Raw genomic sequence first — 72,089 nt, 5'->3', positions numbered from 1 at the left:
GTCACTTAGGACTGGCAAGAGATGCTTTATTTTATCTCATTCCAAAGTAATGCATAAAAACAAGTTGTTGTTACTTCCTCAATACTCAACATCTTTCAGTTCTTCAAGAAAGTCTACAATTAATGTTCTGCCAGTGATCAGATGGACTAGGATGAAAAGGAGGAAATGTACTGTGTAGAGGTACTTGTCACAGACTTATTTAAATTCTAATATCTGTGAATATAATTAACTTACCTTCTTGGAGGAAGGGGGTTGTCTTCATTAGCAAAGAAAATAAAAGCTCTCAGCATTAGATGTCATTCTTGGGGTGTTATGGCTCTTATCACAAGTTTATTAATTCAATTTCATAGGTCCTATTTCCAAACCATTTTTATTCTTCCTAGACTGGGTAGATATAACGAAATGCTTTTTGCAGTGAGTCATCAAAACCCATTACTCCTTCTCTAGCAGGAGCTGTATATGCTAAAAGGCAACATTTCCAGGAAAATGCTACAGCCTGTTATGGTTTGGAAGAACTAGTGTGTACTGTCTCTTTTTGTGATGTCTGCAAGTTAGAGGACAATGGCTTGGAGAATGGGGATTGGAAAATCATATTATGGAAAGAGTTGGCGCTAAAAGAGGCACAATCTGTGAAGTGGGGAACTGATGGCATACTGTAAGGTCTGTAACTGATCATGATTTGAGAGCTGATGATAGACCTCAGTTCAGCACATACCACTGAAGTTCCATGATTACAGTGAAACAGTTAAGCAGTACCAGCATCTAGCTAGATCAGAAAATACTATTTCTTGTTTTCCTTGCAAGTATGCTAAATTAAATTCAAAACATTTAAGCAGTTTTTTCAAAAAAATTAGCAGAGACTTTAGAGAACCCTCATAATGGTTAACTATGAGGGCACATTAATCGAAGTGCTACCCCAGGTAGAAAAGAAATGCAGCCAGCAGGAGAACACAATGTGTTCAGTTTTCATGGAAATTTACTCAAAGGAAAAGGGAAGGTAAGCACTTATTCTATATGTAAGGCAGGAAAATATTCTTTAAAACATCATAAAGTTACCTAATCTACTGTAAAAAAATCAATTAGGTGCAACAGCAATTTTCAAGTTCTATACCTACAAAGATAAGCAGTGGAAATTTCTAGAGGCAAAGCAAGCAAGGGAAAAGTTCAAAACTATACCTCTTATTAAGTTCGCTTAGTAACAGGCACTGTCTGCTGAGTGAGCCAAAGCTGCCTTTGCCAGAGTAAATCCTATTTTTAGAATGATCACTGCATTCTGCAAGTTCATCTATGACTTCACTGGTTAAACCAAAACATTGTCTAGCCTGACAAAAGCCAAAACCAGATGATGATATTTATTGATTACATCTACAAATACAGATGATGCTTTTATGACTTTTTCATTCATCTTCATTTTATACTGGTGACACATGGTTTTGTCTAAAAAATGCAGGAGACCTCAATTCAAGAGTGGAAACAGGTGATCTTTAGTAGAGGACGCAATTACTACTTGCAAAATACAAACAAAAGAGTTTATTATTTTCTTGTAATCAGTGATATATTTTTTGCTTATATATTTAAGATAAATATTCATTTATTTATTTGTTTGAATGAGTGTGTATTCATGCTTTTATATTTTTTATGATGCTATTTTTATCATTTGCCTGGAGTCTGACATACCATAAGGGAGTTAGGATGATGACTTTTACAAACAATGTCTGCACCAGGTTAGTTATTGATCAACAGCATTTCAGAAATTTAAATATCTTTTTAGCAAATTAAACATCATTAATCCAAACACAAATGCTAAATTCTATGAGCATAAGCTGTAGGAGGTGATTAATGAAATTCAGTCTTCCTGAAGTCATTTCTGTTACCTGAGGGCTATATATTCAGTTGTACATTTAACGGAAGTCTGCCAGTATTTTCTGCAACATTGTCACATTTTAAAAGTAATAATCTTAAGTACCTTGTTGAATGAAGGCCTTATCATGAAATTTGTGAGAAATGGCCTTTTTCTCATGTCATGTCTTGCGAAGCAAAACGGTAATTCCTGGTGATCTTAAATCCGTGGTATAAGCAACATCAGTATAAGCCTTCCCTCATCCTTTCTTTGCATTACCGAAGTAAAACATTCATTTACGCCCTCTTTTCTTTCCAACCTACTGATTGGCAACAAAAGTCATGCGATAAACGTCATAATTTTGGTCATAAATGTTAACACTTACTACTTTGCCAGCTAGAGGCTTCTTTGTTTCTCACTTTCCATTATATAAATTTTGAATCATTTACATGTAGCTATAGTAAACCATAATAAATAATTAAGTCCGTAGTCTCTTGCAGAGAATTTGCCATTTAAGTTAGCTACACTGGAAACATGAGATTTATGTCGCAATTATCTTTTGCTGTTACGGTCTGATCCAGCTTCCACTGATGTTAAGGTACATTTTATCATGCCAGTAGCAGTTGGCATAGGCCTTTAAGGGTGAACTTATTAAAACTAATGATAATTAATAATTAAGCATGGTCTTGTTTTTGGATTAAAGTAGTATCACATTAAAGAGATAACTGGACTTGCTGAAACATAATGGGCTTGGCAGTCAAATATGAAAACCATTTTGGAATAAATTTTATTTCAAAGATCACTGTTAATCAAAGCAAAATAGTATTGGGTCAAAAGGGCAAGTTGAGAATTTTGCTAACTTAAATTTCTGTTACCTTTTGGAAGGCATTGGCATTTGTGCTGAAACAGAGCCGTGTCCACCTGAAAAACACTTCTATTCAAATTTTTGTAGTCACATTTGGTGACTGCACCTTTTCTTTTAGTCATGCATCATTACCACCCTATTAAGTAGATATTAACAAATATAACATGTTAGCATCCATATTGCATACTAGATTGGGTGAAAGGACGGAGCATCCCTAGTGCAGTGACAGAAAAACACTGTATTTCATATTACCCTCAACGCTGAATTAAATTGCTCTGCACTTGCATGGCATTTGGCAAGCAAGAATTAAAATACCTGCAATGCTGACGATGTCTTAGTTATGATGTTCCTATTTTAGATCATCTAGAATGTGTGTGGCATATTTATTCCTGAACTATTTCCTCTGAAGAACTAAACCATTTTAATGATGTGATGAAACCCCCTCCAACCCAAAACAAAAACAAATGAACTTCTCAGATGCAGATAATGAAAACAAATCAATAGCACCATTTTTAAATAGTATTAGCTTCAGGAGACAGCTGCAAGATTAAATAGGTCCATTTGTTTTGAAATCCTTCCTGAACATCATGACTCATCTTCCAGATCTATTTTGGGCTCTGTCGTATGTGTGTGTGGCTGAGGTCACACAAGCAAGTAATCCAAGTGACTGAAGCAGTGCAAGTTGTCAAAAGGAATAGTTTATTACGTGGATTTGCTGTATAGAAATGTCTCTTCATGCTCTGCCTGTTCATAAAAGGATATGAGCAATAATCTGCCTCAGCTGCAATGACTTAAATCTTCTTATTCAGAACCAGAGAGAGCTTCAAATTTCTTCTCCAGATAATGACAAATCTAACACTTTACTTCCAGGGAAATCAGGTAAAAATAGCTAAGATGGCTTTTTATTTTATCTGGAAAGCATGTTTAGGAGGGGTCAGAGAAACAATATATATTTCATATTAATTTTTAGATTTAAATAGTACCTTTTGCTCTAATAATGCCCCAGAAGACTAAAAAGGTCACTAGCTGATTTCTAATTAGGGAAATTCAGTATGTATGAGTTTGATTATAAGCATGATCATGAGTGCCTTTTATAGCTTGGCCATAAACTCTGAGGGCTGCAAAGAGTGCAAAACACTGATGCTCACTCACTGAGACATCTGCACAGAGAGGTGTTGAGCTGGGGCTGGTTCAGGGTACGTGATACGTTATCTCTGGCTGGTGGCGAGTGATGCTCAGCTGGGGGAGCAAACCTCTCCAGCGGGAGGGAAGCAGATGTGTTGGAAAAGAAGAGGAGTGTGTTTTCTCCAGTTTTAAAGTTTTTCATTTAGTCCTTCTGAGAGATGAGAACAGTGATGTACTTTAATGGAAGAATCTGGATGAAATGATGATAGCTCTTGGAGTCAGACAGTGAGAAGAGTCCGCTAATTTCAATAGAGTACTATCAGTGTGCCCTGATCACCTCAGAGTCATTCTTGCTTTTAGGTTTGTCAGTTTTGGAATTTCAGGAACAGTACCGTGTTATAAATGAAAGAGAAAAACATAAAACCTGTGATCTGCACTACTCAATAAAAATTCTGGAGCACTTTATGTCTCACTTAGATTCTGACTTTCAAAGAAAACTTGCTTGGCAGTTTGGTTGGGGGTTTTTGTTGCTGTTGCTGCTGATTGCCTATTTCTTTTTTGAGGTTTTATTTTTTTTTTCCCCCAAAGCTCCTAAACCCTTCACAGTATAGAGAACTCCTAAACTTTCTAATAAAATCGTATCAAGAATGGGTGTTTCTTGAAACCCTGAGATTCTGGAATCCATATGGGGGACATTGTTGGACTCTGACCAAAACCTCATCTCTAGGTTTAATTTTTTCACCAGCACTGTGTCTTCCAGATTCTGAGTAGTTATTTATCTCTTATACTACTATGACAAGAGACCCTAGTATTTAGAATAGTTCTGGCAAGAAACACATCAAGAGGTATGAACAGACACCAAAAGCAAATAAACACTAATTAGAACAACATATGCTGTTATCAAACTAAAGGCACTAAATCATACCCATGTTCATTCACCTGGAGCAGAGCAACCTCAGAAGCATATCCAGCAGCATTCTAACAAGTGAAATGTGCAAAAAAACCAAATGGCTAGTAATTTATCTTAATTTTGTGGGATTTATACCAGGATTATATGTTGAAGGAACAAGGACATTTCTTTAGCATTAAGTCAGCTGAGTAACTCCTGTCACCTGTAGAAGCTCATGGGCTAGTTTCTGGCAGATATCAAGCTAGCATGCATAGACTCTAGGAGGAAGGGGTAACTTGCCTTGAAGTTGCTTTGATTCTTTAAGATTCTTTAAGATAGCAAAAGGACTGACTAGCATTGTTATATCCTGCTCTAAAATAAGTAATTAAAAATTGTAGTAAAAAAAAAAAAAAAAAGGCAGAATATAATTTTTCCAAGGCACAAAAAAAAAAAAAAAAAAAAAAAAAATTACTGTGTCTAGATCTCACATTTATCAGGTCTGGGATGTACAGACCAACCTGAAGAATCATCTTGGCTGTCTATATAAAATCCTTTAATAAGGTAAGCCTGTAGCAACTTTTGCTTTGGCATTTAGTGAGTTTTTTAATCCAGACCATAGTGCTTGCCTACCTCATGGCAATGTTCTGGAATTTTAATTAATGCAAACCATAGACAAGTTGCAACAGAAGACAAGGTGTAATGGAAACATAAACTGCTGATACGTGTTTATGCACTCTGCTAGAGAAATATGGGAGCTGCAGTCCAAAGGAATCTGCTGAATGCTACAAGAACACAAAAAAATAGACACTTTTGCAGAAGTAGTTGCTGTCAGTTAATAAGCTCATTTTTCTCTCTAAGGAAAATAGAATTTTCTTCTGTAAAGTTTTTTGTTGTTTTTTCGTTTGTTTGGTTGTTGTTTTCTTTTCCTCACAGTGTTCAGTACTATAAATTACGTGCAAGGGACTTGGTTGGAATTTACAAATGACTATAGCCTTTTATTGTGTTTTATGCACTTGTAAAACTAGAATGTCTACTGAACTAATATAGTAGGCATTTTCTACGCAATTTGATTTAGGGAAATCTAATGTCTGATGAGAACTTATTGCATGATTGAACATTAATACTCTTTCCTGCTCATTTGTGGTTTAATACCTTCTTTCTAACATAAAGTTCATTGGCATTCTTCCAGTCATACTCAAGATTATTCATGACGTGGTCATTTACTGCCTACCTTCAACTCTTTGGGAATTTCCAGTCTCAGACAGTTACTGTGTTTGAAGAACAAGAGGAAATAGCCTCATGTTGTGTCCAGGGATGTTTAGATTGGATATTAGAAAAATTTCTTCACTGAAAGGGTTGTCAAGCTTTGGAACAGGCTGCCCAGGGAAGTGGCTGAGTCATCATCCCTGGAGGCATTCAGAAGACATGTACATGTGGCACTTAGGGACATGGTTTAGTGGTGGACATGGCAGTGTTTGGTTTACGGTTGGACTAGATGATCTTAAATTTCTGTTCCAACCTAAATGATTCTATGATTCTGTGATTTTAAAGTTTTGCAAAAATCAAAACAATTATTTCTTCAGCACTGTCCAAAACTTCTGGCTCCTAGTGAGACAACCTGTCCCTCCCACAGTTGCCCCATATGAGGAGCTACAGTAATAACCACCAACAGCACAGCTGTAGTTTTGTTCCATGCCGATGCTCAAGACTGACGGTGAGTGAAGTTTCTAAGCTGACAAGGGCCTTTAAGGGTTCCTCTACACCGCTCTTGTCCTTTTGATGTATGACTTTTATCCCAGTACACTTAAAGCTATTTCTTGAAATGGATTTGTGCTAAAAATAAAGACCATTGAACCCAAATGTGCCTGAACTCTATAGGTTTGATTTGCAGGGAACATGCTTTTCTGCACTGCCAACTTTGTGCTTTTAAGATGAAGTCTCCTCACATTTGCTGTTTAAGTTAATGACCTGTCTCTAGAAGACTGGTGATTGTAAGACTGTCTGCTTTCATTTAGATGAAATCTCTAGGCCTGTAACTGCATGGAAAAGTTACTCTCAGCTCACTTTAAATTTTCAGAAACAAAGTCAGGATCCTTCCAATTAAAAAGAAAATTTGCTTTTTCTTGCTTTGTTTGCTTTTTGTTGTTGGTGTTGGTGCTGGGTTTTTTTGGTTGGTTGATTGCTTTTTTGGTTGGTTGGGTTTTTTTTGTTTGGTTGCTTGGTTGTTTTTTTAATAGGATGGCTTTTTTTCTTGTAAAGTTTAAGGGTCTCATTTGAGGTTATGGATTTCTTCTTATCATTTTGGATTGAAGCACCTTTTCTAAACTCAAATCTTTTGCACTTGGTAAAACAGCACATTGCCTTTATTGTTATTTTTGTCACTCTCATAGAGAAATTATTGACTCTTGAAAATTGCTTTGAGGATCTTTCAGATTACTACTTCTTATTAAATCAGGCTGTAAATGATCAGAGTTAGCAAAACATGAGTAGTCAACTGACCCAGTGATCCCTATGTGAATATCAACTACATTAGATTTTTCAGAAATGGAATGAAATGAAACTGCATTGGGTTTGTCAGATGCCTTCTTTGCTTTTGATCAAATATATCCTATCTATAATAATGTAAGCAGTTTTAAGCATAAAGAAATTAGGCTACAGATGTCAGACAGGAAAAGAAACATGGGAAGGGAAGAGAAGGGAGGGGGAAGGGGAAGGAAATCTGAGTAGTTCACACAGTTTCAGTTTGAGAGAGCTGATTAACAACCAGAAACTGGAACTCTTGACACTGACACCCTACCCCAATGCAAAATGAGGTTGCCATGTTATAATAAACTAATTTTCCGCTCTAAGGAAAACTGATTTTTTTTAATTGGGAGATGTTTTACAGCTTCATGGAAATAAAGCACTGGGATATGCAGGATGCCGCACTATATATACACCGTCTGGCTATACTACCTGTTGACAGGTTCCTTGTAATAATTTTCTACACCTCCCGTCTTCCCAGTGGCAACTGCCTGCTGGATGGAGAAAGGGGCAGAAAGGGCCTTGGCCTGCTTTAAAGAGGACAAAGAGGGAACAGTCCAAGTTTGGAGGGGAAATCCTCTATCACAGTTATAAACCAGCATGAAGACAGTGTTGGACAAGGTAAGTGCATTTCATTCTGCAGGCTAATGCTTAGGGCACTTGATTGGTAAAGACCTTGTTCAAGATGCATAGTCCATGGGGATACATGAATGTATGATGCCACCACTGAATTAAAAACAAACAAAAACCAAAACCCCAAACAAACAAAAAAACCCACCACAAACAACAACAACAAAACCAGCCAACCAACCAACCAAAACAAACAAAAAACCCCACAAACAAGTAGAGATAAGTAGGTTTTCCACTCTCATATCAGTTTTTACTCCCCAGGCTAAAAGGCTGGGATATTCCTCCTCTATTGTCCTTCGAGCCTTCTAACCATTGCATTTTTAGATATAGCTAAGATTTTCTTGAGTCAGAACCATACATTCAAGTTTATAGTGTTTCTTCTGTTTAAAACTTATTCTGAGGCTTTAGCTCCTTCACTGTCTTGTCCTAGCTCCAGTCAGCATGTCATGGCAAATCTCATCTTGTATTGGCAACAAGTCCACCCTGCTGAAGGATAGCAAGGGGACTATTCTGTTTCAACCACTGTCATTCTAAGCTTTCCCCGAATTTCTGTGCCTTCCTTCAGGCACCAGGAACAGCAGGGTTTCTCAGCCTTCCCAGTAGTTGGCTGCCACTTCATAATACCAAGAGAGTGTTCAAACAGCATATTCAGCAAGTACAAAACGCCTCATTTGAGTATTCAGTTACTGCTACCCGGTAGCTGAACGTTAGCCAAGCCATGGCAATGCAGAAAAGACAATGAGACTTAACACTTCATAGCTCCCTCTTTCATCTTGCCAGATTTTTTTTTTTTAAACATAATTAGGGAAGTATATGATGCAATACAATATAATCTAAACATTTCTTCCTCATAAAATTTGAATCTTCACTGCCTGCCCAGTCACCACTCTTTTGAATCAGTTAGTCGCCTGTTTGTCGAAGAAGCAGAATACAAAGTGATTTTTGTAGCATAACTGTAATAGCATTTGTCATGTACTAGCAAATCACTTAGAAAGGGTTTTCCACATGCAGAGTGGGTGCAGAGGATCTAGCATTTGCACAGAATGTGTCAGGAAGCTTTGGAGGTCAGACTGATATTCTTATTTCATTAAAAACCAAAGCATATTGGAGGTTTTTCACCTTTCAATTTCATACTTATCCTCACCTTTTTATTTTGTAACTCTTTTCCTTGTATTTTCTGCTTTTCCCCCCTTCTCCTAGCACATTTCACTTTTTCCACCTCCTTTTCCTGTGCAGTTCAAGCTTTGATTACCTACTAAGCCTTGTCCTCAAAGTGGAGTTAAGCTGGGGTTGAAGAAAAATCCTTACTTACTGCTCTGAAACGGAAGCTGTCCAGGAAACATGCACAGTGCCTGTGACCAAAAGATAATTAAAATTGTAATAGATGTAACTCTGGAGATAGGACACTCCAGGGTGTCCTTGCAGAGAGTGCTAGAAGACCACGTCTAAGAAAATCTCTCAGTGTACAGCTAAGAAGATAATGAAACATTAACTTTCAAGAAACATTGACCACAGGAAAGATTTTGTGAATGAAAACTAAATTGAAAGATTGTATTGATGGAAATATAAGGAGGGGGAGAAGAGGGTGCATGATGTCATGCTTCATGAAAAATACCTCAAATGACCTTCAAAAGAGAAAGTCACATCTGTCATTCTTCCACCCTTGCCAGGTCAGTCAGTACCTACAAGCAGGGCTGCTGGCTGCACTTGGGGCATCTCACCAGCACTGCACTTTCATCCACTTTTCTTTGCTCAGTCTGGATGACAGGTAGTGCAGTATTGTGAAGAAATATTAAGTAAAACGTGCTCATCGTGCCAGAACAACGGGTTGACCAGAAATCTGAGGGAAAATTATGAGGGAGGAAAAAAGACCATAAAGGATCTGATGCTACATAAGGAACCGAGATACAAAGGGGCAAGCAGGGTAGGAATGTCAACATTCCTCATTGTCAATGAACAGTGAGAAACAGGTTGATTTATGACAACTGTTGCTCTTTCTCAGGTTCCTAAAAGTCACTTTCACAGCCAGAAATTGACTGATATGTATGAATCTACATCTGCCTTTAAAATATGCTGCTAATCTTGCAACATATATACAATTAAGTCTTGTTTCACCATTTGAATAAAAACCAGTGTGGCTTTAGTAAACAGAGAGTCCCAATTTCTGTGTTTCAACTGATCCTTGTGCTCAACTATGTGTCAACTGATTCCTATGCTCTAACTAGAGAGGAGTATTTTTAGTGCATTATAAATATTTATGGCTTATTTACCCCTTTATTTTCAAAATAAATCTTGTGCACTCTGGATGAATGGATGTGAGAGCTATAGGAAAGTGAGGCGTTTTCCCAGCAGTAGTCATAAATGCTAAATTCTGAAGCAAGCAACCATTAGTCTTAATATTTGAAAAAAAAAAAAAAAAAAATACCAAAAGGTGCTATTTTCTCTTACAAAGGTAGATGTATGTTATTTAAAGACATGATGCTGAACCTGTGTAAAACTTCATTGTGAGATAATTTTAAAAACTCCTGAGTGAGTAGAGGAGTGAAGGTGACTAAAATACAAAATGTTCACAAGGACTGGAAAAGAGAACAGCCTGCAGAAGACCCCGCAGCAACGCCAGTGTTGCCTTTGTAACCTGGGAGAGACACGGCCACTGGGGAGATCATTCTGCAGGGACTGATATCCAAAAGCTATCCAAAGTCTTCAGGTTACAGTGACTGTGGTATCACTGTTTTGAGCACATATTTTGGATCTCCGTGTTTTTGGATAACCTAATTATGCTGCGGCAGAGTGATACATTTGCTTACTTTCAGCAAGTGATACATTTGCTTACTTTTGACATCTCACAAATGATACAAGAAGTCCTTTTTCTGTAGGACCTCCAGGCTCCTCCTTCTACCTCCAGATGTTTTGGGTTTTTTTTTCTTTTTCCTGTGAGTTAGTGGTGAAGCACACTGGTTGTTTATTTAACAGCAAGACAGTACCTGAGAAATGGGTCAGCATCCCTTCACTCATGGAGCTTTTCCTTTAATCTGCTATAAGAAAATATTAACATAGCATGCAGTCTATGACTGTCTTTGAACTACTGTTTGCTAGCAACATCTGTAGGAACAGTTCTTGTGCAAAGAAGCAGGTTTGAAGCAGGAAAGTTGCCATATGTATGCATATCTTGTTTTCCAGAACAGATATTAAGAAAAGGCAAACAACTTAAGGGGGTTGTTTTACCCCAATAAAATTACTTACCTCTTCATTCTAGTGAAATCCCGTTGCAGAATGACAAGGTTTGCATTTAGCTGCTGGAAGAAAAATGTGTACCATTGCTAGCTTTCATTTTCTTTTCTTTTTTTTTTTTAAAGGGTGTTTATGTTTATTTTGACAGAAGAGGGCTAACAGTGTGCATCACAAGCCCCACAGCAGCTGGACTGGGAGGCCAGGGTGGTGGCAAAGAAAGAGTTCCCTGCCCCATCTCCACAGGTGCCTGGGTTCCAGCTTGTACCCAGGCACCTGGGAGTCCCAAAGTGATCCTTCAGAGCCAGGGAATGGGATTAAATTTATTTCTGTAACTCTGAAATTCAAAACTGCAGCTACTGAATTTAATCACCATAAATTCTGTAAAGATTCACAGAAATTTTCCAGGTGAAGTACTGACGTATGTGGAGGTGTTGCACAGAAAAGCAAAGAATTGAATGTTTAGAACTCCTTGATCAGCAATGCTAAACCAAAAAACTATTCAGAGAGTGAGATAATTAAAAGAAGTCAGATCATACAGAATACAGTGTCAGAATGTGAAAGGTTAACGTTGGGTAGTGAGACAGTTTCAGAAACATCTCAGCCAGAACTGACAGTTTTATAGCCTCCTAGAAAATATACCTTTACTTTGCTCAGCAGAACTTCAGAGCCTTCATATATCAATTGGGCCAGAAGGAAAATGTGAATGTTATTGTATTGTCTAAACAAAAAAAGTCAGTTCCAATAAATTTTGTGACCAAAATTAATGGGACTAAAATTACATGTCAAAATCAATGCGTGCTTAATATCAGTGTGATGTTCACTTATCTTCCTTTGGGTCTACACACTGGCAAACCTTTATAGGATATGAGAATCCTTATGAAGTTCCATTATTAGGGAACTCGACAATTTAAAAATACACTTGATTAATGACCAGTACCTGAAATAATACTTCAGAAGTATTGGTAAAGGTCAAATTCTTATATGCCCCTACTCCATCTTGTTTTCTATGGGAAATGTTGGCATGTGTGTTGAAGTCCCAGTGTGGTATGTATGGGTCCATTTATGTAATTGCATATATCTTTCAAACTTCTCACTGACCAAACCATTTTTCTGGAGGTAACTGTGGTTTATGAGGAAGCTATGGCAATTTCAACCAAGAGATATTAAATTCAACAGAACACAAGGCACTTTTTTTTGCATTACAGTTAAAATCTCATAACCACCTCTATCCAAAAGAAACATGAGCTTTTAACAGGTTTCAGGAGAAACTAATTATAATAACATTTTTATGTAGCATTTCTCATTTCAGGATTGCACAAAGCACTTTGATTCATGGAATTGCTTTTTGGCCAAGAGAAATAATGATTTTGCTCTTCTGTAAAGCACAAACCTGTAGTTCTTCTACAGTGCCTTGTAACTTGTGGCCATTGCAGTAACCCTGGGATACCCCCCTCATGGAAGTTATATCAGTCTAATTTTGCAAATAGGGAAAGTTTGATATTCAATTGACTGGCTGACTCTTAGAACACACAGCAAGAAATATAATGCTCAAAATAAATTGAGGTTAATTTGAGAATTAATTGTTTCACCAGCTGCAAAATGCTTTACTATTTTCAGATGTGCATTTGATGGGGGAAAAACAAGCTTCTGAGTATAGTCTCTTCTTTAGGTCTCAAGAATTTGTATGAACAGAATTAATTGTCTTTAATTGAAACTGTAAGAGCAGCAGTTGCTGTTAATTATTTTGGGGTTTCATTATAGTATTTGGTGTCACTATGTATTAATAGCATTGAGGAGGAGACAGTTTAGCGTCTCTTCCTCATGTCATTAACAAGCTGGTGGTAATGAAAACAAGTCATACGGAGTGCTTTGGGGATAATTTATTATATTGCATTGCCACAATAAAATAATGAAATATTAATAAAAGAGAGGCAAAACAAAGAGCAGCAGAAGAAAATGGAGATTCAATGTTGTTTATGTTCCATGCTAATGAAGGGCTACTTGCTTTTTGTTCATGTTGTGCTAATTAGCAGAGCTGTGTGGATAGATACGGAGTAATGCAGACAGAATGACAAGTACAAGGGCGCTGTCCCTTTAAAACAATTTCTAATATTTTCATCTACAATGGTGACTTTTTGAGATGCAGTGCAAGATAATGCTGTGCAATGTTAGGATCAATGAAATATATTTAACAGATCCAGTTTATGGCTAAACTAAACACAGTTGCTGTATTGTTCACTAACTACAGGAAAAATCATATTAACATCAACTCAAGTTGCATTTAAGTTTTTAGGCTTGGTTTTAGAGGCTATCACTAATAGCTATGTGAAATGTGTAATGTTCCCAACTCTGCTAAATTCTTATTGTGACGCTTCATTTCCAAGTTTCCCTACAGTCTTTCTAAAAGAGTTGCATGGATGTTTTATTTTGGTGAGATCTTTTATCTACTTTTCTTTGGCAAAGTTGATTCTTGCTGTTGCTACTTCACCAAAACAGGGGATTCAAAATACCTTGATCTAGAGAAAAGTTTAGGATTTCTAGGAAACATCATTCCCTACAGAAAAGTTTCTGCTGTTTTGAGAGAACTGGTTTTTACTAATTTGTGATTTTTTTTTTCTTTAAATCAGTATGAAAATGATCCACTTAATTATGCAATATAATGATTTCTTTCTCTAGGAGTACAATATAGCCTTATATCTATTTAGACTTCTGGTAAGTGTTTGTTATGCTTTGAGTCAGGCCCTGGGTTTTGACAGAAAGTCTCCATTCTATTAAAGGCTGCCTTTCATTGTAGCATTAACTAGATAAAGGGAGTGTTCATACAGGGTCACCTGGTTGTTTATCCGGTTTCTCATAATTTCTGAAGAGATACAGTTTTCAAGCTTTGCTGAAAAAGACAATGAAGCAAAATGAGGAAATAAAATTACCTGTTTCTTAACCTTGCAGACTTACAGCTACTCAAGAATAGTCTGCTGTCTTTTGTCTTGGCAGTATACCGCTGCAAACTCCATCACAGGAATTTGTTAGGATTTTTTCACCTGACTGGTAGAAATAATTAATAACTGTCTTTTCAAGATAGTTCTGTGTTGTTGTTCAAGCTGAAGTACCGCATCATTGATTTTTCAGCACAAAGAAGTGCCTGATTTCCCACAGATTCAATGCTTCTAGAATGTCTCGGAAAACTGCAGTTTATTCTGAATTGTTTTTCAGAGTTTAGGTGTTAAGATTTTGCTTAGCTAGCACTGTATTGATTTTAGATGCTAAGAGACCTATGATTACGGACTTATGTTCTAACATTTGAATGTAGACAGAAAAGGGGAAATTATTTTCTCTGTATCAATATCCATTTTTCCTTTAATGACTAGGAAGCCATGAGAATTTGAGATAAGCTATGCTGGTATGATTTCAGGGGCAAAATGTTGGCTTCAAAGCATTGAGCTTATTTCTGAAGCACGAGGTGCAATACAGCAACATGACTGAACTACTGAAGTCCTTCATCTAGAGTCTGCATTCATCACTAGTACTCTCAGAAACCAAGCCTTGTGCTAAAAACAATGAAGATTTTAATTCCAACACTGCAGAAACACTATACTGGAAGAATTTGTTCCAGGTAATATGGTAAATCGCATACCAAGCACTTGAAAATAGTTTGAAGTATGTCTTTCTGACTTACTGTGGTTATAAAATGAGAGATTTAACAAAGTACAGCACGGGCAGAGAATGAACTCTGTATGTAGTTGAAGAGCTATCATTAGTGTGTTGCAAAATCCATTAAAATAATACATTGCTTTGTGCAGTGTCTTTGGTAATTCAGAACTTTTAAAGTTTTTTTTGTGCTTGTTGGTCCATGTCACCCCATAACTGTACCATGACATGCTAGCACTGTTAAAGGAGTTGCACTGCATAAAGATTATCTAATTTATAAAAAAAAAAAAATGATGAAAGGTGTTTAATAAAATTATCAAAGAAGATAATAAATATGAAAATTAGGCAGAGATTAGGAGCATTACTTAAAATGTGCATACTTCACTTCATTATCAGCTGTGTTACTGAGAAACTAATCTTCCTGTATCTTATTTTTGCTGTTATTTGTGTTACTGTAGCATCTAGAAAACCCAGTTATGAAACGATCAAGGCAATCAAATACTGTTCTAGATATTTCATATTTACAGCAGAAGGATAATTCTGTCCCAGAGGAGCTAGCAATATAGTAATTAGACATCTAAGAGATGGTGGATATATGGGTATACACTAGTCCAAGCCCTGTAACCTCTCACCCTTCAAAAATACCAGCCAATGTGCTAGCAAAAAGATCATATTATGACATCTGATTGCTTTTTATTAGTATCTAATCTGGAAAACCATAGGTACAAGCTGCTATAAAATTCTTTTGAAATGGTGTTACAGAAACAAACATTCCCCTTCCCTATCTAAACTACTGCTCCTCTTTTGACTTAACTGGGGAAGTGCTTGGGATTTCAGCATTTTCTAAACCACTCATGCTCATGTAACAAACAGAGATGCAATAGCTTTGGAAAACAAAAATTTAGATCTTCGATTAGAGGCAAGTGGATGTTTATTCCACAATGTCTTTGCTTATCTTAAAATCTAAAAGGCCAGTCAATACTTTTTATGGATTCATATGTCAAAAAATCACAGGATTATGGAAAAACAGGATTGGAAGAGATCTGAAAAGGCCATCTACCCCATTCCTCTGCTCCAGGGGTGAACCAGCCAAGTTTGTGACATTTTAAAAGTAGAGATTGCACAACCTCCTCAGCAGTGGCTTAATTTTTACAGTCACATTGCTCTTGATAATGAACCTGCACATTTTCTCCTGCAAGTCAGGTTCACCCAGGTGTTCTGACTGTTCCTGCCATGGTAATATACTCCAACACACTGTATTACAATAAAGCTGAACAATTATCAGTAGGAGATGCATCAACTTTTTAATTATGTTCCCTTTTAACCGAGTTGAGTATTTTGCTGGTAGGAACACTGATGCAAGTAGAAAGTGAGGAGGCTGACAATATCCTTTAAATTAACATATTTTTCTAATGGAGGTGCGACTGAAAAATAGATCAGAGAAGAATAAAATGTTGTGCTTAACGGTTTCTGCTGCTACTGTGATGTCTGGGATAATTGCAGTACTCTAATTGCATTCTTTTTAAGTAATCAGGCAGAAGTAAAGTTTTCCAAAATAATTGTTATTTGCGATAGTCATAACTTCCCTAGCTTCAATATCTACTTATCCAATTAGAATAATATAAAATCAAACTAGACAGAATGTTTTTTTCATATTTTTGACAACCACTCTACAAAATTTTGTGTAGGGTGAAGGACAAAAAGCTTAATGGAACATTCTACTCTGATTTTTATCAGGCAAAATGGCTTCTATATAATGCCCCAGTATTTTATTTGTGATTCTTTTTCTGATCCCAGCATAAATGCATCTGCAAGAATAATTTATTTACATGTTCATTTTGGTGTTACAAATTAAATTGATATTAAATAAAATATTTAGAAATATGACAATTTAAGGTTGATATACAGTATTATATAAATCAACATTGTGGTGAATACTACAGATGTAATGGTAAGGGGTCAATCTAGCAAAACATTTGAAGAATGAGCATAAAATCTTTGATTTCCATGGAAATTAAGTTGAATTGCACTCTGGATCTTCTTAACACACTTGTAATTTGGTTAATGCCAATTTTTCAGTAAGGAAAATAAAAAATGCCATTGAGCCTAACTCACAGAGTTTGTCAAGAGCAAAGGTAAATTGTTTGTCTCCTGCACCTTTCTATCCATCACTATGCTACTTCTCTAGAATAAAATCAAAAGCTGCCAAAGGGGAAAAAGTCCACTATATCCTAGCTGTCAAACACTAGATATTCACTATGTGTGTCTGGTAACTGTTGAAATAATGAAACAGACAGTGCCATTCTCTTTCCAGTAATGTAACAGAAAATAGGGAAACAAAGGCTATCCAGGCTTAAGCTGACAGGCAAATGGGAGGGACAACTTCAGTGCACTCCTCTGCTCCAGGCTTCATATTTGGCCTCAGGTAAATCAATTTTCTAGCTATAAAATGAGGATAAATATAACTCCCCATTCCTTGAAGCATTGCGAGATTATGTAGTATTTATCAGATGCTCAAGATTGAGAATACTAGCAGTCGAAAAGATTTCAAAAAGTTGGACAGTATGTTGCCTTCTAGAAACTAAATGCTGGGTGATAATTTAACCCCTGTGAAATAATTATTAAAACTCTTTATGGCTAGATGTTTAAGGGAAGGAATGTGTTAAAACTTGAAAGAACAGTAGTTAATTTTGCCTTGTGGCTTAAGCCACTGAAGAACAGTAAATGCCTTCACGTCACCAATATAATGTTGAGTTGCCCAAATCGCTGATTCTGATCAAACTTTTTTATCAGACTAAAGACTTAAAGTGCCCAGTTTTCAAAGAGCATTTTCTGAAACATGATCCTTTAAATTTGTCTCAGATTAGTAATTCAAAAACAGCTAATTCAAGTAATTAGTCCACTTTGACCATCTCCGTCTTCAGTTTAAAATGGGTCATTGTATTTTGATGAATCCATTGTATTTAAAGAGCTCTATAAACTTTCTGTCAGAAGTGTGGGACATGATAGTTAATCTAAGCGATTTCTACAGTATAAGTCATGGAGATAGGTTTCAGCTTAGCCTCAAATTCTGGTACAGTTAAAGATCAGAAAAATGAGTAGAAAATAGAAGGGCTGGCTCAGTATTAACCTTGTGCAGTTAAATCAATACTGTAATACAGACACTTGAGTTGAGACAGCATCACCCTTCCTGATCACCCCTACTTACTGCATGCTGCAGTGCATTACATAAATGGTTCCTTTAACATTACAGGAAAGAATTTTCAAATACAAATGAGGTGCAGTGGTTACCTTTGGGCTGGCTTTTGGAAAGAAGGATGTTACAGACATTAGAGAAAAAACTTATCCTTTCTTTCTAAATACAGTGAGTGAGAGAGAGATCCTGCATTAGCTATGCAAGCTGTACTCTGACTCAGCACTGGTAAAACTCTCACTTTGCAATCTCATGGCAAGTTTAAAAGCCCAAAAGTAGGATCAGACCCACATACTTGATGCAGAATATAATAGACTGTCTTCTGGGTCTGGCATTCCAGAATTTTTCCAGCAAAGTTGTACAAATGATTCTGCAGTTGGTTTATTGTAGTTCAGTGACTGATCTAATAGAACCATCAGGTAGACTCGTAATATTCTTTTTCTAGCTAAGACTAAAAACTTAAAAACAAAACAAAACAAAAACCAGAAAAAAACAAACAACAATAACCAAACCTACTTTTCATTTTCCCTTCCACTTTTGAAAGTCATGTTTCTCCAATGAATGTCTAAATTGGCCAATTTTTTTTCTATTTAGAAAATGTCAAAAAAACTTCAAATATTTTACAAAGTTTTTTCTTACCCATCATTATACATTTACTAAACTTGTCCTAAATTTTTCCTAATTTTGTCCTAAAATTTTGAATAACTGGGAAGGGAAAGATTTCTCTGTAAAATATCTTAAAGCTGCGTCAAGCTCTGTTCAATGGTCGGTTTAAAATATGTGTGTGCGTTGAGTCCAGTCTTTAGCATTATAATCAGCTTAACATCACTGTTAACAAAAAAAGTCACTGTCAAAACTGATTCCATTGTTGATAGTCCTGTCAAGCAGCTCAAAGACTGAATGGACTGTGATGCTAATTAGGCATCTGGAATGGGCATATTTCTCATCTGTAAAGCTTGGCTCATCAGAAGGAAACTGAGGAGAATGGTGAAGGATGCGAAAGAAGAGCTTTTTATTTTGTGACATGAACCTACTGTGTCATTTCCCATTTCATTTCATTTCATTAAAACATAGAAATGTATTGCATGCCAACCTGGTGATTTTAATAGTCATAATGAAATTATAACAAGGTGATCCATGATTTTAAAGATTTGAATCAAAACTCTGATAACTATGGAATTCATTATACTAGGTTCCAATTTAGTCTGAATTATTTTTCAAAAAGTCAGAATATTTTTTCTAAAGCTAACTAAAAGTGTAATATAATGTAATAAAATATATTTAAATAGTATTAAAGAAATAGTAATTAATCTAATTAAATAGTATCCATAAAAATTAAGAAACATATTTTAAATCTTCTATGTTTTCTTCTATGTAAGCATAGAAGAAAACAAAAATAATTAACTTCAGTAGATTTTCTTTTTCATTTAATTGTCACTTTTGAGAATTCCACCCATGGGGATCTTCAATATGGATTTAGGATTCTAAAATTAAGTTTCTATTTTTGCCCAGATGTATCATTCTCTCTTCCATCTGTACTCTCATAAAAGAAAATTTGCCTGTTATTATAAGGATTAGTTTATTAAAACTCTTTATCTTTCTGCTTACACATTCACTTCTGCTGCTTGAGCTGATATACTCCAGTAATTCAATGCTGAATTCAAATCTATTTTTCTACATAGCTGCCAAAGTGACTGGTTTTGCTAGACAGAAATCTCTCATTTGCAATTATATTATCATTTATCAGAGAGCATTCTTTTGTCTTACAACGTTGTTTGGGGTTTTTTTTGTTTGGTTGGTTTTTTTGTTTGTTTGTTTTTTTATTGTGATGATTAATAGTCTCCATTTGAGAAACTAATTTCAGTGGCTTCTAGGCAAGTGTCACCCATGTTATTTCACCAATTCTAAAAACGTTTCTGAAAGTTCACCAAAATTATTTAACAATTATGTGGCTTCTTCATTATCTTTTCTCAGCATGTAGCAGAAACACAAGACATTTGAGGATATTAGAAGATCAACTGTTGTCTGTACTAACACTTGTCTATCACAAGAGCTTTGTAATTTTAAGACAAACCTCATAAAAAGATGAGATTTTATGGAAAGAAAGCGGTTCTAAAATACATTTAAAATGCTTGATATTTAACCTCTGGGTTGTGAGCTTTTAGATAGGCACTTCAGATGTATTGTGTACCCTTTTCTTTGCAAACACTTGAACAGAAATTCCTGAAATAAAATGTAAACTGAGATTTTCTTAAACATAAATGTCTAGAAACTGGAGATTTAAAGGAGATTAAGATTGTGAGAGCTGATAACTGTGCCTCAGGCTCTCCTGAGTTAATATGAAAAGCAAGTGTTACTGCCAAGACCTGACTATAACCCTTTAGACTGGAGACTTGAGAGATAACTGATTTAGATGGTTATGATGTTTATTAATTAATTAACACACCACCAGGAAATTACTGATTCCTTAATTATCTAAAAAATTCACCTGTATTACCAGGCATATTAAGTCACAATTGCCCTGCCATGGAGAACCCTTTCAAGTCACACAGAAGCATTATTATTTTCCCTTCTCTATTTAGTATTAGGGTGCCAGTCTGTTCCTGCTCACTCCGCCCTGTCCTTGCAAGTCTTTTGAGTGTAGACTTGATGGGGAGCCCAGTGGACTGCCTGTGGGGGTTCTCCCAGCATTCCATGGGACTTGGGTGTGCAGGTCATCTTCACCACCACCAGAGGGATACCACCCAATCTATTCTTTACTCAAGTCGACAACTGATTCTTTTTTTCTTATCTTTTTTCATCACCCTACCTACCATCCACCTTTTAACTATGTTTTCCTCATTGGTCCCATTTCTGCCACATGCAAATCTAAATACAGTGTTTCCAACACCTTTATGTAGGCAAACTCAGCCCATCCTAGTATCACTGATGCGACTACCCAGGTACAAGAACCCTTGCATACCAAAACTATCTCCCAATTTCTCTGTTCATGCTGCTTAGACTTAATTGACTTGTTCTGCTCTCTCTACATTGTAATTCAACTTTAGTCTTGACTCTGGTATATAACTCTAACGAATCACATGCAGTTTCTTATCTTATGCTCTTACAGTTTGCATACTAGATCAACCGAATAATATGTTTTTGTGCTCACACAGTATCTTTGCCATTGAAGAGTTTGTATGGTCCTCCTGATTCCCACTGTACTGCCTAGCTTATTGTGGGACCTACTGTTCCAGTGGTATCTCTGGCTCACAGTAATTTTATCACACTATTTAACACACGGTACAATGAGTCTCATTAGCCATCTATTCATCTTCCTTCAGCACAAAGAGCAGGTTTGAGAGTGAGGGTGATCAGATGGTAGCACTGTCCAAGACTTACTGCTGTTCTCCAGCAGACGACACGAAGATGGTGTTACCTGTGTGCAAAGTCTTGTTAGAGTCTCTGCCCTTTGCCAACTGTAAGCCAAAAAAAGAATGATACTGCTCAAAGTCTGTGTGGGACAAAAAAAGAAGTCATATTTGCACCATACAGTTTCTTGCTGACACGTGACCACTGTAATTTCTGCTACACATGCATGTGATGTCAGGTAAATCATGCACAGTACAGGGGAGTCGCCTGTGCCCCTTTCCTCCTGCCTCTTCTTGGGACGGCACCAAAACTGATGGAGGATGCAGCAAAATTTATCACACTAGTTAGTGTGTTCAAGAGCCCCTGCCAGTCCGAGCTTACTTGCAGTGTGAAACACAGCAAGACCTTGTGGCTTTGCATTTCCATAGTAGCCTGGGGGCAAAGATGTTCCACAGCCTAAGCTTCCTTGTTGAGAATTACAAAAAAATCTTTTGGGTTTCTTAAAAGAGGAATGAAAAGAAAACAATCCTATGAGATTTGCTCCCCACTTATTAAGAGTCAACACAGATTCTTTGAAATTGGAAGGGTTGATCCGCAGTTTGTAGCAGCATTATAACTACCTTAAATTCAGGCTTTTGCTAAACACTTGGGTCATCTGTGTCTTACACACTGGGAATGTCTCTTTTTCATTTGTTTTTGTTATAGAAAGGACTCCTACATGCCTTAAGAAGCAGATTTTTGTTATGGAAACATATACAATGTTTTTCCGGTGGTGGCTGCAATGAGTCTAATACAAACTAAAGGCACTCTTGCCTTATTTATTCAGTAACATTCAACATATGTATGCACACATAGACATATTTCATACATTGAATATGAAACATTGATTAGCTCTCTAAAAATCATGTTCATCATCCAGACTTCTCAATCAAAACAAATGTGGCAAGCTGTATTGAAATATTAATAGATACACAGAAAGCTCTCGAAGTAATTTCCTTTGAAGCACTGTCTTATTTGAAATTGTAGATTTTTCTTATCAAAAGCAAAAGATTCTGGACTGAATTACTAATGCAGAATTGCATAGAAGAAATAGAGTATTAAATATGTCTACTTCATTGCAGAATCTGTATTTATTACTTTGTAATATATTTCCTCTGAAATAAGAATCTGAAAAGGACAGCAGCACGAAGTGGACACACTGCGCAGCAGGATTTGGCTTTTTGTCTTTGATGGTGCCAGAAGTGTATGCTTTCATTTCAACATGAATACATAAAAGGTATTCTCCACTGTCGCCTTTTTGAGAGGTCACATAAAACATCCATGGCTCAGGGCACTTGTAATGACTGTAATTTGAATGTATTTTATACCACAAAAGGAAGGCAAGGCTTCTTACACTTGAGGAATTGACCACACAGTAATAAGCTAGGTTTTGCTTTCAGATGCAGCAAAATATCATTGCTAGGACCAAATTTGTGTTATTATTTAACATACTGATTCTTCTGTTCAGTGAGTTCGAAGAAGTGTCAGACAACTACAAATAATGTGTAGCTTGTAACCTGTACTCACGGCTTGGCAGCCAGATAAAAACTGCATGACAATACAATGCAAAAATCCTAAAAGAATGAGCAAGCTGCTGAATGAAATATCATCAAAAAACATGATATTCAAGTCCATTGATTCTGAAATGCATTTCAGTCACCTCTGCAGCCCTAATTTCATTTCTACAGAGACTACCAACTACATGTTAAAACCATTGCTCATGTATGCAGGCATTTTTAGTCATTCTGCTAAGACTAAGTTTGGTTTAAGTTTTGTGATGTTTCTCAGCTCTGCTACAGAATTTTTCAAATAAGAAAGTGCAGAAAGAGGCTTACTTTTCTATCCATGTTTAGTGACTACCAGCTAGATTTAAAAGATATCTGACAAAAATGGCAAGAATGGATAAAGGAACAATTAATACTTTATTTTACTTACACTGTAGCTGCAATGACTCTTAGCTTATTGAATTAACACCTTTCACATGATTTCATTTGATATGACATGTTTCATTTGCTAAAGTAATGAAAAGTAGACAGTTGTGTATTATTCTTATAAGGATGCTTGCAGTCAGCCTATAAAACTGGACTAATAATGAATAAATGACAGAAAATTTTCCATCATCCCTTAATTAGCTTGGACTTATGTTTCTTCAAATTCTCCACTATAACTGATATGTAAAACTCAATCTTTAAAAGTGCAGTAGTCATTACTAAGACTCTTAGGTACTTCTTACAATTAACACACATTCAACCTGTTTATATTTTTTTTTCCAAATCCTGTTTGTACCGAAGTATAATTTACAGCTAATCATGTAAATAAAAATGTATTTATCACCTTGGCTTGTGTAATAAATGTACAATAAGAAAGGAAATACATAATGAAAATCCTTGTTAAAATCAAGAAAAACTGTGACAGTTATAAAAAAAAAAAATTGTAAAATGGAGTAAATGCATCTTTATGTGAATAAATACAAGGTCAAACAGTAACATGACAAGGAGATGAGACTAAAATAAAAAGCTTAAGAGAGTTAACAGCAGTATGCTGAAGGTCTTTGGCTATTTTGAAGTGCTGGATAGTTTTTTATTTTCCTCTAAGGAAGCTGATGATAGTTTAGTCAGGATGACCTTCTTCTTTGCATGAAAGAAATAAAGAAAAGAAAAACAAACTTGTCCATAAGAAAACATATGGCCCATTGTTCTTTTTGAAAACGTCAACATTATACTGAACTGAGCAGTTGTTCCTGGAATTCTGAATTGTTTTAACTGAATCTAGATCTCCTGCCATAATTCTGCCTCCTCGCTATAAAAGTCTGTGGTATTCATCTTCTTAATTATGCATTTCTCATCATGTGTTTTGAAGATTGGAGGAAGATCTTCATACAGGGCAGGTTTTCTGCCCTACTTTGCTTATTGGGCAAAGCAGAATTATTTTAGAAACAGAGGAATTATGGAGACACATTTAACATTGCAAAGCAAAAGGGCTGAGGTTGGGCTGAGCTGATACTGAGAACTTAACAGGAGGTAGCTGGAAGGTTTAACCACCACACGTGAAATTCTATGTGTCTTAAAACTTATACAGTAGTCTCTGAGCATAAAATACTAAGATTATGAGCTTGTAGCATTTTACATCTGTGTTGCTCAATTAACGCTAGTAAATGGTAAGTCAGCACTCTAAGAGGTACAATCTGGCTCACTCATTTGATTGAAGTTACTTGTGGTTTTCATAAAAAGAAGGAAAAAGATACTTGCCCAAGAGAGTCGAATTCATTACAGATACGAACTGTGAAAACTCTAGTGAGGTCATTTGGCTTAGTTACAACATAAAATAAGATAGTCTCCAGTGCTTAGAAAATATCTGATCTGTGTCTAAACTACTTTGCATCCCTATTTAGAATAAAGAAAATACAAACAACATGTTCTCTCTTGTTTTCCATTTTAAGTAGGCTGGAAAGTCTTACCGGGGCCATATGGCGTGTGCAGAGTTAGGCATCCCTCAGCTGACTTGAGAATGAACAATTGTTACTTTTATGGTCAGTTATGCTGTAAAACTAAACCATCATTCAAAGTCCATAAAGGGGTAGGTGATACACCTTTTTCAAAACCAGGATGTTAAAATTATGCCAAACTGGGCATCTCTGAAAATTGTTCTGTATTTCTTAGGGTTTCTTCTCTCTGCAAAGGCACCTGTTTGAAGAGAGAGAGAAGCATTTCTTCGTTTTATCCAGTTCCTGGAAAATTCCATAACAAGGATTGAACTGAACACCTAAAGATGGTGAGCAGCCAGGGTGTAATCCAGCCGTAAGCAAAAGGCTTGATCTAAGGCCCAGCTGTCAAGAGTGCAAGAAGTGGTGCCAATATTTTCTGCTCACACACCACATGATTTTGATTTATTCTCCATGAGAACGATACTCTATAGATTTCAGGCAGCGGAGTAAGTAACAATATTTTTTCATTACCATTTTAAACATATTTTCTGCTAACTTTACAACACAGAAGGAATAGGGGTGACAAAGATCCCAGTACTTTCAGTTTATGATCAGAGAATGTTTTGGAAAGAAAAGAGCTCACAGTTGAATAAATAGAGTTTTAGTGAAAAATAACTAGTGTGCTTTTCCCTCAGGGGCATTGCTTTTAAAGCTTACCCAATTTACCCTGTCCTTGGCATTCTACTGCTGACATCAAATGGACATATGTCGGTTAGTTACCTAGGCTGTGTCACAGACGTATGTGTCCCAGAAGCTAACCATATAAAAGCAGCTTAGCAAAACCAGCAAGTCATTTATAATGTATGTCAAAATAATTGCTGGCTTTTGCATTAAATTCTGATGGCAATTGCCACAGCTTCCAGAGTGCCACAGAGCCTGCTTCTGGTTTGGATGGCAAAGGGTATGGCTAAATCTTTTTTGTCACTGATGTGAAACTGAAGCACACTTGCAAGAAGACTTTAAAAACTATTTTTTTTTTTTTTTAATATTTTACCATTTGTTCGTATTTATTACCACTTTAAAACCTTTGGATCCAAGCTTCATTTAGCATATGTTGAAATCAGTGGTGCTGGGATGACATCCACAGATGTTGTGCATTTGACCTATATTACTAGTCATGTGAGTTTGATAAGAAAACCTGTATATCTGTTTTATAGGCAAAAAGTTTAAGAGGTGGAAAATTTTGAAGGTAGCCTCTGATATTGAATGAATCTGCCACAGATTTATAGAGCTGTCCCAGGAGGGTTGTAGCTTTTCCTTAACCTTCCCAGTTCAGTGTGTTCACTTTGTGTCCTGCAATGCTGAGATGCATGGCTTCTCCTGTTTTGTCAGGCAGCTGCAGCTCCAAACCCTGCAAGAGTGGCTGGGTTCTCAGCTATAGGCAGCCAAGCCAAGGTTTTCCAGTTGAGAGCTTAAGATTACATGCCAAAATACCTGTACTAGCATGTGTTGTGCCATTCTTAAAAGAAAGAGATTGTTGCTCACCCTGACCCATTTTCTTTCTATCTTTTCCCTTGCCATTTTCTCCAATAAAATGATCCCATGCTCATTTCAATTCAGAATTACCAGATATCTCCTGGTCAAGCAACTGATTCAAGGTGGGCTTTCACAAGACAGCTGAGCTGTGCTCTGACCCTGAAGGTAGCCAGTTCAATTCAGTGAATCAGTAGAAAACTAATTTAGGAAAACAAAGGACTGGTTTCCTTTTTGGTTAGTACATTACCATATTTGTCAGAGAATTGCAAAGGAGAAAGAAGGGGCATACACCTATGAGCACTGACCCTTTAAGGAGCAATGGTTCATTTAGCTGGTCAGCTGGAAATCTCCTTGAGGAGACTGGCTATAAAAGTCAACATGCCCTACTTGACACAGGTGTGCTTTCTAATGAGATCTGTCTAATGATCAACTCTCTAACAGTAGGAAGTTGGGACACACATCACTTTGGTAAGATATGACAGCAGGCCACTTTCATAACGGGTATAGAAATAAAGACATTTCTGATTGATTAAGTCCATTAGGCACACCAGACTTTTTTTCAAATGTACAGTTGTCTTGTATAAAGTGTAACTGTATTGCCTACTTTGGAATTGTGTGGATGTGTGCTTTCATTTGAATTTTACCTTGACTTGCCTTGAATTAAGTGCAACTTCATGGTAAGTAAAGAGCAGGAGGGCAATTTTTGTATAATAGTGTGACAAATCTCTGTGTACCCTGTGCCCCTCCAGAGGATCTGTAAAATGAGAGCACTATTCCACCTGCATGGGTCAGCTAAAGACCTGGTATTGCAGTTGTCTGAAAAAAGTTTCCTCCAATAGGTGGTAATCATGAAAACAACTCAACTTGTAGAAAGATATTGAGATGCATGTTTGGATTCCAGGTCTCATCCAGAAATATCTCACATCACTTAGCAAAGCAGACAGTTCTGGCAAGAGCTTGTGTTTGTTGTTCCTGATAATTTATACTGACATTTATGTGAACTCCAACAAGTGAGTAACCAGAGCAGACAAACAAGGTAGTTGGGTCAGTCTTGAACTCTCATCATGTGTTCAACATCACAGGAGGAGCCAATGTAGGAAATGGCTGGGGAAATGACTGGGACTAGAATGCAAGAGTTTCTGTTCCTTACTTCATGCCAATCGCTTTGACTTGTCATGTACAGTGGATCATGAATATTCATGTATGTACATTCCTTGTTTGAGGGAGAATTACATCCACAATACTCAAAATGCTATTGCAGAATCAGATGGCTAATAGTATTAAAATAACAGCCATGATCAAAGGGACTAATAGCAGTTGTATATTAGTGGATGTCTATGACCTTTCTGCATAGATGAAAACCATCTCTGTGCCTTTTACAGTTGAATTTTGTAGTTCATCCAAGGAGATCTTGACAACTGCTTTTTGCTCTGACTTTATACAATGCCTAGCGTAACAGTACTGATGCTGTCTGTTTCTGGATCAGTTACTACAAATAGCACAGTAATAAGTCCTGTTAAATATATTGGTCTAAATTATCTCCTGACCTTCAGCTGCATCTTATCAGTATCGGACTACAAATATCCACAGTACGACTTTTTCACTGTTTATATCAATATCCAAGATGTGCAAAGAGGTGGAAGGAGGTGCAGATGTAATAAAAGAGTAATGAAAGACAAAGATAGGATTATAATATTATGTGTTGCCTTTAAAGTAATCTTAATGTGTCTTGATGTTAATGTGACAGTACAGGGAGAAACAGTAAACTAGTCTTAAAAAAAATTAAAAACAACAATTGGAGTAGAAAAAACAAGAAAGAAGTTTGAAGACTGAGATTTTGGATACCATCACTTTTCTGTCTGTAGGCACTTTGTAGGTATTTAAACCTTTTAAACTATCCTGTGATCCTCTCCTTCATTAATTCAGCTACTTACAAATAGGAGCACAGGCATGATTAGGCAAGCTAGCCTTTGAAGGCTTTGATTACTGTATTGTGCTCAAAAATAACTGATTGTCTTGAGGGGAGCACTAGTCAGGAATATTTTCCATAATGGTATATGAACTAAACAAGGCTAGAAAAAGGAATTCGTATTTTTTTATTATTGCATTCATGCATGGAAACTATGAGGCATCTTCCACTAAATGAAACACAGAAAAAAGAAATAACTTCAGAATGATGAAGAGTCACTCTGCTTTTTATTAGTTTGTGATTTCAGACAATGGCTGACATTAGTGTTTATTTCCTTTTATGTCTAGTTGTTTTGCAAAATTTTGGTTGGCTGTAACTAGTAACATCATACAGGAACTCTATAACTAAGCTCAGCAATTTTTTCCTTGCCAGTTATTCTGTACTATGCTGGCTTCCTCTTAGCATTTGTGTAAGCAGTTTTGTGCTCATTATAATCTTAATCATGTGCTGCCAGTATTTCAGTAAATACCTCCCACAAAAATGTTACTTTGTAGTGTATACCAAATGCTGCGTCCTTCTGGTGCACAGAAAAGGAGGGTGAGCGGGAAGAAAGTAAGTTTGGAATTTCGAGTTTCTTTTCTAAAAGAGAGAAAAACATGCTGATTTGTGGTATAGGCCATTTAGTATAGGTAAGTATGGGTTAATAGTGTGGTTTTTGGAATGTTTTTTTCTCAGCATTTGCAAGACTGCAGTCCTAAAAGTGTAACACTTGGTGACATAAAACCAATACAATGCAGGTAAATGTAGCTACATAAATAAGATACTTTAATAGGTATAGTGAAAACTGTTATTACTGAACATAATGAAAGGCCAGAGCATCCTTAGCTGATACACATATTTTAATGAGTCCCTTCTGCCTTCATGAGAAAAAAGAGCTAGCAGCACTATTCTAAGTTAATGGGTATCCCTGAGGACAATAATAATTGGACTTTAGGGAAAAAATGTATGCTAAGGCAGTACCTTATTGGGAGGCTTGTAGGTGGGCCCAGGTTCAAGATTTCTCATTTAGATTAACTAAATGGGTTGCTATTTTACTGTACTAAGTGATATCCATTTTGAGAGAACCAGTCTGCTAGAGAGAGCTCATGTGAAATTATACAGTTACAAGAATGCTGTTCACTTTGGGAATGATCCAATTATACAGTGAAATATGAAATAATATTTCAATGAATAAAAAGTGGTCAAAATTCTCATTGTCACCCATTCTGGAGATACACCTGACATTACATAAAAAAGACACCTGGATTATTTAAATGTTGTCTTTTCTCAAGATAAACTTGCTGGTTAAGTGTTATAATGTCTTGGGTCTTACTTGCAGTTGGATACTGCACAGAGAGGGACTCTTCTATCAAATTATTTGGCTGCTAAACATATTTCCCAGCTTTTGTTTCTGCTGGCCATATGTACATTGCCAAGGCTGAAATAAAATTACAGCAGTCAGGATTTCTATAAAAACATCCTGTCTCAGAGGTCCACTGGTAAGTGAATAAAAACATCTCTTACATAGCTCATCTTATAGCTTTATGGCCTACAGTGGCAATCCAGCCTAGCTCCTCTCTCCAAAAGGTCCATCCCATATCTGCACATGGTATGAGGGTATCACTGACCCCTCACACAAGAGCACCACTAGTCAGATGTAAAGTACTTTCTCCATGTGCAGAGTATTCCCACAGTTTGGCCAGGTGATGGATATATCTGGTTATATGACAGCAAAAATACTTGCGGTGTACAGCCTGCAAATGCTTCCTGTGAAGAACCTGTGAACCCTGTTGCAGCCAAAAGACCACCTTTTCTTAACATAATGCTTTATGATAAGCCAGTTAACTATGAAGGCAGCAATGCTCAATGCCTGACCAAGAGTTTGGAAAAATCCTGGAGATATCCTTCGATGTCCTTAAAAAAAGTTTTATCTAGTTTCACTTTGCTGCTTGTGTTTTTTCTTTCTTTCCACTGTTGAAGATCACTGCACAATGGATCTTCAGATTCAAACAAGCCATGGAGGTAGTACAAATAGAAAACAAGAATAATCATCCAAGTAATAATAACGTCTTTTTCCCGCCTCCTTACGTCTTTTACCTTCTCCTTTCCAGACATACTTTACAGTAGACAAAAAATAAACTGTCAAGAGGGCTTGAAATGTGTTGGTTGGCTGTCAATATCTCATAGTGGTTTTAATTACTGAGTCTTCTGCATCCTTTTTTGTTATATTTTCCTTCCCTGGTGAAGTAACATGACACGAATTTCAGTAGGAGTGCAGTAGCCCCACATAAGCTCCATCAACATACTTCTTGGACTCTGACATGCTGAGTTTCTCTGCCAGCGGTTCTTATCTTTATGCAACCCCATCTCCAAAGTAAAATCCTACTTCTAAAGTCTTTCAAAAGGTCAAAATCCATGGCAGGTTAAAGGTACTGTTTAAAACAGGAGACTGGCCTTAACTAATGTGCTGCTGCTAAATTTGTTGGCTTAATTAATTACAAAAAAAAAAAAAAGTATAAAATAGCAAGAAACCAGAAACCTGTGAGAAAGTGTCTTTTGTCTACAGTCAAAAATCATACTTCATCTTTGGCTGCTGCTATTAACAGAAAGGACAGGACTACCACATTTTTGTGTTTTCTTTTGACTTTTGTCTGGATATATTCTTGTCCTCTGCCTTCCAAGTTGTGCGTGGGAAGATTTTTTGGCTGGAGCAGCCTGTGTCCAGGTTGTTTTCAACCCCATCTGGGGCCAGATCATGGAATCTGCTCCTGAGCAAAGAGCCAAACGAAGGGCTGGGCTCAGCCACTGTGGCAATAACGGGAGAGCGCCACACACAGCTGACCAGGCGACCAGCAAGTGGTAACAGCAGAGTTTGTAAAACCCAGCAAGGACCCACAGGGCTGCCAAGGGGTGGGCATGGGGCAGTTGAGAGCTAGAGAGAAGCTCATACTTTACAGGGGGTAGAAAGCCTGGGGGGAGTTGAAGCTGTTGGAGGTGGGGGTCCAGCTTAGAAGAAGCTGTGGGGAATGAGAAAGTGCAGAGGGTTGGGGGTCAGAGGAAATCGGGGTCTCAGAAAATACAAGGATCCAAAACAGTGGGCGAGGGAAGGTGGGCGAGGGAAGGTGGCTGAGATGCAAGGTGAGATGGGAGTCCACACTGAATGGCTGCCAGTGAGGTCAAGGAGAGTACATCTCTAGGGAAAGAGGCAACAGGTTTTGAAGGGATGAGCAAGCCTGAGAAGGTGGTTGGCAGCATGGTTTGCAAAGGCGTCTGTGTAATCAAGGAGCTGATGTGCACAAGGCAACTCTCACACGAATCTGTACACCTTGGTCTCATTCTCCCCATCTCAGCTGCACCATCACTTTTGCTTTGTGGAGAAATATAGGCTTTTTACAGGCAAATAAAAAATAACAGAAGGGCAAGGTTCATTTAATTTCTCTATAGTACTTTGAAATGTTTGATATACTGACATGCAGGGTGTATGGACTGCCACTGAAGTCATCCTGCTGGCTGGAGGTGTCCAGGTAAAGAGACTTGTTTGTATGTATGAAAATGGAGCTTCTGATCTAAAACCTTTAATGGTGCTTGCAGGCATACAGAGCTAATTCAGATTTTCTTTTCCATGAGATAATCCTCTGGCACTAATTACTAAGGTCTGTAATTTATAAGCAAAATGTCCCAACTCCTCCTTGCTTTGTGACATCTTATCTTCTTCCCGGGGCTTCAGGGCTTTGGGTTTGGTTTTTTTTGGTTTTTTTTTTTTTTTACATTTGATAATCCTATTTTACACTCCTGCAAATGGGACCCCAGGGAGAGCTTTTCAGTTACACACAATTAGTTTTATAAGCAGCATTATTAAACCATCCATTAGCTGCTTTTTTTTTTTTAAATCCTTTATTAATAGCAATAGAATAGAGGGTGGTGTTATATGAAATGGTTTCAGACTCTAATAATATTTCCTACTTGTGAGTAGAATTAAGAAATGAGCTTTCTTGTCTGAGATTTTGTTTAAAATCTGCCACTCCTTTCCACTCTCACCCTTTCCCAACTTCATGAATTTTTCCCTCAGATCCATGAAATAGGGCTATGCTGGATCCTGAGAGAGAAGAAAGGTCATGGGGCTGGGCCAGCACTGAAAAGCCTGGTTAAGTTGCCATTTCCTTGACTGAAGTTTAGGATCATGTTTCACCATCAGCGACCCCTTTGCCAGAGGCCACAGACCACAGCTCTGTCCAACCAGCTGCTCTTGGCACTTGAGATCATGGACCAGGAGAGGGTCTATGGTTGTTGCAGGATAAATAGAGGATCTATCACCTCGGTTGGGGCAGAAGGAAGGCAGGGTGCTAGAAAGGACCTTACCAGGATGTTTGAGGACTGTGCAAGTCTCCTGCTTGTAAGAGTGCTGGGAAAGTCAGGGTGAGAGCAGGCGTCAGCCACGCAGTCTCCAGGGGAGAGTATGAGAGAGCAGGATAATATTTCTCCGTGCTGCATTTGCAGCAACCATCTCTGTGCTATACAAAGCTGGTGGCTGTACACAAACCACTATATCTACAAGGCACTTTTTTCCATAAATGTGACTAATGGCCTTTTGCACCCATTTATGCTTTTGTCGTTGACAATATCCTGTATCAACGAATTCACCAATTCCTCACTGTGTGAAAAGACACATTCACTTATTTTTAAACCCATTGCCTGATAACTTCATTGTCATGAGATATACTGAGCAGTCATTGCTTATTCACTTCCTCCCTGTCACTCCTGATTCCCATTGTTCTCAGAGTATTGTATTTGACAAGGCTGTATTTTAGATCTTGTTCTGAATTTACCACAAACGAAATGTTTAAAGCTCTGAAGTTGCAGAGTGGAGCTGAATGCACTTCTTTATCGTCTGCTCTCTTGGGACTATTGTGCTGCCATTCCTAATCCTGGCAGGCCAGTTCATTTACATTTTAAAACATGGGATTTAGAATTGATATGTAAATTGACCTTCCAGTTGGTATAGTAACTCCTGGTACTTAGTTTTGAATTAAAATCCTAGTAATAAATTTAGGATTTAAGATACAGACTGTATTCCTGGCCAATTTGAAAGGATTGTAAGTAACAATTTGAGTTGAGAAAACTGAAACAAATGTCCAATTAAAATTAATTAGCAGTATTATTTCTACTGTGGGTTCAGAAGCTCATGTTAGTTTTGACTGACCTTTTCAAACAAAGATTTGCCTTTTCAAACTTACTTTCATGATTTTCAAAAAAAAAAAAAAAAATTCAAGAGCATCTTCTTGTCAGGAGGCCTGTCTTCCCCAAAAAGACCCACAGACGTCCTTCTCAAGAGTGAGTTCATTATGCTTCTGGAAGCAATATAAGCAAATTACTTTTGTTTATGAACATGCTAAAAGGAGTGTACAATCAGCCTTTTTAGACACGGAATTTTTAAATGAAGAAAAATGTGCATAAAGGCACTGCTCATTTCCCTGGTATTAAACAGAACCATGATCTTTCACGACATAACTGTCTTTCTCTTCTCTGTGTTACAAAAACAAAATAAAATCCATGCAAGATGCCAGTGGACAATATTGTTTTCCTTTGTTTATTTTGTTTAAAAATATATACTGTAAGTTAAAAAAAATAGATAATATATATATATACATTGGCAACAAATATAAAATGGCACTTTCTGTACTAAGAATAATCACGAGTTATTTGAATAAGTATATCCTATACTGTCTGTAGTCATTTATTGCCAGCAGAACAGTCAGGAACAACAGTTATCACCCACACTGGACACTTTCTTTACATATCTAGGACCTCTCCAGAGAATTTAGTAGACTGGTTGGTGTCTCACACTAATATTCAGAATATCATTTGCTATATCCTGTTCCTGGGGGTTGAAATTCAACTCCACTTACCATTTCATTGACTTTTCATGAGCAATTTTCATAGCTATGACAAAAATAGAACAAAACAGCAAAGCTCTATGTTCCTATTTAGTTCAGCTCTTCATAGTTGAACAAGTTATTATTTGATGAAAAATCAGGATCACTGGGTTTAGCTGGGAACATGGTATTGCCATCTGCAGTTCTAAACAACAGGCTTTGTTATTTAGTAGGTCATTGTTGGCTACATTACTTACTGAGTCCAGAAGTACTTTAGGAGTAAGTCTTTAGAGTCAACTGAACACAGCAAAGCTGTTGTTCCTTTGAAGGTGCTTAGTGTTTGTTTTTCACAGAGATTAGTTTTATAGGAAGAATTTGTGAAAATCAGTCATTTTCACCAAAAACAAAACCAAAAAACAAAAAACACAAACCTAAGAGACACACTTCTCCCCATTTTTCTGGCCTTGGGAAGAAGGATGGCTGAAGCCTGCTCTGGTTTTATTCCCTGGAAAATTCCATGAAGTATGCTTCTCAACCTGCAGCCTTCTCTTGACATCCAACCTGCTGCCTGCACACTGGCTTAGGGAGTAGCCTTTTACTTATATTTTAGAAGAAACTTCTTTTCCCTTCCCTAAACCTCTGCTTCCCGAAAAAAAACAAGTGAAACCTAAGGAACTGAATCCTTCCCCAAACCCAAGTGGAAGACTGGAACTTATGTGAGGGAATAATTTGCCTTTTCTCTCCTGTCTTTCCTGTTATTAATTCAGAAATAAGTCACCACACTGTGCCATTAAATGACATGGTGCTGAGATGGCTCTGTACTGTAACAGGAATGGCTTCCAACTGCATTGAAAAAACAACATTTCTAGCATGAGTGACAGCTAGATTTTGCTTACTGCTGCTGCCCAGTGTGGAAAGTATCTGCCCCATTCAGGTGCAGCCAGACCCAAGGGAACCTTTTCCAGCTTTCATGGGTAGATGGAATAGCAAAGATATTGGTGCACTTATAAGTGTTTGTTTGCTTAAGAATTGTACGCATTCAAAGTTAGAAGGAGGGTGAAAGAGAGGGTGGTTTTTTTCTATCTACAGTTACAAAGGGAAATGGAACTGGCTGACACAACTCTTTTCCCCAAGCTACACAAAGAAATTGGGAAACCTGGAAACAGAGGGTCATTTAAGGCAAGGACCAGGGGCTGGTATTTTTCCTTTTCTCCTCCTCAGGAGTTGTTAATTTCATCCCACTTCACAGAAACCCAAGAAGGTATGTGTGCAGACTCATGGGAAAGCTGTTGTCTCTTGACAGGGTGGGAGGAAAGGAGAAAAGGTCAAGAACAGAGTGTGTTTACCAAAGCCATGTGCTCCTAGCTGTGTGCTGCTGCTGAGTGCAGCTGCTTCCACTCTCAGCTGGCATTTTGTGGTTTTGAATACTAGAGCACTAAATAAAATATGAGGTTTAAATACCTTTTTTTTTTTTTCAATATATCCAGTGTGGGCTGCTAAAGTAAACAGAATATATTGCACGAGTGCACATTTCATTCATATGAGCAGAAGCTTAAAGCAAAAACAGGGAACACAATTAGCAACCAAAGCCCACAGTCAAGGACCCTGGAGTATGGCACAACTACAAACAGATACAAATTCCCTTTTAAAGAAATCTACTTGGAGGACCAGTTGCATAATTCTGCAAGCTGAGGAGAACACTGACTCACTAAGTCAATATTTGCTAAACTTACTGGGCCAAATTCAACTCTCGCTCAAGACAGAAACAACTTTGCTGTTGTTTCACAGCAATGAGAGGGCCTGGCCATGAGAATAACGGGCAACAGCCTCTGCTCCCTAGGCACTTCTCATCCCGAGTTCCTGATCACTGACCACCTTTTCAGGATGGTTTATCCTTCAGCCTTGAAGTCTTTGGGCAGCTTGTCCTTCGTATTCGGTAGAATGGCACAACTGGGAATGGGTGCTTCTAAATAGCTTCCCGCCCACCTTTTTACTGGTAGTAATATTATAACAGGAAAATACAGGACTGAACTTAGATATTACTTTCTTTTTTCAACAGGGCATGCAGTAAACACATATTTACTAAAGGTAAGAAATTAATATGTGCAAAAAACAAATGGAAGCACACACCTGTTTCAGAAGCAGAAGTAAGCTGAGTTGCTTAGCTGTTGCAACCAGGTTAACAAGAAGGAAAGAAAAAAAAAAGGGTGGGTGCTTAACAGGGCTTTCAGTAAGAGAGCCTGGCCTGCCAGGATACGTGAAAATCAGCTGATGAGATAACATGGTGAAGCTGAAAGATTTTCTCTGTGATCTGCTCCAGTATTTCAGCTCTTAGGGAGCTAAAAAGTATTTCCCTGCAGTTTTAAGCAGGGAGATGGTGTGTGACCTCTTGCACCACTGCAAAATCCTGTTCAGGTTTCAGAGTGTCTGCTATAAGCAGGGGTTAGGGTGAAAGCAGCACCAATCTGGGTAGCCTGCAAAAAAATTTCCCTGGGAGTATGCAGTGGCATGTTGTAAATATTATTTTAAAGATTTTTTTTAAATTTAATGTCTACTTTTAATATTTATAATTTAAATATTTGAATTTATACTTTTACCTTTGGAAAAGCGTATTTTCAAATGAACCAGTACGCACCTTTTCCTTACCCAGCAGCACAAAAAAGAAAGACAACAGAGACTTTCTCTCCTTTGGGGGTCGAGAAGGAAGGAACAGTTGGTCTCTGCACAGAAGTACTGCTAACAAGAGAAAGGTATTTCATATTTTCTCTGCAGCTTGTTTTAAAACTGCACAGGGCAAGACATAAAACAGGTGCTAGCACCTAAAACAACAGGGAGCTCTAATAATCTGATTCCTTTTTCTATACCTTTCTTTGATCAGCAACACCAATTACTGTTCTGTGGGCTGAATTCCTTGTTCTGTTGCAAATCAGGAGCAAGTCCAGGAAGGCAGAAACTTGCACGCGTGCTAGTTCACTCATGCCCTCCTGCTAAAGGGTCTTTTGGTGAGTGAGCTTCCCCATTGCTGGAGCAAATGCTCTTTCCTCAGCCTCCTTCCTGAGCTATGCATGCTTTGGGAACGCTTAATGAAAGTAGAAAAAAAGGTAGGTCAAAGGAAAGGAGAGCGGAAGAAAAATGTTTACATGTTAAATCACAAGACCTCCCTCCTTAGAAGAGATCAACTGAAAAAACAGTGGAAGCACAGATTCTGAAATGGTACTTTGTGGTACTCCTGAAAGAATTTGCCTTTGGCTTGTCAGCTGCACCTGATAGCAGAACTCTAATTTTCAACTGGTTATCATGAGTATTTTCTGATGTTTCAGAATGAACATTGATCATAGATGTTCAGAATGTCTTTAACCTTCTAGATCTATCACTTAAATATATTTTTTAAATCTCATGAAAAAAAAAAATAAAATAGTTTGGTAGCCTGTAGCTATTATTCAGCCTGTACTTTCTGTATTTATAAGAAGCTACTCAGCTTTTTTTTGGTTGTATTTAAGCAGGGTTCTTTTTAAAAAATGTGACTAATGATAATTAATTGCTCCATAATAAATTAATCTAAAAAGCACCCAACTGACAACTGAGAAAATAATAGCCATCACTTATTAGTCTTCATATAGTAAGATAGAAGAAAATTATCAACAGAAGTGGGTATGAACTATCTACAGCCCTTGTATCTACAAAGCCATTCTTCCCTATTTACCTATTTAATAACAACAGAGTAGGAATAAGCAAATGATCAGAGGGATGGACAATGTACACCAAGAAGGCTTCCTGAATTTTCCTGAATTTCCACTCAGCAGAATCTAGACACATTTGCTGGAATTAAAACAAAACAAAACAAAAACCCCCAAAGCAACAAAAGCAACAACAACAAACAAAAAACCCAAACAAACAAAACAACAACAAAAAAAGAGACAACACAAACCTAGTCGGTTACATCAACAAACCAATCAAAACCAATCATCTTTGACCATTACATTGCCCATCTCTCTTCCAGTCTTCAAAAAAGACATCAGAAGCTGTTTTGGAAGGACTAAGCAGCATTTCCCAGGTGCAAATAACTGTTGAATTTCTATTTTGTGAGCAGATGAGATTAATTTTGTCCAAGTTGCGAATTAAAGTATCCTGAAGTTTTTTTTCTAGGCTAACCTGTACCCATTGATTTGGAGTTGAGGAGTTTGGATGCCAGTTAAAATAGTGTATTAAATACTTAGATTTTTTAATACCTCACACAAAACAATGTATATCTAGGCCCCACAGACTGAAACTCATCCATGTGTAGTTCTGTTTTTAAAACTGATTTCCACCTAGAAGTCAGTGCAATCAGAAATAGCTCCTTTTAGAAACTACCCTATAGAATTCAAGTCATTTTTGTTGACCTCACTAGTTTAATCCCCCACTCTTTTCTTATATATGCAGTAGCCATTAGCAAGCTCTGGTGATCTGTAGCTGGAACCATGGGGCTAAACTCAGTATCAGCTCACAGAAAACAAACTGCATTCTGTCCTGCTCTGCAAGCAACACTGAAACATAAATATCAGCACTACAGTTTCCCAAGTGATTTTTTCAAAAACATGTCTTGGTATCCTATTCTTCCTCCATTTTGGAGAAAGCACTTGCCCTTAAAACCTCCATGCAGTTCACAAGAATTAATGTCCCAGTTAACTCTCGCCAATGTTTTGTTACTGGGTTTTTTGTTTTATCCAAGGCTGATTGCAGGTCCTGTAAGACATCCCTGTAACTGTATCCATAATGGGCAGCCCACGTGTAGAGAAAGTCATATGCAGGTTTCCACATCATCTGAAAGTAACAGAAAAAATAAGAAGGTTTATTTGGAGAAATTGTATTATTGAGAAAGAAAAAAATAGCTAAAACTTTCAAATGGTAGAAACGTCACAAGAAAAAAAAAAAAGGAAATGAAAGAAAATAAGCATTTGATCCCTAGCCACACTAAAATATTTTTTCATAAAAGCACTTCATTTCTATGAAACTCTTAAATTCCTTAGAGGAGTAAATAATAGAAAGACAAATTCATCATTTAGGTCATTACCACCAAGTCAAAAGATATACCTGTCTGAAATTATAATTCAAAGAACAGGGGTGGCAGGAAAACACGTTTCCCTTTAGTCATTTTTGCAATGCATACACCCAGCAGCAGTTTCCCTGTTTGGAGTTTGACCGTGCTTTAATGGCTAATGCTTCCCTTTGTGTCATTAATCAACATCCCACTGTTCCCCTACTTAGCCTGAAACTTCTAAACTTCTTATCTTTACAAAAATGTTTTCTGGTAACAGTGGCAGGAATATAGCAGATAGTCTGTCTATAAAATCTCTGGTTTAGAAACAAACAAGCAAAAAACAACAAAAAAACCCAAAACAAAGCAAACAAACAAACCAAAAAACCCACGACACATACACTCCGAAAACAGGAGAGTCGAAAGCCTTTACAATTACTTTTTTAAAATCAGGACATACAATTTTAAAAGTGTCCTGCAAGAAACAAAGGAAATGAAGAGACAGGTTACCAGTGCTCCTTATTTCAAACTATAATATATTTATTTTATGCCAAATAAATATGGAGCAGATCCTTAGCAGGTGTAATCTGTCATTGGTCTAGTGACATTAATTAAGCCATGAAAGCGTGATTCAGATAGTAAGTAGGACTTACATCTTTTAAAATGCTGATGTCCAGAGTAAGTTTGCTCTGTTTACAAACAAAAGATTGTTTTCCCAGCTGCTGCTTTTCCAAATTTAACTTGAACGATCCACTTTCTATTTTTCAACTCCCCACTGACAACAAAGGCTTAGGCAAGAGCAATTGAGTTAGCAATTGCAGGGATGATGCACAAGACCACAAAGAAACACCTCACTTTCTTAAAACATACTGGCATTTGCAGTTTTAACAGAAACACATTTATACATAGTAATAAAAGCATATGGACTGATGTGTGCAAATTTATATATACATACACAGGTGATCAGAAAGTACAGACTTTTTTAGCATCTCTTTCTTTTAATGAAAGTGTTTTTCATGGTTCTGAAGGATAATTCAGAAGGAAATTGGTTATTTCCTCAATATAATCCCATTAATTTACAAATAATACATGACATAAAGCTCCACTTCCTTGATTTAAGCTTTATTTACTTGATCCCTTGAGTAACTGAGTAACGGGAGAAATTCTTTGCTCGTAGTTCTGAGCTTTTCTTCACATTTGGGCTAAGAACTCTCAACTTACCCCAAGACTGAGTCTATCATAGGTTCTGTAAACATCTCTCTTCTGCTGCCTTTCTCCCCCATCCCCAAACCCCATCAAACTCATATTCCCAGTAGCGTGTCTCACAGCCTGATTAGTCTGGCTTCTGCCTTTAGTTTAAGCCATAAAAAAAGTGGCTGTGCTTCCAGGGAAGGTTCTCATTTTAGGTCTACAGGTGGGAAGGGTATCGTCATTTACCCAAAACAAACGGTGCCTACTTCTCGCTTTAAGCAAGTCTATCATAGGTCATAACCATAAGGTTACAAATGGAGGAAAGAAAAATAATTTAGTGGTAGGTAGGAAGAAGGAGAGCGATTAATTATTTTATTTTATTAGACAGGCTATGTTGAAGAAGATTTTAATGTACTACTATAAATGCTAGATATTACAACATATTTTAATGAACTACGGCATCTCACCACTGTTACATTTATGCTAAGACCAGAGGGTTTCTGTATTCCTATTTTTAGCTTGATAACCAAGGTAGTCAAAAAGAGATACTGGGATTTCCTGATATTCTGCTGCTGGCCATGCCTTTTCTCTGTCTTCTGTTTGCTTTCCTTATACTCCTGTTAGACCATGATGTTTGAAGAATTAGGGTACGGCCTTCTGTCTTCACTGGAATGTGAAAAGACAGTGAGTGTGAAAAGATGCTATGCTTTGACTTATGCTGAAGGTCAGTCTGACACTGTGCAATCAGGGAATTGGCTGAAATTTGCCTAAAATACGAACCCTGGTTACCTTTACTCTGTCACAATTGATTTTTTCCTGGGATGAAAGAAATGAAAAAAAAAAAAAAAAAGGAAGGGGGAGGAGAAGGATGATCAAAAGCTTTACAAACTGGTCATCAGTGATACATGATCAATAGCAATAACCTACACAATCATCACACTGAACTAACATCACAAAACAGGCTTCTGAGACAGGTTCTTCTTCACACCCACATACTCTAATGCAGTGGATGAACTGAAGTGCATTTGACAGTCCTGAATTATGTCAAAGCAGATTTTCAGACAAAATATTAAATCAATGCAGCATCCTGGGCAAGTCTCATCTCAGCTGTGTGCATGAGTTTTCCCTCTGCTCCCACTGCCTCCACTGAGTAGGTAATAATAATACCTACATCCTCGGTAAAGTGATTTGGAATTTACTGATGAAAAGCACTTCAAAATCTAGGCACCAATTGTTATGTACCTCAGGTTGTCTCTGTCATCATCTGGGAGAAGATGTCTCCCACTAAGAAAAATATTAATTTTAAAAGCAATCAACAAATCAATCCTCTTGATGGTAGAACAGTCTTTCATAGGTAAAAAATTGGTTCACGTATTCAGATAATCCTCAATAATTAGTCAAAATTTATTACTCTGCCCTCTTTGTTTGTCTTCTTATTTTGACACCAACAACTACTATCAATGAGAAAGCTTTTCCACTAGAAAATTCCAGGTCAGGGTAAGATGGTTTAAATCAGGGTTCTCTTATACCTGCTAAGTAATTGTGAGGACCAGCAATCATTCTGAAATTAGTCAGACTAAAGCCAACCTTGTAACAATGCTGGGAGCATCTCCATACAGGTATGAATTTACACTGCATTACCTACATTTGTTTTGCCTCACTACTGAACAACATACACAAAACTTTATAAACAGTATTGCTTTCTCTGTGTGGAGGTTCAAATTCTCCAGGACACTGGGAAGTTCAGAGGTCAGAAGAAAGCACTGAACTAAGTAGAAAGTACTGAAATTTAGGGTTAGATTCACAGGACAGTGGGGATGCTGAGTGTCCATGTGACAAACCAGTGCTAGAAACCTAGTTTGCTTTGAACTCACACTTGTATGGACAAGCACTGTTACAAGGCTCACACTAAACCAATAAATTGTCCATTGGACCATCCTAAACCTTGAGAAAGGCACAAAAATAAAGCAAAATTCTGAGCTTTGTATGCTTATTGAATGTTCTCTTGAAAAAAACAGAACATTCTCTATTACTGGATTTTTTTTAGTGATTTTGACAGTACTATCTTCTGGCAGCAGACACTCTCTGAAAGGTGATGAATCTTGTAGGTGGTTTATCATAAAAATAACATAAAAAATTCTGGAAGACAAAAGAATAGACTGTATGAGGCAGAAGATGGGCTTCATGTAAATATACACCCATTTAAAACAATAATGGGGGGATGATAGTACAAGAAGGAGAGTAGAGCCTGAGTGTAAGCACTCAAAGCAGAAAGGTCAGCTTGAGCATCAGTCAGCAGCAGTTATAAAAGAGGGTGTCCAGTGTAAAACCCAGTCTGGGACCTAGATGTCATTGGCACATAACTCTGTAACTCTGTGGGAACAGTGGATCTACTGTATGCTTTGGTCTTGAAGTAAGAGTAGAGAAACGCAGGGAGTAACTTGGCTGCCCAGGAAAAGTTGTGCCAGGAGCACAGGCTGGCCTTCGGTGTGAATCAGGGCCTACCGTAAGTCTTGTGACATATCTGACATTGCATGGATGCCATGGCTACTCTCTAGGGACCTCAAATGGCACTAGAGATAATTAGGCACCTAAACTGCTCCTTAGATGCATATGCACTAAAATACATCTGGGAGGACAACTTGACTTTTACTTAGATCTCATACTTCTATATGAGGAGAGTGCTTTCCAAAGGAAGATAAATAGTGTGACCTACCTGACAGGCTATGAAATTAGAACATGGATTTGCCATGTTCATGTAATAGGACAGAAGTGGAATTGGTATCAGAGCTTCCAACCTCTTGTCATGCTACTTAAGCTAAATGATGACAAACATTATACAAGCGCAGAAAATAAAAGTGTTCATGGTGGAGATAAGCCTCCTTTTAGTGGAAAGAGCTAAAGCTATGTTTAGGGTAATTTGAAATGGCTCCTGCAAGGACTAGATGGTCTTCCTCACTGTGTCTAGAAATTACACCAGAGGAGTAAGATTAACAAGCGGACAGGACAATAAGAAGGGACTGAAAGTGGGCCTACAGGTGGGAGCAAAAAGCTCATGCTCAAGACAGAGACCAGGACATCCACAGCAAATTAATTGGCCACAATTACACTGAACAACTGGCCTCAATGGAACCTCTAAACAATTACAAGCAAAACGTGGTGAGAATCCCTCGCATTGAAGGGCTTATAAATTAAATAACAAGGCCAAACTGCAAAAGGAATGAAGTACACAAAGCAAAGAAGAAGGAAGGGGCCTTGGCTGTGTTCGTGCAGATGAGAAAGTGTGCACACACTGTGACACCAGAGCCTTACCTCCAGAGCTACTGCTCCATTTTTCCCTTGGTGGGGTTTTTCATAGGCCTCGATTTGCTGCTTTGTGAGCCGGGCTAGCTTCTCCGCAAGCTCCCGCCAGTATTTGCCAAGCTTGACAGCTGAAGTCAAAATGATGGTGTCCTGAGTAAGACGTGCCACTAATCCCTGGCAATCTATTTTCAAAAGTGCCTGCAACAATAATTTACATTAGTGTTCCTTCACCAGTAATTACAAACAGATTATCATTTATTTTTATAGCACTACTCTGCATTTCTAAGCAGACAAGAAGGCTTTTTGTCTATTTTTTGTCCTTACAAAGATATAAATATATATATATATATTTTTTTTTTTTCCTAGAAAAGGTGTTGCCAACAGTGTCATAGGAAAACTGTGTACAAGCTTAAGAAAAAAATTGAGCTGGCATTCAGCTGCTTCAGCATTCCGGTGTCACATGGATCCTGCCAAGCTTACAGATCCTGAAGGAAAAAATTGTTTCTCCAATGAAAATATTTGGAACATCAAATTTAGGTGCTTAAAAATGTGACATGAAACTTGAAAATGAAGCTAAAGCACTATCATACTAAGGTGTGGTCATTCATCTACTGCTTTTCTGAAAAATCATTTATTACATTGGCCAGCACCTTTTGACTTAGTCCTCCCACAGAACTGATAATTTCCTGACAATTAAGCAGAAATGCAAGTGTAAATCTCTTCCTTCCCCCTTGCCAAATGAACTTTTAATAAACAAATTAAAATGTTTCCAGGAGTGAAACCCTCAAATGCAGATGTGTTGCATTCTCTTTCCTTTATTTGTTTGGATAAGAGCTATAGAGAAAAATAGGTGCTTTTTCTTTCTTCTCAAATTAACAGCAAAATGTTCCACTGTAAATGTTGACTTTTTCTGTGAAAGATCAAGAACAAAATCCAGAAGTTTTCCTTGGTTTTTAGATACTGATTTTTAATAAAATATCAAGCATTTCTGCAGAAATCAGAGATTTGTGTGATTTATTATAGAACAGTTTTCCATAAAAATCCTCATAGCAAACAATAGAACTTTTGATAGGCACAGTAGTGAGAAGCAGACTATAGTGTACAGTACCAAATCCCCTTTACTTTGGCAAAGTGGAGACAAGGTTGTTCAGTTTGGCTTTGTTCTGATAATCAAGAACATAAAAATAGACTATAGATTCATTGAAAGAAATAACCAGTAAATTCTAACTGAAAGTGACATGGATGACATCTAGCTTCAAGTCTAGCTTTACAAACACAGGGACCGGCATTGGCACTTCACAGCTCAAAATCATACACTTCTCAACAAAATGGGACATCTTGTTAATCTAATTAAGCCCCACTTTTGCCTGTTCTATAATGAACTCTGTTTCACTGTATTGAATTAAAAATTTTTATAATTTTCACCTCAGCTTTTTGTACAGAGGCACTGCAGACTAAACTGTACTTCATACCTGTTCACTTTTATTCCACAGTTTAATGCAGTCTTAAGAGTTGTAAGTAGCCACTGCTACTAAAATTTTCTGAACCCTGCTGAAATTGCTGTCAGCACTTCGAAGGGGACAGAGTAGTTATAAGAAGTAAACCCCATGAAGGTTTACAATTCAGGACAAATGAAAGGCTACAATATGAATTTTTAAACATCCTTTTTTCGTAATACTTTATTTTCATATCACAAATATAATTCTCTTCTGTTCCTAAATAGGCTGGTAGACTTTTCAGTCAGAGCCAGGGTAGTATTGAGCAATCATTAATTCCAAATTAATTTGTGCACTGATCTGTAAGTAAATTAAGACGTTGAACAATGCAGCCTATTACCTGGAAGCATTTAGAATAAAACCATTTTCGATTTATATGTAACAGTATTGAATCACATAGAAGTTGTCCAGCGGCTTACAAACGAGGCCCATGAAAACACATAAGGGCAATATTGCAAGTATTTCAGTAAGTTGCTACAACATTGACTAAGAAGTTGTCATATATGGAGAGAAAACCATGTCTTCAACCTGTGGATCAGGACATTCTTGCTTTAAAAATATGAAGCTAACATAGACCTCAGGGTACACAAAGTATATAAATAATGGAGTTTCCACACGATCAAGTTACTAAATACTTCACAATGGGAATGTCAATTGCTCAGGGAAGCAATTTACCATGGTGACTTCCCTGACAAAATACAAAGCTATTTCATTCAAGGCTGTTTAAAAACAAACAAACAAAAAAAAGTCAACTCAGTCAACATACTAAATGAGCAGAGCTCACAGAACATTTATAGAGCAATCTTTAGAATTAATTCATCAAAGTATTATTCTTCATGAGAGTCTGGACATATTTTCCATCTATAGGTGTCTATAACTTTTAGTAGTATGTTCTGGTTTGTAAAGATTCCCACAGAGGTATAGGACCATGTTTTCTTGTTCACGTATTACTATTAAGTAGCTTCTTGGCAATGCAGTCCCAATAACCAAGTTAATTCGTGCAATACTTACAACAATGAGCTCATAAAGAAACAGTCTTTTTTTTTTGTTAGCATGGCAGTCTTCCTTCATCCTCTTCACTACATGTGCAACTCTTTCTGATTCTTTATCAGCATGTGCCACATTAAAGTCATCTAAAGACAAGTGTGAGTATCCTAGCACCTCAGCCAAAGCTCTCCAGTCATAAACACTCTCTGCTACTGTAGACAGAACTACTGAGTAGATGTAAGTCAATTTTTTGAATGGCAATGCAATTTGTTCAACAAGATTCCTGGTTGTTAGCTCACTGTCAGCAGTGTCCATGGCTTGTTCTTTGGAAATTACTTTTATGTTTTTGCAATGTACAAGACCAATCTTTCTTCTGAGAATGCCTACGTACCACTCTTTTATTTTAGTTTGTCCAATGGCTTTTACTTTATCTTCACCAAGAAGTGCTATTGTGTCCCCTTTAAAATATTCTAGCAAATAGTCAATCTTATTTTGACGTAACACAGTTTTCAAAGCCACTCCATAAGTATTAACACTCAAAGTTTTATCTTGAAACTTTGGATATTTAACTGTTGGTATTAAAAGCAAAGGTGCAGACTTGATTTCTTTACGGTTTTGTAAGCGTTTTGGCCTATTGATAATTCCACTCAATTTTGGAGCTGGGTCAGGACTTGTAACATGGAACTGTGTCACTTGGCTACTTTTTAAGACTTTAATCTGAACGAGGAAAACAAAGAAATGCATCTCCCTACATCCAAGCATGGAAAACAGGAATTGTTGGCGGACCATTTCACCACTTTTCAGCTCCTCCTCTTTTATATTTTTGCTTTGGTCTTCTGTCTTCACTTCAAAATCTGGATCACAGGATATCAAAGAAATGTTTAGATCTTGTGGCTTTTCAAGCAGAAATGTATGTTTTCCCCACAGCTGAAACACAACAGGAGGCATATTTTTCCCTCCCTTTTTTATGTCACAAATTGTGAGTTTTCCTGGAATGTAGTTGTGACCAAAGACTGTAAAAACTGCTGTAAAAGACGGATGAATGTATTTGGGACCATAAATTCCAACTGAGACCATTCTATGAACATAGTCCCAGACGTGAGTTGCTGGAGGCTGGATTTTGTTTGCTTGTATGACAATCACAGCATACATCACATGACTTAGGTCCGTTAGCTTCACTTGTATGGTATCTTGATAAGTGTAGCAATTCTCTAACTTCTTAAAAGGCCCTTCTTTATTGAGACTAAAAAAACACACCATTTCACTCATAACTTGGCTGAATGGATCATTCTTCACTTTAGCTGCAACTTTCACCTCTAGGAAAATTGCTTCCCTCGTGTTGAGGTTGCTCAGCGTAAGTTCTATTAGAGGGCTTACAGTGCTAGACAGCACATTGTTAAATGATGATGGAGGGTTAAGGATAGCCTTTAAACCAACTTCTTGGAATTCCCCAGGTAATACATGACCCACAGGGACATGAACGTTGATATCTGAGTCAGGTAGCTGTACTGAACCGCCTTCATAATTTAGTTTACAAACTACATGAATGTCTGTAGCTTGCGTTTGTGCCCATCCAGGACTATGGCTCATGGCTTCTAAATCTAGGCAAGACCGAGTAAGTTGTCGATGACTCAACCAAGCCATCTTGTAGGCTTCACGGTCTTTTTGAAGCCATGTCATATCCCAAGCTATAGTTTTTTGAGGTGTTGTCTCGTGAGGAGTAAATCTTCTGTGTTCAACAATATCCAGGAAGTCAGAGACACTCTTGGATCGTCCAGATCTTCTTGTTGAAGTCTTTCTTAGAAGACAATCGATATCTAGCTCATCACCTGAGGAAGCCAAAGAATCCCTGTTGGTAGAAGCTTTAGAGAACAAATAGGGTTTTTCTTTTAAGATTGAAAGGTATTTATTATTTTCATTTCTATTTGAAGCGGCTATATCATGTACGAAAGGGTTGGAGGCTGACAGTTCATTCCAGAAAGGATTAGTATTGGAAACAGCACGGGCGTGTTTGAACACATCAGACCAGTCAATATCCAAATCCAGTTTACGTTCATTGACATCTGTTTGAAAGAAAAAACAGAAGCATTTCCTAAAGCACAGAAACTTGAGGCATTCCATTCATTTCCAATTGATTGTCTGTTAAGCTAACAGGTGACTAAATTTATGTTCCTAAAATACATTTAGATCATTTATATATTTCTCCTTCAGGTTTTTAAACAGTATCAATATTGACTTCTAAGTAGCATTAAGAACCTTCGCTAATAGAAAGTGTCCTAACAAATCAGTGCTGAAGGATGTAAAGCATCTTCTGTGAGGTGCTGACAATTATCAATTCCTACAACTGTAAATTGGCATCAAGCGTGCTAATGTCCCATAAGGTTTAAACCTTTACATCCCAGTAATCTTTGGCCTCTTACAAAATGCTGTGGATTTCTTTCCTTTGTGTCTAACTCTCTGCAAAGATTAAACAACTACTGTTTCATTTTTCAAACACTGTAGACAGTGCAGATAAATTTATTATTCAGGATTACTTTTCAAGCTATTACACATGCATTTAAATGATAACAACACTCTCACAATTTACCTGGTTGTGTGGGATTTGTTATATTAGCTTTCCTTTTTAAAAAATAGCATCACATATGAAGTCTTATACAATTTGAAATTGGAGAGAAATGTTTTTGTGGCTACTAACTTTTCTGAGATTGCACTTAAATAGACAAATAGAGGTGCATAAGTGGTATTTAATATGCTTTCTATTAAAATTACTCAGCAATTACAGCAATGTCTCTATGTTCTGAAGGCAAGATGTCCTTAGATTTTATATTGATAACTGTTCATAGAAGCCAGTTTATAGGTTGATTAAGATTCACACTTCTTGCAATTAATAGAGCATCTGCAACTTTTTGTGCTAAGGGTTTCTCCTACTTCAGTTTGACATCATTTTTCTATATACATCCTTGTGAAGAACTATAATTTGAGAGGGAAAATTCAGCTTTTCTATTCTTTCAGCCTATCCTTCATTATTACACTTTCCGTAGTACCTTCCATCTCCAAGGTTACTAATTATTGCTCAATCGCAAGCATGACAGTGCATTCAGGCACAAAAAGGAAAAAAAGTTGTTACTTTTTTCTTGATTTGTCATGAGTTGTGGCAAAAACCACTGTGGAGTTTCTCCACAGTTCCAGAAAAGTCCCAGTTTGCAAGAACCAAAGTGAAATTTACCCAGTTCCGTGCTGCCCATCTGAAAGGCTCTAGTGTTGTCTTGACAAAAGCCTTCCAGGTGAGCTGCTGGGGTAGTGAACTCCGGGACATCCTCCTCCTGCTCAGGCACTTGTCCTTGGCCAGGGCCACCAGACGGGGCTGATCTGCTCAAGTACCAGCTGAAAAGTCCTTTCGATTCTGTCCATAGGCTAAAAGCTTTCCATGGGCTGTGGTGTTACTACAGTCAAATCATTATTGTCTATTATAAATTAAATTAATTAATCCCAAAAGAAATGTTCAAGGTTTTATTTGTTTGTTTCCTCATCCTAAAGGTTTTTTTTCTACAAGAAAAGTCTGAGCAGGAAAGTCTAGCAGACCTTGAGTCACTAGGCTGGATGCTTCCACATGTCAATGTAACAGCACAGATTACTTGGGTGCAGGAGGTCAGCAAGGAAATAATTCCTGCTCCCCAAGTCACACAGCAAGTGCCAGGTTCACTGTTAGTCATATCTACTACTGGACAAAAAGCTAAGAGAATGCCTATCTTGTGGAGGGGAATGTTTTCTTAACTTTTGGGTTAAAATATCGATGAGAATAAATCAACTTTGCTAAGACTCCAGTTTTTTAAATGGGCTAACTCCAAAATTACCTTGCTTTTCTGATTCTTAAAACCCCAAATTCATGTAGTTTGGCTAAGAATTCCCTCTTCTCTTTCCAGTCTCAACCCCCAGTGAACATACCCTAAATAGCATTTATTCATGTAAAGTTAATGATTCCAGGTCTTCCTCCCAACCTGCCTGACCCACATTTGCCACAGCAGGGGACAGAGGACTTCTCTTATATGCCAGTAAGTTTCTGCTAGGGGACCCCATGAAAACCCCTTGTGTTCTGACTCCAGAAAAATCTATAATGGACTGAGTAGTGCAATACACAAGCAATACAATAAAATAATGTAGAGGCATTTACGGAGTAACTGTAGCTCTTAACACTATCGAGACTTTTGCAGAAATACAGACTTTAGGTAGAGAGCCTTAGTATAGGAAATAGCAGAGGAGACGTACTGTAGCTGGCTGAAGGTGTCCTGTCATCCACATCAATCAAAGTCCCCTCTGACCTGCTCCGTGGAATCTCTCCACAGGTTAGGGAATCTGTTCCACTACTGGAAGTGCTTTCCTCCTAGGAAACAGTTAAACATATAAAACATCATCAAATATCCAACTGGAAAAGGGGAAAATGTTGAAGAATAATGGAGCTTTGCTGCTGTGCTGTAATACAAATGAAGAAAAAAGTGAAGTTATGGTTTATGACTAAATTTATGGAGTCTGCTCAAGAGCATGAAAATCCTGAGTCTTACTAATTTGCAGCAAAAACACCAGATGCTACAGCTACAGTACAATATAGTACCCAAACCCACAGTGAAGTCCAATAACTCACATAACTAAACATCTTGCAATTGGAACTGAGACAACTGTACAACAACTTCCATTCAGGAGGACTAGAATAAAAACTTTCTTTTTAAAAAAAATCAACATAATAATTCCTGTTTTCAGATAAATTTTACTAGAATGACTAAAAGGGAAGAACTAGATCTGTTACTTTGCCAATTAATACAAAGTATTTCCAATCCTTTTTACTTTATTATTCTTCCTATACTCTTCCCTGAGAGACCATCAGGTCAGATTTTCCTTTTAGTCTGTACAAGAATGACTTAAAGTACCATTCCTCAGGGCCCATGACAGTACAGCAGCAACCCAAGAGAGCATATTCAGGTCTCTCCTCTTCCTTGTTCTGGCTACAAGAAGCTCTGTTTGGTTTTGATGTCATTTGCATGTGGACACATGAGGACTGTAAACCAGATGCTATGGGTGAAAGAGTCAACAACAACCCTATCTCAAGGGTAGGGCAGGAGGAGCATCTGTGTCTCTGAAGCAGAAACTGGAGGAAATACAATCTTGTGGACCTTTTTGTGCAGGAGAGCTCATTAAACTAGTGCTGTAAACCAAGAGACCACTCAGTGACTTTCCTAGGATCCTCTCACTGATCCTGGACATAGCAGGGTATAAATGCTGATGGACAATAGATACAGTAATATATGTGGTTAAACATAAAAGAAAAACAATCAAACAGACCAACAACAAAACACAGCAACAACAAGAGAAAGTTTAAAACACCAGAAAATTTTTTAGGTCCATCGAGAGGATGCAATAGTCAGTTTTGTTCAGGAGTCTGAAACACTGCAGCCTGTTACTTCTGCAGCCAGAATTGCAGCCTATGCAGATCTCAAGTTATCACATATAAAATGGAGAAAAAAAAAAAAATGTCTTGGGTCTGGTCTCACTGTGGCTGTACGAAAAAAGAATTTCCAGTTACAGTTCTAGGAGGTGAGTTGTATCAAATCGTCACTGAATAGAAACTGAAAGCCGGTTGTCTGTTTCCATTGTGCAATGCCATGGTTTAAGACATGTTTTTTTTTTCTCACTGCAAGTGTAAATTGGTACTTTTTGTTCTTCCCCTAAGAACCACCTGCAGTTAATGTCAATCTGCTCAGGGGCTGCTTTGCACTCAGGCAGGACACAAGGCTGAGGTCAGGCTAAACCCGACTGTCACCCAACCACTCTGCTATGACAGGGCTGTACGGACTTTCAGGTTCCTCTCTTACCAGAAATCTCAGCTGTTGGCCTTAGAAGTCGTGATTTCAGATAGTAGTGAAAGCTTCCAAGACTAATACTTTGTGGCTTCTGCTATTAATATTCCACTGGAACTAAACTTGAAATTAAAATGCCTCCTTGATTCCAGCACCATAATTCCTAGATTTGCCGTCCCACATCTGTATAAAAATGTCACTGTTCCTTCTGTCTCTGATAAGAGACAGTATCTTTGATAATGTGTTCAGATTCCTTCAAAGGAAATATATTTTGTTTTACTGCTGCATCTCAAAGTGTTGAAAAATTGAGCACATTGTATAAACATGCAAGATTTTAATCTCAGGCTTCTACTTCAGGAACTGGGGAGGTTTAATCACACCAGATTAAGGTATCCATAGTCTAAAATCCCAATTAATGTACAAAAAGAAAGTGTGCTTTTTACAAAACCAGTGTATTTGTTGCCAGCACTAATCTCTGACTGATGAATTATTGAGAATTGACACATGAATCTAAGAACAGTTCTTTAAATAGTTAAAATACCCACAATTCTTTCAGTATCTCTATGAAGTGGAGGCAGCAAGTAAGGATAAGGAAAGAGCACAAGAATGCAAGTAGATGCACAGGGGCTAAAATAAGAAACCCATGGGGAAAGGGCAAGGAGAGAGAAAGAGAAACAATGTCTTTACACGGTGGAAGTATATTGACAGAGACATGACAACAAGATTACATATGTGTTTTATAAACACTAAGAATTTCTGCAAATAGAATAAGCCATTTCCCAGAAGTTCCCTTTGGGAACTCCTTAAAACCTTCACCACTAGCCTGGCACAAAGACAGAAAAGGAGGGTAATGAAAAGGAAAACCACTTTCAAAACTAAGCACCCCCCCTCCCAAAAGCATTCCTTTGTATGAGAGCATAATAAGGGAGCTCTTGTGATTGAGGTATGTCCTCGGGCCTGCCAAGAAGAGGATGAGAGAAGGAGGGAAATATAAACATTTCTGGGCAAAAGATGACCACATTTGGTCAGCTGGCCAAGGGATGTGGGAAGTGATGGGACAAGCTGTACACACTTCATCGAGTACCAGGCAATGTGCCTGATGATCTTATATGATATGACACCAGGGCTGGGTCCCATCTCTCCTGTGTTCCAGGCTTAGTGCTGGGAATGCATAAATCCCCAATGCCTTTGTAGGAGACTTGGAAAATAAGAAGAAAACCCTTTTCCATAGGTACATTCAGTGATAAAATATCCCAAATGAAAATTTTGATGGGCAACCTTATTAATTAGGAACTTACCTGGATAAATCCAGATAAGAGAAGAGAGAACAATGCACACGGGATATAAAGCTATGCTGATCAGTGGGGAAAGGGAAAAGCATGAATCTCTCTTGCTGCAAAAAGAAGGAATTCTGTATAGGAAAGAAAAAAAAACCTAAGCTTCTCAGTTGCTGTAGCTACTGTGTAAGGAAGACGTAAACTGACAAGTGCTTAATGGTGCAAAGTATTATTTGACTGACGATATGTCAGCTCACAGCATGAAGTGAGCAGGGAATGAGGAGGTGAAGAGGCTGGAAAAGATCAGCTGTGGTGGTGACCAGTGAGTGAACCCGAGTGACTACTGAGAGAAGTGGAATTTTTCTGTATGAAGGCAAAAAACAGTTTGCCAGGTGCACTCTGCTGTTCAAGCTTGGGATGCAGTGCTTGACCCATAAGAGCAGAGGACTTGGGATGCAGAGTGCTGCTGGCAGGCATGTTGCAGCGCTGTCACAGAGGCAGAAAAATGCATTAGAGGAACAGAAAAGTCTCAGGTAGAAAGTTCAGCTTCACAGAAGTCAGGAGACAGATTTGCTGCAAATGGTATTTTTGCTGCATGTGATGCCTCCAGAATTCTCTTCCAGGTCTTTTAAAATTCAAGTGCACTTTTTTGTTTTTTTAATGTTTCCACTCTAGCTACCAAAACAAAATATTTCCTACTGTGCTTAAAATAGTGGTAAGGAAGAAAATAAAAAAAGCTCAAAAGCAAACACTTCTCTGCTGCCTTTGCCCTCAAAAATAGGAGAGAACACATTCCTTTGTGGTTTTAGAGTATCAGCATCCCAGAGAAAGACACTAGGAATTTGTCTTTCATTCACCCTTGACCCAGTCCAGTCCTCTTCAAAAGCAGGTTGTGTTAAGACCAGTGATCTCCCGTGTCAGTGTCTCCCCACAGACATCTACATGAACCTTATACAGATAGTGCTACTCAGCTATACCATTATTCACAGCGATTTGTGGCCTTTGTATACAGAAGATGGAGTTTATGCATTTGCAAAGACAGGACAGACAACACAAGCAAGTGATGGAGACGTGCCTCATTCCTCAGGGTCTCTTTTAGCTGTCCTGCAGAAAAATGACTTGCTAGTTACATAGGTTGGGTTGTTAGACTTACTTTACAAGTTTATTTCTAAAAAAGGAGTAAGGTATATTTACCAGAATGTTAAATACAGTGTTCCTGATTTGATCAAGTATTAAGTATACTGGATTATTTAAATTCCATGAAATAGAGAGAAGAAAAGGAATTCTAAAGAGAAAGCAATACAAAGAAGAGAAATGGTTTCAGAAGGCACTAAACATCATCATCAAATCTAAAACACTGCCTGTTCTCAGCAGATTAACATGTTTCTAGATGAACAGTAGTTACAGTAATAGGTTGTATTTTAATAGTCCCTTGGCACTTGTGGCATGGAACAGTTTTACACAACTTGCTGACAAGTGGTTGGACACAAGTTTATCAATCTTTGATTACAGGTCTCAGTTGTGGTACTGTGTAGCTAGTGATAGTAAAGAATAGCAAATGAAACCTCCAGTTGAGGTTATAAAGTCTGCCTTATTCTCTTAGATCGGTACATGTAAGTCAGTCACAGAAAACGTAGCTGTATCTCATTCTGAACAGAGATGAAAACGGCTTTTAATGTTCAACCCTGAAAGATCTCAACCCTATGTATCACTGATGCTTCGCCACAATCTTAATGCTTTAGTATGACCGTGTTACTTGTCACTCTTCCTATAATAATAGAAAAGCATTTTCAATTGATATATCTACTTATTTACTCTGTTGTTAAATAATTGACAAGTTTGGTACCTACTTTTTCAAAGTTCTGAAAATTTATCACCCCATGGGAACTTCAGAGTCATTCACACTCCATCCTGAAGCCAGAGTTTAAACTTTCTGCAGACCCACATATGTCTACACTGCTGCTTGTAACTGACATAGTTGCTGCTCAGAGTACTTTGTCTGAGCTAGCATTCAAGGGTAGAGCTAGCAGTCTTGGCACAACAAAAACAGGACTTGAAGTGGGTCATCCCCTCAGTAGATTTCCACAAGTTGTCAGGTGGGTTTTTACAGACTGCTCAGCTCTTCATGACCCAGAACTGAGTGCTTTACCACCCGGTTGGGGAACACTGTGCAAGCAAATATGACTGTATCACAGGCACTCCCTCTACAAGACACGTATCCTTCCTTTCATTTCGTACAACTGCACTTCTACAGTTCCTTGTTGAAAGTATAAGGTCTAAAGAATTTGTTTTCAGTTATGGACTTCACCTTTGGAAATATTGCTTTCCAGAAGCCTCAAGAATGTGTAGTTAAGTTTTGATATTATCTTTCAGGTTTCAGCTATCACTCTGAAATACTTCATGATTTCTCTTTGGCCCCAAGTATTCTAAAAAGAAATATGTTGCCTTCTACTCACATTACTAGGTAATTTTTTAAGGAACAAGAAATGGAAAGTAAAGGTGAACTAAAGGATCCAACTTTGTACTATTTGCAATATTTCTTCTTTCTGCTAAGCAGAGAAAACTTTGCAATTTTCTTAGCTTAATTCTTCTATGAATTCATTTCCTTGCCACCTCTCAAAAGCCTCTAGAAACAATAATAGTTAAAAATCAGACTGGGTTCACACCTATTTTATGTAACTATGCATACTTTGGAAGCATAGCTATTTTCTTGACTTTTGGAGGTCCTAAGAAAACACTTCTGGCTCCTTCACAGAGATTAGAATACTACAGATTGTGACTGACTGTGATGCCAACAGAGTTATTCCTTCAAAACAGGTGTTGAAAGCACTCTATAAGGAGCACCTTTTATATAGCAATTTCATTAAACAGTAAAGGTTTCCATTTCTAGGTGTTGCAAGGGTTTCAATGCCATCATAATACATGCAACATTACAGAGCAAAGGCAACACCTCTGCGTATCATGTTCTGCACACAGACTAGAGCCCTGCTGCCCATCCTTGGGTACTTTTAGTGTTTGCTAGGATGAAACAAAGACCTCAAGTGTCAGCATTTCTTAACAAGCTAGGGAGTGGATATGACTGGGAATCTCAAAATCTCTGCTAGCTATTTATATCCCTGTGAACCATAGCTGTGATCACAGGTTTGTAAGTACAGGATACCTCTAAAGTACTCAAAATATTACTTTGTTACTCTGACTTCTTCTCCTCTTTCTATTAAATTAGCGATTTATTCACATCCAAGCTACATGCAGAAGTAACACTGGGTCTTTAACTCAGCAGCTTACCTGCTAGTGGTGAATGGAGATAAAGCCTTAGACACCTACACACTACCTTGACTTAGAGACCACTCCCAACTCTGCATAGTATTTATTATGCTCATCCCCAAGAAAGTCTCATGTCTCTGCCTGTTAATGCCAAAATTCAGCTTTGCAGAAGGACTGAGATGAGCTGTGGTTTTTGAGGACAGGAAGCAGTGAGGGGGCACAGAAGCAGTAGTAACATTACAGTAGTGAATGATTTACAATCTAAGAGCTAACTTCAAGGATAATAACGGAAATTTCTTAAAAACAAACAAACAACAAAACCAACAGAAAAACCTTTGTATGCCTCAAAGTCACAGGGTCTGGAGCAGAAAAGGAAAAAAAAAAAAAAAAAAGAGGCTTTCTGTGTCCAAAGATTTGATTTTGCAACACTTACTGTCTAACACTCTTCCGATTATATATAGAAAATGGCACATCTGATATCCATACAGAAAGCAAGTAAAGGAAAACAGTTTCCAGAAAACCAAACCCAGGTCAAACAGTGAAGTAGTTCTTCAGTAGGAACTGACAATCAGGCACTTATATGTTACAGGTTTCCTAGAAATAATTACTTTAATAATTAAGGCGTGAGCACAAGCAGGGGAAAAATCCCTCTTGACTTCCAATGTTTAAACGTCTCATCTAATCCACTGATGTGATATCAGAAATCCTGCTCTTTCTTCACAGCACCAGGGCAAAGCAGATCATATCAAGAAAGCCACCTGCAGAGAAGGGCCAGTATTTTACTTGTTCACAGCTCTTAAATTTCTTAAAATTATAATTGTAATTAACGTTAACAACAGATTTTAAGCACCTGTATCAGCTGGATATGTTGCAAACATGTAGGGTTTTTGTTTTTGTGGGGTTTTTTTGCTAAAAATGATATAACCGAGCAATGTGCCTGACACTTTGCCAGGAACCAGTCTTGAACATCCAGCTGTAGAACTGAATTGCCTGTCAGTACACTGCCTGGATACTGACACTTTATTTTGGACAGATGTAGATTGAAGGTGCATGGGAAAAACATGCAACGTGAACCTTGAGGCAAGTTGAACCTGATATCCAGATAGATACAAGGTGCCTTTACTCTTCTGATGTTCTGTTTTCAAGAAACTGAGGTGAGCACCTGGAGAAAGATACTGGGGGCACTGCAGTGTGCTGTGCTTTTGATGAGCTATGGGACTAGAAAGGTCTCTTTCCATAAGTATGACAGACTGTTGCTCCAGGGGAAAGCAAAAACACATCAGAAAGCCTGCACTGTTGGGTGGGTCTTTTTATACGGAGCCATGTTGGTTTGGTGTTAGTTAGCTTGGGGGGACAAATAAAAGCCACACACAAAACACACACACCACCTCCAAAAAATAAGTTAACATGGCAAAACACAAGAGGTTGTTTTGTCATATCTAAACTACGTCAAGCAAGTTTTCAAAATGTATAATCTAGGCAAGAAGAAATCCTAATGTGTAGGACATGAATGGGGAACATGAAAAGTGAAGGGGACAGGACTCAAATCAGACACTTGATCCATCTCTCCTGGGGATTATAAAGGGAGATCAATACTCAGAGGGCAAAAATGATGACAGGTAGCTGACACGTGACCAGCTCAACATGGAAAAAATAAATAAAACAGGCAGCCACCTGTGTTAGGAAAATAATTCCATTAAATATGGCAGAAGAAAGTAAATCTATTTGGCAAGTGCTCCTCTGGTTATCATTAAAGGTTAGGTTAGAGAGTTAATAACACAAAACAAAATAATTCTTCAGTGCATCCACAAATTATATTTTGCTCTACCTGAGTGACCACATAACAGACACAGGGAATATGTAACAGCACAGATAGTATGTTTGATAGATTGTGATTATATTTACAAGGAAAGACTGAAACCTATTTTTTGTGTATCGATCTGTTTTGACTGAAGAACTTGTTTAATAGTCCTTGGCACTTTAGAAACATAGTGAAGAGAGCATGAGAGAGGGAGTGTTAATCACAGAGACACTTTCCACGGTATACTACAGAAAACAGAGTTTTTCTTTGGTTTGTTTTGTTTTTTTTTTTAATGGCAAATTTTGGTGAGAACTCTTCTCCAGCAGCGAGACTTCATTGCATTTGAAACATTTGTGCCTGTGTTGTTAACAATAGGCTGAGCTGTCCATTAAGTTACACCTGCCAATATTTCTGAAATTGTAATTCTGAAGGGAAGAAGGAAGGGGAATTCATAAAAATGTGTTTTGTTCTCTAAAAGCCAAATCCAGTATCTCTCATTATATTACAGACTTGCCCTTTACATAGGAATTACACGTTCTTGATGGGCTAAAAAAAATTCTTATTTCTATCAAATCAGATTTATGTTTTGATGGATAGTTTCCCCACTAATGAATGACATTTGAATCTCTGAATTTTACTCTTACCTACTTCTTATTAATAGTATTGTTAACAGGATACATTTACTGAAATAATATGACTGCTGGATTGACTCTAAAATGGCAATGGTCCAGCAACAAAAATGAAGTCAGAAGATAAACTGCCATGCAATAACAGACCCCATTTAATAATCTATCTCTGATCACAGAAGAGTACATATTTCAGAGGAAGAAGTGAGAAGTCCTACATATGAAAATGAGGAGGACCTGCTTCCAGTATTGCTAGTAGTTTTGTAACCAAAATAGGAGTGATTCTGTCTTTAAAAAACAAACAAACAAGCAAACCACAGTCTTCAGTACCACTGTGGATCTTCTTCTAAAGGAATGGTCAAGTTCGAGAAGATTTGAGGCAATGAGTTCCCAACAAATTGCATGCCCTTAAGTGTCTAAATTTAGGTCTCAAATCTAGCTGACTTACAGGCTCAATGACAAAACTGTCTATTCTTGTCTGTTGAGAAGGCATCCTTTTTTTTCTTAGTGTTTGATATGATAACAATAACATGTCCATTTATGCAGCGGTGACAAAGTCAGTCTTCAAAGATTTTTTTTTTCTTTTCTTTTTTTAGAAGTGAAAGTTAAAATTATGTGAGAGACTTGTTCCAGGTCTTGTCTTCTTCCAGTCCCTCTATTCTTTATCCACCTTTATTCTCTCTGTTGCATCACAGTGTTCAGCTGCCTTTCCAGCAGCAGTTCTCCCATGGGTGATGTGTACCATTAGCCTGGATGCAATACCTCAGTGGAAAGCTAGTTTGCCCACCCAGGAAAACCACACTACTACATTGTGAAGGATAGTATTAAGCAGTGGAAGCATTTTAAGAATGTGTATTCCCTTGTCCTGCCTCCCTAAAGGGCTCAGAGGCAGAAACCATTCCTGAGGTTTTCACCAGCCAGTTGGTTGACCTCCAAAATTGATCAAAGAATTGCTCATACAACAAATCAGAGAAGTCCCCCATGTTAGCCAAGGTATTCCTACATTGACTTTATCTACTATTGTCTCCATTCACTCCCAAAAGGAACAGCACAGCTCCAGCTTGCTCTTCCTAACAGCCCTACACTTCAGGCTGCTACAGGCACCCTGCCTCCCCACTGGTTCCAGTTCTTCCTTCTGATCTGGCACCGCTGACTTCTGAGGGCATAATTTGATAAAGTTGAGAGAGTCGCAGTTACTCAAGAGTAGCATGAGCAAGCCCTATATACAGGTGGGTGCCTACCTGTTCAGGAATCTTCCCCATTCAGCTCTATACTATCTTTCCATGCCATTTGCCATGAAGAAATCACTTAATGATATTTCTTCTTTGCATTTAATATGGCAGTAGCGAGAAGAGAAAGAAGGAATAAAGCTGTTGCTTCCTTCTTTTTTATTTCTTTCCCTAACACTGGCTACAGCACTGTGTTAGACATGTGGAGGGAATTAGCATAGGACAGAAAATTAGGGGGTCAGTGGTCAAGCTCTACAGTAAGGAAGATTTTCCACTCAAAAGGAAAGAAAAAAAAAAAACAAACAAACCAACAACAAAACTACACACATACACCACACAAACCCAAACCTTAAATTGTCATGAATTTCATCCTTCTATACACAAAAAATTAGTCAGTTTAGTTGAAGAAAAGTTTTCATCTGCCCCAACAAATCTGGCTGATGCTTTCAAATAAAAATAATGGCTGGAGTGATGCAGTTGCAAATTGTTCAGAATGTTGGACTACAAGCAAACTTTTCAAATTCCTAAACAGTGCCTCTCAGATAGCCCTGCAGAAAATCTTCAGGAAAACAATTCAGAAATGCTCTGGAAGATACTCTATCAGTTCAAAATTCATGCCCAGTTTTTTATTTCACTTATTCTGCTTCAGCAAGCTTTACTATTTTTCACCACAGCAGAACTTATCATCTTTCTAGCAGAAGTAGAGGACTACAGATCAGTAACTCTCAGATACAATCACAGCATTTCAATATGTTATCTCAAACTTCCCTCCCCACTCCAGTCTGTCCCTGGTCCCTTCCTTCCCCCTTCATCCACTCCCCTCAAAAAAGCCCCCACAAGTCCAGTCAGTCCTGCACTCCCTCAAGCATTTTTACATGCAGTAAATTCATTTTCACTCATGTGGCAGTCTCTTCAAGACCTGGCTCCTGTCCAGCCTTGTGAAGATCCTAATGTTCAGCTTTTGCTTTCCCTCACCCTTCAGAGACACTGTGCATGGTCATCTTCCATTTTCATATAGACTGATCAAGCTCAGTATTTTATACTATTAAGTTTATAAAAAGGCTGCAATTCTTTGACCTCTCTGGCCTGCTACACAGAAAAACCCTGGGCATCATTTATCATCCAAAACCACCTCTGCAGCCATATGATGCTCCATTCACTAGAAACAATAATCACCTTATATGTGAAGTGAAACTGCTATATAGGCTATTGTCAGGCTACAGAATTACAGAAAATTTATTTGAGGCCACTAGGATATTCAAACATCATGCAAACCACATTAATTTCAAAACTTTAACTCTGAAAGTAAATTTTCATGCACTGCCTAGAGTTGAGGTTTTTCTGACAGCCAGTCTTGGAGGAGGGGAGACTAATCTCCCCTTGCTGTGGGGACCTATGAACAGTGTCCCATAGATTGGCTATAGCAGATTGAAAGGAACAGACAGCCATCTCAAATATCACTAAGTAGCCCAAGGCACAAAGCCCCAGCACAGGCCATGTCATTTGAGATCACTGCTTCTATGAAGCTGGAGTTCCTTTAGATGGCCACTTTCAGTCTGATCAGTAATAGCTGGGTAAACTTTGCTTCAGACAGGAAGAAACCAGGTGCATGGTTACAAGAGAAATAAGCTGAAATTCAGATCATGTTTATAAGTGTGTTTTTTAGTACTTTGACTTTCCTAGTTAGGAACCTGAAAACACCTGCCATGTACTAGCTCAGAGAATTCAGCCTATTCAGCAACAGCTTCCAAATGCCATCACTAAAGAAACACTTTTTCTGGTTTCATCTTCAAAAGTTTACTGTCCTTGCTCCATTTGTACCAAAATGTGGGAGGAGGCATTCACAGTTTTTCCAAAAGGTCACTGAATTTGAAGGTCAAAGCATTTCCTTACCCATTGCACCTCCTTGGCAGCAAGTCTTGGGCTTTACACTGTTAACTAGCACAGGTCTCTCAAGATAAGGGCTCAAAACATGTGCTGTGTTATGTGAATTATACATGCAAAATTCTACTGTTTGAGGTTTTTTCTAAACAGATTTGTTATTTTATGGGTTTTCTGTAGAGATCAATATACACAACAGATTTACAGTGCAGTTGAAAGACTGTTTAAATCAAGCAGCTCACTCCCACCATTACACATGTATCCTTGTCATCACTGTCAGGGGTTAATTGATTAAAGTGTACAACTGTCATAATGTGTAGATAGCATTTTAACATTTAACTTAAAATCATCAAACCAAATACACAACTTGTTGTGTGATGGCAATTTGCTTAAGATATTTTTCCTTGGCTGTAGTTAGACAGGAGACTCCTGTTACCTCTGTTTGCTACGGACACATGTAATCCTGGCTGTGCAATTTATTGGATGAGGTTTTCAGTCTTCCTTTTATAGCAATTATTCTTCTGTTTCAGGTCATTGATGATGACAAGCAGATATTTTGTAAAACACAGGATTCTCTAACAAAGCCCTGTCTGGTACCAAAAGTGAAATAAAAGCATGAGGTATGAAAATCGAAACTCAAATTAAATATATTCTGCTTCCAAAGCTTCACCTAAACTTTAATTTGGCAAGTGTTCTTGGAGATGCATGATCCAAATGTTGTCCAGCTTGAAGTTAGCTTAGGTCAGCTCCTGACAGATCACAGTCCAGGGTTCTATTTGTATATCCTTCTTCATCCATAATAAACAAAAACATGTACAACTTTGCTCAAAACTTGAATCATGATCTAAAAAACTTCTATAATGTAGTGTTTTACTGTTAGCTATTGTAAAGCTATGACACATCGACCAGAAGTGAGGAGTATAAGTCAGCAGATCATCAGTAAGAACATGTAAATATAACATGTAAATATATTTGTCTAATTTGGTGCAAGTTCTAATCTTCAGAACTTCAGGACATTTCACTTAACTTCACACCAAGCAGAAATGACTACACACAGACATGATAAACATTGCTAAACAGTTTGTTCTGTTGTGAAAATTATTTCAGATAACTTTATTTTGCAGTGCAAATTCATCTCACATTGCTGATTTTGGCAAGATTTTACAAGGGTAAATCTATCTCTGTCATCTTCATTCAGTATGCTGAATCACTAGTGTCCACACAAGTAATTTCATTTTTAAGTTCTTTAGAGATTAGCATTAAAAAGCCCCTGAGGTTTAATGCATAACCATATGTGCACCTTTTGCCTGGAGGGAGAGTGAGATTTCACTCCACTTTCTCCATATTAGGACTTGATTTGCCACCTAAGCAATGTTTTTCAGCCTCCCAGATCTACCTGTCCCAAGAGGAATGAGGCTTGAGACATGCAGATTTTGGCACCACAAGCAAAGAAGCTCAAAACCTGGCAGCTCCATAGTTGCGAGACTGTTTCAGAATTACTAAATTTGATTTATGCACAGATTTCAAAGCCAAAAGAAACAAAGCAATCATCTTTACTCTTCTTTGATGTGGGATCAAGGCCACAGACTTTTTACCTAGCTGTTATTGTGTCAAGTTGAATACTTCTTATTGAACTGAAAATTCTTAGAAATAAAATGCAATTTTGAGCCACAGAGCTGATGTTTATAGTCTGTTGGGACTCAAACCAGGGTTTTCTTTTGCTTTTTCATTTATATTCTAGTAGAACTAGCTGGAATAGCATCTCTCTGCTAAGCTTTGTACAAATACATAGCAAGCACAGCATGGTGGCAAGGAACTGATTGTTTAATGCACAAGACAAGGAAGGGCAGGGATAGGGGAAAAATGGAGATAAACAAGTTTACAGATGGAGAGACTAAAACACAAGGAGACTGATAACCACATTCCAGTGTCTTCCACTCCAACTATAAGAACTGTGTAAACATGTGCTAACCCCTTAAAAATGTGGCTCCAAACAACTTGTCTCAGAGCACTCAGGAAATCAGTGACAGAGCACAGGACGTGCAAGTGCCATGGGAAGTAAACTGCCACCAAGGCTTTGAAAGTAACTGCATAAATATCACAAGAGCCCTCTGCCACGAAGTGTTCACACCCTGAAAAGGCAATTAACTTGAGAGCAAGGCAGGTATTCATAACACTTCCCAACAGGTTTTGCATTGCTAGGTTTGGCCTTCCTTTCCAGCTATCAGCAGAAATTACATACCAAAATCAGATACAAGACAACTGTAGGTATGTATAACAGGTAGAAAAAATTACTGATGTTATATAGAGAGAAATGCCTCCCCACACACACACTGTTTTCTCTCTCCCATGTTTTCTTTTATCTGGTAAAAGAACTGACCAGTAGCCAAACTTAGGAGTCCGAGATCATCCATTACTTTTTTTTTTTATTATAAATAAATATATAAATAAATAAATCACAGTGATGTTGGATGAAACTTCCATTAAGTTCAACCTTCAAACAAATTGTCCTTCTGTTTCTGCTACCATATACTACATGAGATGAGAAAACGTCTAGGGAAATTCTTACTTTTCTGGGGAGCACATCACTAGTACCTACAGTACCTCCTGCATGTGTGTTTTGTGACTGGAGTACAATCATTACCAGTAAAAATACACCAGGGAATTCCAAGATCCAAAGGTCTGTCTCACATATTTTCCAGATTAGTATCACTTTTCTGCTCAGCAGCTGTATCAGTAGCCACCCAATAGTGCAAGCCAGGTAAGTAACTGTGGGTGGAATCCAGCTGGCAGAGCATGAGTACCTTTGCTCTGGCAGGCAAAAGGGTAACTCTGAGAGCTATTAAATGTACCTCTTTCTCTCCAGTGATGAGATAAAGAAATTAAGTTATTGATGTTAGGATGATGCATTCATTAAGCACTTACAACAAGATTCACACACGCACTTCAGAGACCAGATGCTTCCGAGTTCTCAAAAAAAAAAAAAAAAGCAGGTATCTAAGTGGGAAAGCCAAACTACCTGCCCTCACCCTCCTCAAAACAATATGAAGTTTAGCTTCAACACTTTTAAGCTTGGTTCAATTAGTGTAACCTGTGTCATGTGTACCATCTAGTTGTAGATGGCACACAACTTTGCTCCTTGTCAGATTGCAGTGGACTGTTTGCATTGTATATGGAAAGTGAGGGGACATGTTTGAGTTTAGCTTTCTTCTTGTCCCTTGAGATAGATACTATGAACACTTCAATCAGAAGCTGCCTCTGCTGAGAACTGTTAGATGTTTCCTTGGAAAGCTAATGAGATTTTACAAATGTATTTTCAATATTATTCATTTAACTTGATGGTTGGCACAACTTACTGGAAGCAAGTTAACAGTCTCAGTCCAGAGGTAAAGGATTGGTGTCCACATTAAAGAACAGACTACCTTTTGAATGGGAAGAAAAAAGAAAAAAAATCACTGAGCAGAAGAACAAACTGGCTTTACTCATGTTTGGAGTATTATAATTTCACATGGAGCAACAGGTGACAATTTGTGCTTTGGGAACTGGGGCAGGACTATGAATAATTTGCGAATTCTTGTCTCCCGGCTACACTATGGTCCTCCCACCTTTACAGGGGTCCTGTTAAATTAAGGCTAGTGGGCCAGTGGGAGTGAACTCATAAAAAGATTGTCATCACATCATAGGCTTTTCTTCAGAGCTCAGAGTTGATATTATATGAGGTCATGTATGAATAAAAACAAACCACCTAAAAGTCTTTCCAGCTGCCCCTCCTCTCCCGCCAGCTGTTTCAGACAAAGTAATTTCCTTTTAATTATGCAGCTTAGTACGTGTAGAAATACAGCTTATTCTCCATGTAAATACATATCCAAACTTTGGTACCAATGAGATTGTATGACCAAAATTAGGCTGTAGGATCTGCCACTGATGGGCCAAAAGCTTCAAGTCTACTGGTGAAACTTCCTGGTTTTTACAGCTGTAGGCTCAGACAGGAGCTTGAACAACTCTTTGTCAAGTTGTTGCACAAATGTTTTGTGAACAGAGTATTACAGCTAGTGGCAAATAAGGTGTTTGCTTTGGCATGATTGCAAGGTGACTGGCACAATGGACAAGCAATGCTGTTGGCAGTCTGTGTTAGTAAGTAAAGATGAAACCTGGATTAATACCATTTTATCTAACTAGAGGTCAGTTCTCATTAAAGTATGAGCAAATATATTTTAGAATCAATTTAAATACTTGTGAACTCCTATTTAACGCAGGGGATGATTAATGCCTCCATAGAGAGACGGAGATTAAAGAATAAATTCAGAGCAAGCTTGGGATAGAACTAAGGTTAAATCTCAAATCTCCCAAGTTTTTAAAATATCGGGCAAGAGACAAGATCGCCTAGCACTGTGCTTAAGGCTAAGCCTGTTCTTGGGGATGCCATCTGACTGGGTGGCTGGCTGGCTGGCTGCTCAAGAAAGCAGCAGTCCTACGTCTGCTTTGCATCAATACTGGTTCTTATCTTGTCCCAGAGGGAGCTGGCCCAGGCACCAATGAGTCAGTGTTCACCTGTGCTGGCCTGTGGGAAGTAATGGCAAGGTAGGAGAAATGGGACTGCCCCATTCAACAGCAGGTAGCCATTACAGCAGCTTAAATGTAGCACAAGGACTTACCCAAAGTAAAATGGCAGCTCCCTATCTCACAGACATGTTGTAAAGAGAAACACAAATATTATTAATTATTCAAAAAGATCCTTTCCTCATTGAGAAAGCTGAAGAAAATGGCAAAGAGATTCAACTGTTTACATTTTCAATTCAAATAATTGTCATCCAGAGTCATCTTTAAATACATATTCCAAGCAGAAGACTTAGAAGAATCTCTTCTCAGCTGCCAGCATACTCACTGGGTTTTCCAAGCATTTCACTTGCAGATTCACCTGCACAGCAACGGGGAAGCAGCATTCAGGGGCACATAAAACTGCTTTCAACCAAATAATCAGCCAGCCTCTTCCTGAGCCTGCTGGCTTATGAGGTGAAGTCAGCTACAAAAGGAAAGGACTTCTACTGTCACACAAATTAAGCCATATATCCCTCTGATAAAATTTCTTGAAAAGAACATCTGGATACATCCAAACCTAGAAGCTTTTCCTCTCCACCATGAAGATACCAAACCAGAGCCCAAAACGTCACTTGTCGCAAACTATAAAATTTCCAGGTTTTTTTAAGTTTCCAATGATTCAAAGTCCTGATGCAATTTCATCATCCCTTGGTAGGGAAGTGCCCCAGTGCCTCAGCTTGTTGCAGCATACAAAAGGCACTTTGAGTGAATTCTGATGGGTGGGAAGGGAAGGTCATTGGAAAGCAATCTGGCAGTGTTTGTTCACAAACCAAAATTACTGAGGTTACTAATGCTAGGGCAGACCATGAGAAGCTATTGGAAAACTTATTGAATGGAACAGCATAACATTGTTTGCTGTAGCTAAGAACATGAAGAGGTGATTTCAGAGGAGCAATTTAAAATTCCTTATACATGTTGAGTTCTAAGCTAGCTGTAGTTTCTCAGAAAAAGATGTTTGCTCAATGTGCAGAAATGCAAATGAGATTAGTCTGTCCAGGGAAGCAGATGAAAATATGGTAAAATATTACAGAGCAAATACATTTTTTTTCATGAGTATGTGACCTCACCTTTTCTCTAGAGTTCAGTTTTGGAAAAAAAGAAACAAACAAACAAAATCTACTCTTCAAAATACAAAGCTGAAGGACATGAACTGAAAATAACTCGAGAAAGAGGATAAGGGAGGGGAGGACTTCCATAGAAGTAGTTAGAAAAACAGAAGGTCCAATTAGACTAATCTTTTTGTGGTAGCAGCAGACTATGGGAATGTCAGGAAAGAAATGCTGTTGAAATATCTCCTTTCTCCTCTCCAGTCATGTTACATTTCCCATTGTGAGACCTGGGAGGTAACTTAAGATCCTATATAGTATTTTGTAGCAGAAGAGATGGAAGAGCCAGTAGTTCCAGACAGAGCTATGCTTATTGTTTTACAATTTTTTTTTGCAAGTACAAACCATAGTTTGTGGTGCAGAAATTTGACACACTGCAGTTGCTACTACTGCAGAGTTCAGCTTTTCAGACAGAACATCCTTCAGAGACCATCAAATTATGTTGACTAAATGGCTGTTCTGTCCAAAAATCCTTTTTTGTCTTTTTCTTTTTTTTTTTTTACAGGAACATAATTTCTATTTCTGCAGATATCTATAGATAGATAGATAGATAGACAGACAGATAGATAGATATAGGTGTTTCTTCCACCTACTCTGTATTCATATTTCAAGGATAGACTTCTCTGCAGGAATTTATGCCAAAGTTTACAGTAGCATAAACATGTAGTTTCTCAAGGTGTTTATCTTTTGTGGAAAATAGAAAGGGAAAGCGTCCAGCTTCAGAAATGGTGAATTTCTGGTTTTCTTCACTTGCATACCCTTCGTAGAAATCTCTTAGGGATAGTCCACCAAACACAAATATTGCTGGGCCACAGGCCGGAAGTTATTATTATAGAGTTAAAAAGAAGTTAAATAGCAAAGAAGAGAGCAATTGAACCCAATTATCCATTCTCATAATAAGAGGAGAAAGGGGGGCAAGAAAGATAGCAAAACATTTTAAAACAAATGTTTAAATGCTCAATGAGCTTTCTATTGCAACATATAATTTGTCTGTTGCACACATTCCCACAGGATATTGTACTATATAGTTTAGTGAATACAACTGTAGATATTTACCCAAGGTAAATACTATTTTATGACTTCTAGCATGACAATAACCAGCTAGTACTTGGGTTGTAAATCCCGTTGTGTATCTCCCACCCAGCGCAGACACCGTGCAACTGGTTTCAGTGTGTAAGTTCTGCGTTGGAGCATTTCACGTTAACCGCTGTCAAATACATGGTTTTGGGCTAGGGAAAGTGTTGCCAGTGTGGCAATTTGTACCTCCCCAAGTTCTACTCAGTGCAATCCTCTCCCTCTTCCCCTCCCTTTCTCACTTGCTCAGGAGGATGCCTATTGCAATTTTCTAGTAAAGCCAGTGAAAAATTATTCCCAAGGTTTGGAACCTGTCTCTTTAAAAAAAGAAATCTATTACTACGAAGAGGTGTTATTAGCTGAGTGGTAATAACAGGTGGCAGGAGAATAAGAGCTGTTTCTTTCTTGTCTTTCATTTAAATGTTTATATTTCTAAACAGACCAGCCAGTTCTGATTGTCATTTTTTAGCCATAAAGGGAGTTGGTTCAAGGTCTGTCAGCATGATAGGTCTTGCCTCCACAGAGGTCTTGCCTCCATTTAGCCTGGAGATATTGCCTTTCAAGTATTCTTCTAATAGCAAATGAGCATTTTAAAGTTCAGAAGAATATGTGCTCTTTAAACACTGTCTTTCTGATTTCTAATAACTGCCTTGTTAGCAAAGACGTTCATTATGCAGTGTTCAGCATCCTATTGCACATTTCTGATCCCTAACATACAAAACCAGGAACCAGTCCAACTGCTGCATGCGGGAAGATGAGTATTTCAGTTCAAATAGTGCTTCAATAAAACCAAAACAACTAAACAAACAAAACCTCAACCAAACAACAACAACAACAACAATAAACCCACACACGCACACACACATACACAACTACAGCAGCTTATTTCACAAAAGACGAAAGACAGAGAAAGCCAACTTAATATTGGTTGATTTGAAATTTTAGGAACTTGATCATCTATGCTCTCAGGAAAAACAACCAACCGCATTTAGCAAGCTCCATGCCTTTCTCCACACATCCCAAACCACCCTAGGGTACAATATTGTGCAATTCAAATTGTACACGGGTTCTGCGCCTTCTCCAGAGGTACCTGGCACTAGCTACAGCCAAAAGGACAGTATCGGACTGCAGCATTAATACTAGGTAAAAAAGTACACTGATACTTCAGCCCTTCCAAAATATTTTATACAAAGCTACAGAAGACATTTGGGAAAAAACAAAACAAAACAAAACAGGCAGGCAAGCAAGTAAACAAACAAACACTCACCATTCTGGAAACTAAGAGCTTTCTCCTAGATCCAAATTATGTCATTGGTCAAGACATGAAGACATCAGCACTGTTGAAGAAGCACCTATTGCTGCTCCAGCTGCGGAAAACTCCGGCGGGCTCGAGTAGGTGCTGAGAGCACACCTGGTGTACCTCAGTCTCAGGGTGCTGAGCAACGCCTGCTGGAATGTGCAGTCTAGCAGGTACCTGGCACCACTTGTTCAAACAGACAGGAGGGAGCGATTGAACTACATTACCCATAATTGCCTTTGGCTGGTTTATGATTACACCTGAAACCAGGAGAGGTGGTGCAGGAGTTTCGCCTTAGGGAGGAGAGATAGGCACAGTCAGGAAAGAAGGAAGCATGTGCTCCTTGTGCATTGCTGGAAGGGAGTTAGGGTTTTCTATTAACCTTTCACACGGCATGTTGCAAACATATTGAGCTTTCTGGGAGAGGGAAAAAGGATGTCCTTCTGATAAAGATCAAGGTTAGAAATAATTAGATTTACTGGCAATGAATACAGTGACCAAAATCGCGTGAACCTGTATGACCGGTTTGGGCATCTCTGTGCTTGTGAGAGAATCAGACAGCTGGGTATGAGGAAGCAAGTGAAGGGGTGGCAACGGCCTGAGAAGACATCTACAGAGGAGGGAAACTTTCAAGGTCAGGTTGGATGGGGCTCTGAGCAACCTGATCCAGTTGAAGAAGTCCTTGCTCATTGCAGGGCAATTGGACTAGATGACTTTTGAAGATCCCTTCCAACCTAAACTATTCTGTGATTCTATGAAAGCAGACATGTTTGGGAGGGTGGGGGGGAAAGAGTTCCTTTTTGCCTTCATGAGCTTGAGGAAATAACAAGTTTTCCCAGACATTATATTGCAGGTGTTTTTCTCAATGATTTCAGCATTTTATTGAATAACATTAAAGGGACAAAGATTATAGCCACAGGGAGATAAGATAAATGGTCTTTGCACGAGGAATGTCATGGGGAGTTAGAGAAGAGATGATTTGCCTGTCCGGTTGTTATTTGCTACCTGTGTTTTTGTGACACTTAGGACTCACAGCTGGAACTCCCCTTTGATGAAAAGAGGCTTCACAGGTTTTCTAATCCTGTCTCCAAAAAGCTGAAGTATAAATCAAACAGGACAAAAATGTGAAGAAAGGCAGAATATGGATTGTTTGTGGAGGAGGTATTGTCAATCATGGTGTGCAATTTCTACCAAATGAGTTACTTCCCAAAATAAGTGGGTTTGTTTGACCAGGGCTAGTAGTAAAGTGGGGTTAAACTCAGCAAGTAGTTTCATCTGGAAAAAAATGAAGTTGAAATGGTGCCAACACCATTTCAACTAAATGGTCAGTCCACTGCAATAATATTCAGTTCCTTCAGAGAACTGCATAGTTTCCCTCCCCGGCTAATAATACAGAAAACAGCATTTCACACCTGACCATATGCGATTTGGGGATGTTAATCTCTTCTAATTTGTATAATAAAGTAAGGCCTTGACTGTGACAAAGATAAGAGGTGCCCTATCTCCAAATGCTTTAACCAACTAGATATATTGTTGAGAGAGCTCTGTGCTGTTATCAGAAGCCAGAGGTTAGAGTAACAGAGCAGGGTTATTCACTTTGTACTATAATTACCTGTTACAGAAAAATCACATAATTTCTGCTCCCACTGCTTCTCTAAAGGTGTAGTTTATAAATTCAAGATCTGGAAATAGAATACATAGGGCAGATAAAGCCCTGTTAGATATGAGGAGGAGAAGGAAAACATTTCCAAAGATACTTAGTGGTTTACGCAGAGCTATTAAAAAAGCAACTATTTAATTTTTGTTATATATTTAATTTTCTGGATTTTGTTGTTTTGTGGGGTTTTTTTGAGGTAGGTACGATCTATCATGTGTCTGTAATGCTAATGACAATGATATCCCAAACCAGTTGAAACTCACTGTTCAACTATAATAATTTAATAATGAATTAAGATGTTAGTATCTTAAACTCCAGATTTC

General features: G+C 37.9%; 1 protein-coding gene across 1 annotated transcript; it reads right to left on the bottom strand.

Moving 5' to 3' along the window:
• Positions 1–33,826: 33,826 nt before the first annotated feature.
• Positions 33,827–70,231, bottom strand: MACC1 (MET transcriptional regulator MACC1). The gene is made up of 5 exons (XM_065833071.2): positions 70,080–70,231; positions 50,373–50,487; positions 46,131–48,169; positions 43,633–43,821; positions 33,827–38,915 (listed from the first exon to the last, which is right to left on the bottom strand). The coding sequence occupies exons 1-5, from the start codon at positions 70,080–70,082 to the stop codon at positions 38,703–38,705; spliced, it is 2,559 nt and encodes an 852-aa protein (XP_065689143.1). The 5' UTR covers positions 70,083–70,231; the 3' UTR covers positions 33,827–38,702.
• Between the last annotated feature and the right edge of the window lie 1,858 nt (positions 70,232–72,089).

This window comes from Patagioenas fasciata, chromosome 2 (assembly GCF_037038585.1).
Source record: "Patagioenas fasciata isolate bPatFas1 chromosome 2, bPatFas1.hap1, whole genome shotgun sequence".
NCBI lineage: Eukaryota > Metazoa > Chordata > Aves > Columbiformes > Columbidae > Patagioenas > Patagioenas fasciata.
This window is presented reverse-complemented; position numbering and strand designations above follow the sequence as displayed.

Coding starts and splice junctions, on each gene's coding strand:
- MACC1 (XM_065833071.2), bottom strand. Junction 48,170..50,372: donor GACACCTTCAGCCAGCTACA/GTACGTCTCCTC, acceptor TCTTTCAAACAG/ATGTCAATGAACGTAAACTG. Junction 38,916..43,632: donor ATGGAGCAGTAGCTCTGGAG/GTAAGGCTCTGG, acceptor TGTTACTTTCAG/ATGATGTGGAAACCTGCATA.